Source organism: Cheilinus undulatus, linkage group 23 (genome assembly GCF_018320785.1).
Source record: "Cheilinus undulatus linkage group 23, ASM1832078v1, whole genome shotgun sequence".
Classification (NCBI taxonomy): Eukaryota; Metazoa; Chordata; class Actinopteri; order Labriformes; family Labridae; genus Cheilinus; species Cheilinus undulatus.
Genome location: NC_054887.1, coordinates 1,602,732 through 1,658,949, shown reverse-complemented (window position 1 = coordinate 1,658,949; position 56,218 = coordinate 1,602,732). Strand labels below are relative to the sequence as shown.

Below are 56,218 nucleotides of genomic sequence, written 5' to 3'. Positions count from 1 at the left end.
CGGTATTATTAGCACAAATTTCAGGTCAAAGAAATATTCCACCTGGACTGCATGGTGGTGCAGGGGTTAGTGCCTGGTCAGGGCCATTCTGTATGGAGTTTGCATGTTCTCCCCGTGGGTGTGTGGGTTCTCTTTGGGTACTCCTGCTTCTTCCCACCAACAAAAACATGCTTGTTAGGTTAACTGGTGACTCTAAAATTTGCCGTAGGTGTGAATGTAAGCGTGCCTGGTTGTCTGTCTCTATATGTCAGCCCTGCGATTGACTGGCGACCAGTCCAGGGTGTACCCTGCCTCTCGCCTGATGACAGCTGGGATAGGCTCCAGCCCCCCCCGTGATCCGTAACAGGATAAGCAGTATAGAAAATGGATGGATGGAAATATTGCACCTTCTGCGATTTGAAAATTGCAGGACAGTCTGTTGTGGAGGGACAGTAAGAGGATATCAACAGTCACGTGATCACGCAAGGTCGCTGGCAGGTCGGCAGGTGTGTGGTCTCCAGTGATCTGGCAGACTTTTCTAGTGTGTGCGTTCAGAGGATTAAAGATGAAAAATGGTCTGAAATTGTTCTTTACGTTTTTAAAATCATGTCATTTTTAAAAATCGTCTAGTGTGTGGCCGGCCTTAGCAATCCAACAACAAGCAAAGTCACATCATGATAACAGAAGTGAATAAAAACTGTAAAAAAAAAAAAAAAGGCCAGTCCTTAATTCATGGAAGCTGAAGAGCAGTGTTTGTCCTGAACAGATTCATTCATACCTTCCCTGACATGAAACAGACAACAGAACGGTTTGGTCTCATTTTGTACAGTATGTTCTACAGAGATGTCACAGTGAATCAAGTCCCCCAACGCTTCTGGCTTACATTATAAACTACATCCAAATTTCCTGTTTAACTTTATGAACATGGAATGTTCAAATTACAGTGAGATGCAGACTTGTCCCCAGTTAAGATTCACACGAAACCCCAAGGGTCAAAACAAAAATGAAAATCACATTAGAGTGAAAACGTCCCTAAAGTCACATGAGTGCTGAGTGAGTCCAACGATTCAGCTCCGGGGGATTGGGGGGGTGAGATGTAAACACAAGGCGTTCTCTCATGACCTGATGTTTCTACCTTCACTTTAGAAAGCCAAAACACAGAAGCCATCAACAGCGACAATAAAAACGGGGCTTTTCTGGAGCGCTCCCCATGCAAAGGATGCTGGGCGGAAAATAAGGGCGAAAACACAAGAGAGTCACAAGGCAGGCCGCAAGTTTTATATGTGCTGTTGATCGCATCACAAGATAAACTAACGGCACTGGCCTTTTCATGTTGGCATTTTTAAGCTTGATTACTCTGCAAACAAAGCAGGCTTTGTATTGCTGTTAAAATTGGTCGATATGTGGGCTGTCTCTTTATAGTTCTCTCCATAGATGAGCTTATGAGGTGTGTTAAGGAAAATAGTGTAGTGGATGGTTTTAGGTACTTGCTGTGAAGGGAGTAACATCCTAACATGTATTTAGAGTCATTCATTAAAAGCTGCTTCCAGAAAATACCCACAGACACGCTAATATCCTAATGAATAATTAAATTAACTACAATTAATTTAGATGTGTTGGCTTCCCATTAGTGCAAAAATTCAGTCCCTACTTTCACAGCACATGTGATTTGTGCTGCCCTTCAGTTTACGTAAGAATGACTGCATGATGGAAGATTGCTGTCCTTTTATCGATAGAAGGAAACTGGAGGCACTGAACGAGACAGACTGAGTCTGACTCCTTCATTCAACCCCAAGAGGGCGCTGTGCAGTCATCACAGGAGGCACAGAGCTGGCTGAGGGGAGGAAGAGCAGATGAAGGAAAAAAGAGGGAACTGGGGCTTTATTCTGGTAAGTTCAGCGCAGCCACCTCTGGTTTCATCTTGAAGTACTGAGTGAAGCGAAGGACTGCATATCTGAGAGCAGAGACACAGGGAGAAGAGCAGAGTCATGGATAAGATAACAGTCTGACATCTTTGGGGGAAAATATCAGAGGCTTACAACAAACAAAAGTCCTAACTTATGATTCAGCAGCTTAATCAGCCTATCATAACACAACATTAATGATAAAGTTAATTCTAGACATACCCCAAGAAGTCAAAGTCAATGGTGGAGAACTTGGCCTGAATCAGAGCCCAGAGCCCCCAGAAGAAATGGGATGCCTAGGCACAGAGACAAAAAGGATGAACATGAACCCACAGTCTAAAAGTAAAAGCTGTGACTAATTTACACAACACAGTTCACTCAAGCATGTACAAAAGCAGCAGAAGCCCTATGGCAACAAAAACAAATAGCTGACACAGAAATACAATTGACTCCACTCACCCATCCTCCACTTTGCCCTCTTTTCTACTTCACAGTAAACAATGCGCAGCGGGCTCAGGGGAGAAGACAAATCCTCATGAGGTATACTCGCTGTCATTAAGAGCACCTCCCATATGGTACGCCACATAACAAACATCCTTCACTCATTTCCAGAGCAGGTAGCACAAGTTTATAGCCCACATCACTCCGAGGTCTGTTTAACCCACATCACACTATAATTCCTTGTTTGCTAAGCCATCACCTGGCAACAGGCCTGGAAAATCCCCTCAGAAAAGGCTGCTGGAGGCTAGAGGTGCTCTTTAAATGTTAAATTTATTTATTTTGATTTTACTTGTGGACAGAATGGTACAGCATTCACAGCAAAAACAAGAGACTGATGGAAAAAAACATTCAGTGCATCTCTAATATATTTAAGTGTCAACTGATAATTGATGGCAGATCTATCTAGTACAGCAATACTCAACACGTGGCTCTTTTGTAAGGATTTGTGGCTCTTTTATGTCCAAATTTGAAATATTTTTCCCCCAGAAAACCATATAAAAGGGAAACTTTGACCTCAGAATTATCTAGTACATTTTTTCCCTACTTTTAAACAGCAGGCTTTAATATTCAAACTTAATTGTCAGCCTTTATTTTTTTGTCTGTATATTTCCATTGGCCTTATTTAGAATTTTCTTTCATTACTTTAATCCCATTTTTGCCCTTTTCACTAGTTTTTGCCTTATATCCAGCTTTTCAAAAAATTGCATTTCTTGCCAGTTTAAGGTGCCTCTTGCCCTTACATGCCACTTTTTCTCATTTCCCTCCACCTTTTTGCTGCCTTTTGCAAATGTTAGTCACTTTTCACTCATTTTTTGCCACTTTTCTACCATTATTGACACCTGTAAGTCATTTTTTTGTCACGTCTCACCCATTTCTGCCACTTCTTCTCCACATTTCTGGTCCCTTTTCACCCACTTTTCACTGTTTTTTGTGGCTCTTGCAAAGGTATTTTTCAACACTTTGGCTCTTTGGCTGAGCAGGGCTGAGTAACACTGGTCTAGTACAATTCATGTCTTTTGTACCATTTGCACGGGACGAGTATTACCTCTGATAATTTGTGAATTACCCCTGCTGCCAGTGTTAGGTGCAGTGCATTCACACAGGAAAAGTCTGTAATGTACTTGAATTTACTGACATTTATGAAGGAAAACAGAAGGGTGCTGCATGGCAATGAAATGCAGAGTGAATGTTTATTTCTAAAGTCCAATGCAATGATGTGCCCATCACATTCTGCAGCTGACGTTTCCTAAATGTGTCCCATACCAACTGTTAACCAGAGTTTAACAGACAACATAAACTTCAGTGGTTTTTCTTTATATATATATTCATTTATTTTCCAACATTTAGTTGGATCTGTAGCTGTTGTCCATGACTGATAAACTCGTGAAATATCTCCTCTAACTTTCATTATGCATCAAAGTCATACAAGTCACCTGTGAGTATCTGCAGCTGATCAGACAGAGGAGGACATAGAAAGTCAAGCATTCCCTTTTGTTATTGTATGAATATTAAATATAAACCTTATAATATTAATATAAACCTTTCCCCTTTTAACAGTTTTAATGCTAATGATAATAATTAATGATATTTTTCTGCACTTTGGAATAGTTACGCATCCACAACAACCCCTCACAAGCAGATCAGCTGTTTATTATATATAAAATGATGTCAATCTTTATGAAACTTCACAGTTTATAAAGACAGTTCACATCTCATTTTGCCACAGCGCCCCCTGCTGGCATTTTTTTTAACCCTTTACCTACTGAGGTAGCGCTGGTGATCTGTTCTATATGTCTAGAGTTTTATTACCATAACTCTGTCAAAGTTTGTCCGATTTGAAAAATTCCAATGGTGTTGGAAAGCTGAGAATTGTGGGCATGCGAACATATATGGTTCATTACGGTACTTGCAACCACATAACGTGGGCATTCATAACAATACACCAGAAGTTTGGAGAGACAAGAGACAACTACACAGATTCTCAGCACCATAACTTCTTGAAAGTTTGCTCAATTTAAAAAATTCCAATGCTGACAGAGAGCTGAGAATCTGTGCTTTCTGGCAATATATGATGTGTGGTATATATTACAGTAATGTCGAACAGCACCGCGAAAAGGTCAGCTTTGCAGAAGACCAGTGAGAAAGGAGAGTGAAGGAAGAGAGTAAAAGGAAAGCGAGCGAGAGTGGTGTTTTGTTTTCAAAAAAATAGCTTTAGATAGTGGCATTTGTGCGTGTCTGTGGTTTATTGCACACATTTCTAATGTCGGGAGACCATCTAGAAAGGTAAAACAGCCGCTACGATTCATAGAGGAGGACAGCGATTTGAAGGATGCATCTTCTGAACTGAGGTTTAGTATAGTTCTCTTTTGCACACCCAGAGTCCTAGACTCAGAAAATGACTGGTGATTGTTCTAAACATGTATAGGTTCACATTTCAAATGTCCAATCAAAACTTCATGAGCAATAACAACATTTCTTCTCATAAAAGCCATGAAAAACAAATCAGTTTTTGTTTTTCTTCTTTTAAACTGCTTACAATTCCATATAATGTGCAATAATCATTAAACAGATGTTGAAAAGTCAAGTTCAAGTTCTCCTGGGAAAAGGGACCAAAGCTCTCAGACTTAGGCATTTCCTGATTACTTCACAGCCAGAATAACAAAATATGTCCAAATCGCCATTTTTAGCCCCAGTAGGTAAAGGGTTAATGTAAGGATGCTCAAAGGAGGGTCTGTGTGGTCTCTCTGTCGAGCTGCAGCGCACTGCACAGGTTTGCTACATGACTATTACCACACACGTGGGCGGTCGCACCACTCCCTGACGCTGGGGCGCGAGGGTCCTTCAGTGCTGCTTGCAACCCAAGTTACAAATTACCATCAGTCCCAAGGTAATACTGGTCCTAGCGTAGTGATGCACCAATGTATCAGCAGACATCGGCCCTGACAAGCAACGCATCAGTAAATACTGAAGCATGAATCAATCTCATAACCCATGTTTAGCTGTTGTTAAGGATCAATCCAATACTCCCATGTGGTACATCTAAATCCTGATTCAGAGAAGTGGTTATCTGCCATAGTCACCTGTTTGACCAAGTCTGACTTTAAAAGAACTGCCCATATAGACTAAACAGGTTTTTTTTCTTTAATGAACATGTGCACTTATAATCCTTACCAAGGCGAATCGGTTGACTTGGACATAAAGGATCTCCACCTCTTCATCAGTCACTTCACTTCCCTGTCCTTTGTGCTCCTTATAGGCTTCCAGGTAGGAACGAAGCCACTCCAGCTGAAATGCCCGATCTGGGTAGTGACTATAATCCACCTCATTAATGCCTGCAACCCATAACAATGCACCCATTAAATATGCATGGATCATTTCATACACACAGCATTATAAAAACATCTTTTTAAGTTACACTTACCAGCAAACTCATTAAAATGGTTCCCAATGTCGTAGGCTTGGTAATTGTACCCAGCATACTCGTAGTCAATGAACTTTACATTACCTGGAAAGAGAAGCGACATTTTTAGACAGAGACACAGGAAGCAAGCATGACATGATTATACTGTGTTTTCCCTTTCCAGTACTCAGAATGTCAAGGCTTTTTATCTTTTACACACTAACGCTCTTCCTGTCTGACTGGATTGGCTGGCTTGTTAGCCAGCTGAGGTGTAAGGAGTAAGAGCTTGCATTTTGAGACAAGGAGACTTTAGCACAGAACATGTAGTAAAAGGGAATAAAGAGGGACATGATTAGTCTTAAAAGTCTCTGACATACACTATCTACACATGCAATACAACGTTGTTTTTGGACAAATACAATCATGCTGTGAAGACTGAGTGAAGCTGCAGACATTCAACATACAGTACAGCATTTACTCAATGAAAGCTCTTTTACAGCCTCTTTATTTTGTATGGTATTCTAAAAAAGAGGTTAGCGAAGACCAACAAGAGAAGAGATCCTGTATCGTAGGGGATTTATGAAAGGATACTGACTTTAAGGAAATTCCTCACTTATAAATAAGGATGCTGATAAAGTGAGATTTTTTCCTTAATTATAACTAATCTTTCTTAACATGGGTTGTTCATTATTTTTCAGAAGCACACTATCATCTGCTCAGCAGTGACGACCTGTAATCAGTGCTCAAGTTATTGTTGACCAGACACTGGAGTAGATTTTAGTCAATGAATTTGAGATAACACTGGTGACAGTTTCTATGACAAGCCTATAATACACTGGTGATCAGTTACATTCATACAAGAGCCAGCTTTTTTCTTTTTCACATACAGAAATAAATACGGATTGTGGTCTAATTAAAATATTTTTGTTTAGTTTTATAATCTTTCAACTGCCTTTAGCAGTGAGATCACTCCTGATCAGCTATCCTGCAGCCAGCTACAAGGGGGCAGATGAGATATTTTGGTCTCATTTATCTGAGGTTGTCGTCGTCCATAACTGTGTGTGATGCCAGTATACTGTGTTGTGATTGGTGAAAAACAACTGCAGGAAACTGGTCTTCTTTTTAAGGGAGGGAGAATTCAACTCTTACAGAGATAACACTTTCAACTGGGCCCCAATCACCAACTAATTTGAATAGTAAGTGCAATTGTCTATTAATTTCTCAAGAATAAGGTGTAATTATTACTTTGTTATAAGTTGGCATTTAACCAAGTCATAACTCTGATATTAAGGAATAATTTCCCCACTCATAATGTATGGACTATCAAGTAATTTTACGTAACACTTTGGCAATTCTCTGGTAATTAGTTGGTATTTTACCCTTACCCTAACCCTGAAAATTACTTTAAAATTATTCAGGAAGGAGTTATTTAACTTTAGAGGGCCAAAAAGTAAAAGTACCTAGGAATTATCAAGCAACTTAAATTGAAAAGTATCCACTTATTTTACAGAAATTGCTTGGTAAGATACCACCTAATTACCAGAGAATTGCCACAACATTACCAGGCTTAGGGTTAGGTATAATACCACCTACTTAGCAGAGAATTGCCACTATATTATGGGGAACTACTTGATTATTAATACATTATTACTAGGTAAATCCTTTCTTAATATTACAGAATTATTACCACATAAAATGCCACCTTATTACTGGATAATTAGCACCTTATTCTTGAAAACGTCTTGAAAACTACACTTGCTATTATTTTAAAATGACAAGGTAAACAGGACCCACTAAACCAAAGTGCTACCCTTAAAGATCCTGAGGTGGAAATTTGATGCAGAAAATTCAGCTTTACTCACCAACACGCTGATGAGAAGCTGTTTATCGTGCATCATATTTGCTTAATAATGGCTGGCGGGTGGATTTCTAAAAACAATTGATCAAATGTTGACTCATTCCAGATAAAACATACATTTTCCACTGCATATTGTCTGAATCAAACACTCTTCTGGGGGCCAGATGAAAAAGCTGTGGGGGGCTTGATGATGATCCCTGCTTTATTAGGTAAAAATGACACATACTGGTCATGGTCTTGGATACAATCCAGAGGAGAAAATGTTGATAGAAAATTGTTTGGGAGCTAAATTGACCTATTTAAATAAAATAAATAAAGAAAGGAAGAAAAAGATTAGATGTACCAGTTTTGGTTTCAAGACAACAACAAATAGCCTGCTGGGATAGATTAGCAGAGACGTATTTTATTGCAGCACATGAAAAACAAACTGTTCTAGGGCAAAATGAACCACATCTGTTTTTTGGAGGATCTTTGTTTCTGATTCATGCTTAGAAGGAAAAACACTGGGTGGAGGTAATGTTTTGAAGAGAAGACATAGAAAGCATAAAGAAACAGGGAGGAAAACAATGAAGTGGTGAAAAGAAAAGCACAGTAAGCTGGTATGCAGTTGTGCAGCAACACAGTGTTTGACACACCCAGAACTCTGTAGCTGGTACTGGAACAAGAGCTCCTGGATACACACCAAACTTAATGACACACCTATTTATTTTCTTCTGATGTTGGAGATTGCATCATATAACATGCAGATGACCCAAATAACATTTCCAAAAAAGATTTAAAAGCTAAAATCTATAAAATGCATCCAAAAAATGTCCCTTAACTGCATGAAATGAGGGTGAAAGGGTTGCTGAAAGATTAAAGCTTGTGCGTCTTTAACTTGAAAGAAAGGAAGTGTCAAAGAATGTGCTGCTGTCCATCTGCACTTCTGACCACTGAGAAGATAAGGTGTTTGTGTTAAAGATGAACACAGCCTTTCATTTGTGAATGGACTGATCTCAAAATACAAACCCTTACATTTACAGCCCAGTCGTGAAGCAACATTGACAGAATTTGTACTAACATAATACTTAGTTAATTCTCTGCTCTTAGACTTTGTCTTGTTTGGGTCTTGGATAAATTCTTTGCCCTAACACATGGAAAATTAGTCTTTGAGTTGGTGCTGGACTACAGAGAAAGACACTTTGAGGTGGGTTACCAGCCGTCGTGTGGGTCCTTGGGGGACAAAACTCAACACCTCCAGGCAGTGGCTATAGCCCCCCCTGTGCAGCAGATGAAAAGGTTGGGGCATACATCTTTCACACATGCTCACTCTCTCACTGACATTATTTGTCTTTGATCCATTCTAAGCCCCATGTGCAATTTTGCAACATCAGGCCCTGCAGCAAAACTTCCCCTTTTCCTGTTAAAAACATACAACCTAGCCCCTCCTCCTCACAACACTCCCCCTCTAAAGCCCACTTCCCATTGGTCAGTGAAGAACCCAATAGCGTGACACCTTTGCTGCTTTTGCAAATGACATATTTGAGGCTTCCTGTTGTTTGCTGAGCTAGCAATTGGAGCAATATGTATGCTGATCTTTTTGGTAAAGCAAAAAGCACGATTTGGAGGCTACAGGATACAGTAAAGTCAGTCTAATAATGTGCACTACATATAATTTCAAGCATCTTTGTTAATCTGACCAAGGAAATGAACACACCGCACCATTTATATTTATGTTTTTGCACTAAGAGGAAGTGGCTGCTTCTCAAAAGTGACATTTAACAAAAGTCGAGTTTAATTTGGTGACAGGAAGGAGGTGAAGTAGTACAGTCTCTTCACTGAGAGTTCGTTATTCATGCTGAGTTTTTCCACCTAAAGGGCTGAGTTTACTTCGACAACAGATTAAACATCTTTGGAGACCGTGGTTGTAAATATACTCATGTGAAAAGGCCTTCTCTTCTGCAAAAGGTTGCAGTGTGAAAAGACTTCTCTGGAAATACTTTAAGCTTTTTAAGGATGAAGATGATACTTCGCTTTGTAGCTGTTAAAGATAATAAATCTCAGAAAAAATTTGGCATATTTGGAATACAAGCTTGGCTTTGGCAATTTTACATTACCAGGTGTATAAAGTGCATTTACTGAGGATTACAGTCATAAAAGACTATTTAAAGCATGGGTGTCAAACTCACGGCCCGGGGGCCAAATCCGGCCTGTGGTGCAGTTATACCCGGCCCACCAGATCATATGATATTTTATTGTAACTGGCCCACCAGTATGAGGTCTGCAGATTTCCTCCAAAAATGTGAACTTGACCTTGATGATTTATAATATCCTTGTTAACTCATAAAAATTAGAAAAAGTTGACAGTAAAAATAATTTGATAAAAAGTCAGGGGGAAGAAATTAGTGTTTTCTCTTTATTTTCAATTCTGCATCTCACAGTTATGACCAGTAGTTATGGTTTTGACTTTTTATTTCAAATTTTAACCTTTACATCTCATAACTTTGACTTTTTATCTCATATCTTTACCTTTTAGATTCATAATTTTAAAGTTGAAATCTATTTAGACCTTTTAAAGTCATGATTTTGACTTTTATCTCATGTTTTTACCTTTTTTAACTCCCAACTTTGGCTTATATCCCAATATTTTTAACCTTACAAACGCATGATTTTTAATTTTATCCCAGTTTTCGGAACTTTTAAAATCATGATTTTGACTTTTATCCCACGCTTCGACCTTTTTCAACTTCTTACTTTAACTTTTATCTCATTTCTTACCTTAAAAATGCATGATTTATAATTTCATTTCATATTTTGACATTTGAAAATCATGTTTTCAATGTTTACCTCACATTATGACTATTAAAAATTATGATTTTGAATTTTATCTAAGTTTTTGACTTTTAAAATTCATGGTTTCAATATTCTATCTCATATTTTGACTTTTGAAAACATTATCTTGACTTTAAATGTCATGTTTTTACCTTTTAAACTTATGAGTTGGACTTTTTATTTCAGATTTTGAGTTTTTAGCATATCATGTTCACCTTTTAATCGCAAAATCATTTATCATCAGTGCCAGGTTTTTTACCCCCATAATTAATTCCTGGTGAAAATAGGGTTGACCTTTAATGGTTAAATCTTGACCCTGTTAGGCCCTCAGGTTAGACCTAAATTCAGAATCCGGCCCCTGCTGTGATTGAGTTTGACACCCGTGATTTAAGGTGTAAAGTACTGATATATATTTCTATAAGATTCAGTGTATTTTGAGCCAGTTGTCAGTAGGAACATTATAGATTATCATGACACGATCAGGTATTGATGCTATGAAATGGAACATGTGGAATAAAAAGCAGCAACAGGAAGGAGAATTACAGCATAAAGCATAAAGCAAATGCAGTCCAAAGAAACATCCGAGTAATATCAATATCATAAGTAGTCTAGCTCTGGGAAACTAACGGGCAAGTAGCATTGAAGGATAACGTAGGAACGTAGCTCCTACTGCTACCATGAACTCATCCCGATTAGCCTGAGCAGTGTGGGCAGACTATGCGAGGGCTCTCAGAGCTGACTGTGCGTGAGGATTGTCTCTCCCTCCATTGCCTCCCCTGGGCAGGGCGGTGCAGCACAGCCTCAGCTGTCATTCCTGGGGGAGAAAGGCTAGACACAAGGAGCTGTGAGAAGGACCCCACCCCTCGTCGGGGCTTACAGCTCTTCCCTCCCAAATCCCACATACAGAAAAAACCCTTTATCCTCCCGTGTATGCTCACTGTCTAAGCCTGTAATAGTTTCTGTAAACATCACAAGACTACAACAGTTCAGCTTATTGGTACAGTCAAGTGGACCAGCAAACTTAAAGTTGTTCAGTTCTAGAGTTAGCTAAGAATTCGGCCTTAGGACAGACCTCTTGACTTTTAAACTGTGAAAGGCACAAAGTAAATGCTGTCATAATAACTAAGAAAGGGTATCTGTTATGATGAAATGGCACGTTGTTTTCAGGATGGTAACAGTGGTTTGACATGTGTGATTTCACCGCAGAATCAGAATGACAGATAAGACAAAGTCAAGGGAAAATTCAAACAGAGAGCTTTACTTCAACAAGGCCAATGGTTTATATTACATGGGGTAATTGGGTGGAGTAATGCTTGGTTGTGTTTAAAATGAGGATTCCACTTGAAGCAAGCCACCATATATCAGTGTTGTCTTGTCTGAACATTCTAATTCTACGCCTAAAAACACAATGTAAAAATTGACAATGCGTGAAGAATGTGACAAGCGTGAGCAAGTGCCCCAAGTGCAATCCTACCTGAGCACAGGAATTGCAGGAATGCGGTTCACACTAGTTCACAAAATCAGTCACACTGCTATGTCTATTACGCAACTGTGGAGTTGCTACTCACCAGCCTCCTGGTTATAGATGATGTTTTTGCAAAGCAGATCATTGTGACAGAGAACTACGGGGGAGCCCAGCACCGACAAGCTCTGCTGGAGCCACACCAGCTCTTCTCGGAGGCATCGTGGGCTGGGCACCTCCTTACACAACCTGAGGGGGGCAGAGAGTCAAACACGATGAAGAATGTACAGCATCCGAGAGAGGTAGGAGGCTTGAGTCTATTAGTAGAAAAAAAAGGGAGGTAAAGTCAGAACTTTAACTTAAAGTAGACTTAGAAATAGAAGCTACACAGAATACAACACATGAAGCATGAGCAGGGAAGAGAAATACTAATTATGGAGTCAGACCATTTCAAAATTGTGCAATCTCACCAAAAATAATCACAAACATAAGAAATCACATGATCTGAGTACCAGCTGTGCTATGATCAGTTTAACTGTAAAACAGCGCTGCCCAGCAATACAAAGCACAACAGTACCTTTGGCCAATGTCATATTTCTGCTAAGATCTTTCCAATTAAACCAGATGTTTTTACTTTTTCTTGTCCTTAATATGGCTCGTTTAAAACAGTACATCCTGTTTGCTAAATTAGGTTGTATTGCACGGGTGTCAAACTCAAGGCCTGGGGTCCAAATCCGGCCCGTGGTGCAGTTACACCTGGCCCACCAGATCATATGATATTTGTATTAGAACTGGCCCACCAGTATGAGGTCTGCAGATTTCCTCTGGTATAAAAATGTAAACTTAACCTTGATGACTGATAATATCCCTGTTGAGTCATAAAAATTAGAAAAAGTTAACAGTGAAAATAATTTGATAAAAGTCAGGAACATAGGGAAGAAATTAGTGTTTTCTCTACATTTTAAATTGTGCATCTCACAGTTATGACTAAAAATTATGGTTTTGACTTTTTATTTCATATTTTAACCGTCACATCTCATAACTTTGACATTTTAGCTCATATTTTTACCTTTTAGAGTCATAATTTCACATTTTAATTCCTATTTAGACCTTTTAAAGTCATGATTTTGACTTTTATTTCATGTTGACCTTTTTCAACTCCCAAATTTAAATTTTATCTCATATTTTTACCTTAAAAACTCATGATTTTTAATTTTATCTCAGTTTTTTGACCTTTTAAGATCATGATTTTGACTTTCATCTCAGTTTTCACTTTTAAAATTCATGGTTTCAATATTCTCTCATATTTTGCCTTTAAAAACAATATTTTGACTTAAATGTCATGTTTACCTTTGAAACTTACAAGTTTGACTTTTTATTTCAGATTCTGAGTTTTTAACTCTTCATGTTCACCTTTTAATCACGAAATCATTTATCATCAGTGCGAAGTTTTTTACCCCCATAATTCATTCCTGGTGAAAATAGGGTTGACCTTTTATGGTTTAATATTGACCTTGTTAGGCCCTCAGGCAAGAACCAAGTTCAGAATCCGGCCCCTGCTGTGACTGAGTTTGACACCCCTGTTGTACTGTTACAGTAGTTTCAGCAGTTATGGCATATACAGCTCATATAGAGCAACACTTTTGTAAGGCAGTATTCAACGGAGATATTTTTAACCATTAAATTTTCCCAAAAAAGTCCTTCATTATTCCTGTTCATGAGAAAAAAAAACTAAATGCATGTAAGTACTAGGGCTGGGCGATTAATCGCAAATCAGATTAAATTGCAATATGGCCTGCAATATTTCTTTAACTTGAAATGTATCAAAATACCAGTTCAATACATCAATTTTTTTGCAGTGGCAGAGATTTTATGCATATCATACAAACATTCAAGAGTCATTTTTTTTATAATGGTTTACAAAAATCCTCCTTTTTGTGTTTTATGTTTGTTTTTCTTAATCAAAGTGAGTGACATAAAAACGATAATGCCCTTAAACAAAGCAAATGACATCACATTTGCAATACCAGCAAAAATAGTGAGCTCATTCTATCTAAAACTGATGAAGCCTAGCGTTACTTCACTAAAGTCAGCTACCAGCTGTGATCAGCTGGTAGCCAGCCTCACCTCCTCCACCCCAGCCACCTCCTTTATAGCTCAAAACTTGTTGCACCCCCATATTCATATGCTACTATGCTACTATGGATGAATTGCTTTGGAAATGATTTGTTTTAAATACACTTGGTCTTTATTTATGGAATTATTTATTGCTTGAATTTGTCGAAAAATACACAAGATTGACCCAAATTGCAATTGCAATATTTGGGGGAAAAATCAAAATTAGATTATTTTTGCAAATCGTTCAGCCCTGGTAAGTACGAGCTCTTTTTAAATGTATTTATTCGGTTTTAAGTGTAGATGATCAGCTGTTTTTTTCTGACCTTACATGCTGGCATTCTGAACAGCTGGACAGTCAACACTAGGGCTGGGCAATTCCTTGAAAATTTGATTAAATGGCAATAAGTCTTGCTGCAATTTTCAAATTGCAGAAGTTGCATTATTATTTAACCTGAAATTTGTAGCAAAATGCTGGTTTAAATTTTTTTAGCAGCAGCAGGGACGTAGTGCATTACATAACATGCAATCGTTCCAGTGCCATTTTTTATAATAGTCTACAAAAACATCATACTTTCTTTATTTTTGTACATTTTTCAGATTAAATGTGATGATGACATAAAAAATATCATTCCCTCAATACAACAATTCATATCCAATTTGCAAAATGAGTCAAAATTATACAATTAAATATGTTTTTCAAAATTGTTCCATTTTATCTATTATTCTGTTGGTTATAATATAGAGAGATTTACTGAGTGTGTTTGTTGGAAAATACATAAGATGAGCAACTTAAGGAATAATCACATATAAAACCAAATAGCAATACTGGAGAAAAAATGGCACTTAGATTATTTTCCCAAATCATTCAGCCCCAGTCAACACCACAATTCAATTCAGGCTTCAGTCATTGTGTCTAAAGGCACTGCCTCTCTTTAACTGGATTTTGTTACAGCGAAGATACACCCCTTAAAATACTGCAGCTGTCCATCTGAAGTCTTTATCCAACACGGTCTTACTGTGCGAATATTTGGGTGGCCTTTATGGGAATGAACAGCAAAGATGATGTTTGTTTTGGATGCACTTTGGATGCCAGCATACCAAAATGGTAGTTGTTCTTCCTGCATAATTTTCCTACAGGCCACACTTTATACAGAAAAGTGCCCAGAGGGTAACAGACCAATAATAATCTGAACTTAATTTCCTTGGGATGTGCTGCATGCACTTTCTGTGTTGGTCCTGACACACGTAAAAGGCAGAAAATCATCCATATTTTTCAGAAGGGGACATTGTTGATCAGTGAAACAATACGTGTAATCCTTTTCTTCTGAAGCCTATCTTTGCCCACATTGAATAGTAAATTCATGTGAGAAAAGGTGGATGAAATGCAGTAAAAGAAGGCAAGAAATCAGCCTTTGTACAAGGGGCACATGGTCTGCCAGGTGAGCTACCACAGAGCACCCGAAGGCTTTTAGCTTATGTAAGGTTATTACAAGACACTGAGTCGCTGTGCTAACCATTCTAATATTAATGAGCATTTCCACTGCACCAAAGTATGAACCCCACCTCAACTTCTTATTTACGTAAGTGTGTGATTTTCTTGGCTAAAAATAACTGTTTTGTTTCGGGTTCTGCTCTTTCATGCTTTCTCAGAAACTTGTAGTTCCCTCAGCTGTTATGAAAAACACCTCGCTGTAATGAGAAGCCAACCATGCTGAGAGAGAGACAGGAACTACTTCCACAGACATGTGAGACGAGTAAAACTGATAGTGAAAACACTTGTGTCGTAGCAGTTTAAATGGGAGTGTGACTGATAAGAGAGGTCTGAGCTCACAGTTCCACGTGGAGACAGCCAGGAACAGTAGCCGTCTATAAGCAAAGCCATGTCTTCACACAATAAACATAAACAACAGTAATGTTTTACTTATCATTAAAAGTCAGAAAAGTTACATGTCTAAGAAAAAGCGTTGCTCAATTAAATTAAAATTGTCATTTTAGATCAGTGGTGGCTGTGAAAACCATATTTTATAGTGACCTGAATAATAACCACTCTTATCAGAGAAAAATTTTCATTCATTCGTGTAGTATAAAGCCTTCTTTAAATGGAAATTACTTTTGTTAAAAACATCATTAAATGGGTTAAACATTGCTAAAATAGTTAATAATGGAAAAAAATGGTGGAAAAGGTGGTGAAATTGGATTTTTAAAGAACATAAATGGGTTAAAAGTGGCAAAAAATTTGATAATAGTGGCAAAAAAAATACCAAAATTAAGTTAAAGTGGCAAAAACAGGCACAAAAAGATGGAAAAGGGGATTAAAAAGTGGCTGAAATGGCTTTAAAGTGCAAAAAAATGCAGAAATTAGGTGGAATGGGATGAAATTGATATAAACTGGCAAACATGGTTTAACTGTGCTAAAATGGGCAAAAAGGGGTGTAAAAACTGGTTGATGGAGGCAATAATGGGTCAACAGTGGCAACAATTGGCAGAAAGTGGCAAGAATTGGTTTAAGAGAGGCAAAAACGGGTAGAAAAAGTGATTGTAAGGGTTTAAATGGACAAAAATGGGTTTAAGTGGCAAAAGTATGTTAAAATTGGCAAAATTGGTGTCAAGTAGCAACAGCGTAATTTAAAAAATATTCTTAGTTTTTTAAGGCATCTGGTGACCCCCTCTCAGTGTCTCACGACCCCATGGGGGTCCCGACCCCAAGGTTGAGAACCACTGTTTTAGATTACTAGTATAATAAAGATCCAAAAAGTGGTATTGTTCTTTATTTTAGCTGTTTTAGTTGTTTTTTAAATCAGCGGCTAGCTCAAATCTCGCATTATCATCAAAACTCATAAAGCCAATTCAAGAAGCAGTTAGCCAAGCATGAGCTTGATGAATGGAGAGAATAAAAGTGCATCAAACTTTCAAACATTCAGTGAGACTTAGAAAAATTCAGACAGCCTATCAGCCCCTCCTGACTTCAACAGTATCTTTGGTTCAGCCTCACCTGTCATTCCGCTCAGGCTCCTTCAGGTACTTGGGGATGAGAGCAAAGTATTTGCCCATCTTCAACCACAGGTCGGACTGAGGCACCCAGCCATTGTGGGCATGGATGACATGGTACTTGGCCAGCTGCCTGGCAATGAGCCTGGAGGAAACAGAAATGGGTCAGCCTGAGATATAACAAAGCGGAGCAGAAGCTTTGGGTGTGGTTATTAAATGTCAAACCAGATCCAAAAATAACCTGAGGAGGCAAATGATCACTTTGTAAACGCATAAAGGAGCCAAAAACTTTATTAGAAAGTTCTGCACATCTATATAAAACACACTGACTAAAATTCCAAAAGTAAAGGTTCGATTAGATGGAAAGCTTTCCCTTAGAGAGACCTTAACTTTAATGAACCTGTTCAGGGAATGTGTATGACTGCTATGAGTAAATCTATGAATTTTACAGACTTCAGTGCACCGACAAGAGTGAGTAAATGAGGGTAGGAACAGATCAGACAGCTGTGATAATGTGTACATTTAGAAAAGGGAAGCGGGAGTAGTCAGGAAAGATGAAACTAAGAAAAGAAAGATTTTTGAAATTACAGGCACTTTAAGTCTTGTGCTAAAAACAGATGTAAACGGTAACGTTTACTTTATGCCACAAATGGCCTCAGGGTGAGGGTTTCCAGTTGACAAAATTAACCCCTATGTCAGCTGACTTTACAACACCTGTGAAGACCCTATTCTGTAAAATAGAAGATGTTCTTTTACCTGAAAACAGACTGGCTGCGAATGTCCTCTGGCTCTAGGGCAGTTCCTTGCAGAAATTCATAACACAGGCCATTGTTGAAGGTACAGTACAGGCGAGGTGCACAACGGTGTGCTTGTAGTACTCGAAAACTTTTCACCTCATTCTCTCTGTCGACCAACAGTTCTGTTTTGTTGCCATAGATTCGGACCAGAACTACATCCTGCATGACTGGACCCACATAGCAGCCGAGCAGCTTATTGGTTATCCCATCTGTGAAAAACTGCAGAGACACATAAAGAAGAGTTAAACATGGGTGAACAGGGAAAATATAAGGTATCTTTTGTTCAATCTAGCCTCATGCTAACAGACTAAGGGAGGACCATTCACAACATCACTCAAATTCAGATTCAGACAACTTTATTGACACAAAAAGGGCAATTCATTTGCATCACACCTGTGTCCACACACAACACATGGCTAAAACACATCATCACTGCCAAATCAACAAACAGAGGTGAGTGAAGAACCACAAGGTCCAAGATAATTACATCGGAAAATACCTTCATAACAATGTCAATAAATAGACATCTACAAGTCCTAGCAGTAAAGAAATTCAGTTGAATGATTAGTGCTATCAGGGTTCAGTAACCTGATAGCAGAAGGAAGTAGGGGTTAGTTTAACTCAAAGGTACCTAGTAACGACAACCTGAAGGCATTACAGTAAACTCACAAGCCAAAACATGATGAAGTTGGCAGATCATGTTCATTTCCTTCATTTTTCCTGAATCTCCCACAGGTAACACAAGTCTCTCTGCGTGACTCAGATGATCTTGGATCTGTCCTTAAAAGGAACCCTGCATGACCAGACAAGTTCATCTTGATGGATAGATATTTTTGTCTCTCAAATGTATATTGAACTAAAAAAACTCACTAAATATCCCAGATATCAGCGTTTTGAGTAAATTTGAGCTCATAAACTCACCAGGAAGCCGCCATGTTTTGGTCTGTGCTGAGTAGTGTGACTACACAGTGCTGCAGTGCTCCTCGGTTGTTATGCAGTTACCATTTTTCAAGATGGTTTTCTGTTGTAGCTGTTGCTGCCATAACAGCTTGTTTTGTCTGCCTGCTGTCAAAGCTCTGTCATTCCTCCTAAGTTTTACCTCAAAAAACCTACAAGTGACTGGATTCAGTGTATAGAGGAAGTGTGCAGGGAGCTTTTCAAAATAAAAGCAGTATGTACATATGAAGGGAGTTTCTCTAAAGAAATGCTAAAGTGGACTTTTACTTTGAAAAGCACAAACCGGAAGTGCTTTCATTCTGTGTTTACCTTTATCTGAACCGTGTGGAAACAGAAAGCCTCATAAAGAGTAGAAGTTCGGGGAACTACTTTATTAAACAGACACATTTTAGCTCGTGGCCTTCATCTGGTTCATCAGGAAACAGATTTCAAACATATTCTACTGATATGGATGTAAATATTTGCTACAAGACGGTAAATATGGCTCTGTATTTATCATTTCCCTGTCTTGATGAACAGATAACTGCTCATGGTGCAAATATAAAACAGAAGAGACCTCAAATTTTAAAATTCTCCATGTGTGAGACGTGCTGCGTTTCTGAGATGCAGCCCTAACACTGTCTGCCTGTCTAAACAGCAGTTACTGTATGGGAATGGCGAGGAGCGCTGTGACTAAGTGACGTCACAGCGCCGCCGCGGACCAAAACATGGCAGCCTCCTGGTGAGTTTATGAGCTCAAATTACTCAAAATGCAGATATCTAGTGAGATTTTTAGTTCAATACACATACTAGAGACACAAATATCTATCCAACAATATGAACTTGTCTGATCATGCAGGGTTCCTTTTAACAGTGTTATTCAGGCTGTTTTTGTCCTTCACTGACAAACTTTTAAACCATGATATGATAAAGAGAAAACAATAAGAAAGGGCTTTTAACAAATGAAAAATCAAAGTTCCATAAAATTGTCTTGTTGACAATCAAATTAAGTGTCTGTTGTCCTCACTTGACAAGAAACTCAGTGTTAATATCAAACTTTAGTTGACAAAGTTCTCAGGTATCTTAGTCAAGATAGTTATCATCACACTGACTCAGACAGGGCAGAACCATTATCATTCTCCAAAACCATGAAGCAGAGATAGGAGGCATTGTCAACATTGTCATCAGGCCATTATACTATTTAAGCACTGTGCCAGAAAACCTGCGTTGTTTGAGTACTACTCCAGCTCTTGGAAGTCTGGATGAGGCAAAGCCTTTGAAAAAAGGGAAGAGGAACGAATTAGGCCATGTCTGGTCTGATTTATGCTGAATGTCTCCGCTGTGAAGCTTGGGACATATCTGGAGAGAGGCGGGGGCTGCTAGCATACCAGCCCTAATTGTTCGCTCTATAAGGGACTCGGTGAGAAAAAGAGGACTGTCAGGAATTTGATTTTGCAGGAGAAAGCAATGGCAGGCATTTACTGAGCTCCCACTTTGCTCTCATTGATGAATATAGGGAATAGTGGCAGGTCATGTGACCATGCTCTCATTCCTGTGTTTACCATGTAGAGCCACACCCCCCAGTTTCTTACTGGAACAGAAAACACACTTTCTGGGAATCTGCTCTGTTAAATACCCATCAGTGTGCTTCAGGGGATAATGTATGACACACTGTTTGTTTTCCTGAATGCTTCTTTTTAAAACGTCTGGGTTCACTTAAGGAAAGTCAAATAAAACATGTGCTTGTTGGAGTTAACTTTTTTTTAAACGTCAATAATGTTTCCTCAACCAGTAAGTTAGACCATTATGATATATATACCATATAGATCAGCGTCTTAATTCTACCAAGACCAAATGTGCTTTTATTTCCACTATCCCTCACAGAGATGTGATATTCATTACATAATTATAGCCTTAAGTATGAAGTTATTGAAGGAACAGGCTGTCTCAAACCCTCGCAGTGTTTGATCATAACCAGAGGTGACGCAGATGCTATAAAACATTAACGTCGTTAACCCTAATAGTGATAGACTATCTTCACAGAGGCTGTATAAAGGGTAAACTATCAACCATTGAGCGGCTATAGTAATATTTCCTTCGCATATGTCACTAATATGATCATTATTAATTCATGGTTTTGTATTCCCTCTGCAACCATGATTAATTTATGTTTACATCGAAGTAAAGCTAGCGACCTAGCTTAAATCTATCAACTGAAAACGGCGCTAGCTTACAAGTTTTCTCGATTTAAAGTATTCCAACAACAAAGAGGGGGTTAAAATAGTTACGTAAGGATAGACTGAGATATGTCATACTTATAAAACAAAAGTACCTTCACTTTGACCTCAGATGGCTTCCAGTTTGGTCTCAGCTCCTTGATCAGCTTCAGAGCTCCGGATCTGTAGTCGGTCTCGTCAACTGTCACGTCTATTTTAGGCACAGCCGGAGCCTCGTCGGGGACATGAATGTAATTGGCCATGGCTGGATCTGGTCTTCGGAATTTCTTAAACTCAAACGATAACTGCGCAGCAGACAGAGGCGATCTGTGTAATCTATGAAAATGTGACAGCGGTTGTTAGTATTTAACGCAGGAGTAGACGGTGTGCGGCAACGCCTCTCAAAAAATCCCACCCACCAGAAAAAATGTTCTCCCGGTGCATGCTGGTAGTCGGGTGACTCAGTGGGAGCGCATGTTGAAAACGCCAGCGCTTACCGTGGGCGGAGTTGTGAGATTTAAAGTACAATTACACAGAAGACACTTTACGGAGAAATGTCAAATTTTATGCTCGTCTCCATCAACAAACAAACACATGAAGTGAGAGGATTCATACATGTCAAAATGATAGATCTGAGTGTCAATTCACAGTGGTTTTATAAGACGGTGGTTCATGGGAACAACATGCAAGCATCCACTGAAGGCTGACGTAACGAACTATGCTGCAGACGTCAGATCCGTAGTCTTCTTGAATGAAATAAGCCTGGCCTGAGCAGTGAAATGTCAGAGCTGCAAAGGGGGGCAGAACGACAATATTAAAGCTGCAGAAACAGGTAGTCCAACAACATTAGAGCTGCAAAGACAGGTAGTCCAACAACATTAGAGCTGCAAAGACAGGCAGTCCAACAACATTAGAGCTGCAAAGACAGGTAGTCCAACAACATTAGAGCTGCAAAGACAGGCAGTCCAACAACATTAGAGCTGCAAAGACAGGCAGTCCAACAACATTAGAGCTGCAAAGACAGGCAGTCCAACAACATTAGAGCTGCAAAGACAGGTAGTCAAACAACATTAGAGCTGCAAAGACAGGTAGTCAAACAACATAAGAGCTGCAAAGACTGGTAGTCAAACAACATTAGAGCTGCAAAGACTGGTAGTCAAACAACATTAGAGCTGCAAAGACAGGTAGTCAAACAACATTAGAGCTGCAAAGACAGGTAGTCCAACAACATTAGAGCTGCAAAGACAGGCAGTCAAACAACATTAGAGCTGCAAAGACAGGTAGTCCAACAACATTAGAGCTGCAAAGACAGGCAGTCCAACAACATTAGAGCTGCAAAGACAGGTAGTCAAACAACATTAGAGCTGCAAAGACAGGTAGTCAAACAACATTAGAGCTGCAAAGACAGGCAGTCAAACAACATTAGAGCTGCAAAGACAGGTAGTCCAACAACATTAGAGCTGCAAAGACAGGTAGTCCAACAACATTAGAGCTGCAAAGACAGGTAGTCAAACAACATTAGAGCTGCAAAGACAGGTAGTCAAACAACATTAGAGCTGCAAAGACAGGTAGTCCAACAACATTAGAGCTGCAAAGACAGGTAGTCAAACAACATTACAGCTGCAAAGAAAGGTAGTCCAACAACATTAGAGCTGCAAAGACAGGTAGTCCAACAACACTAGAGCTGCAAAGACAGGTAGTCCAACAACATTAGAGCTGCAAAGACAGGTAGTCAAACAACATTACAGCTGCAAAGACATGAAGTCCAACAACATTACAGCTGCAAAGACAGGTAGTCCAACAACATTACAGCTGCAAAGACAGGTAGTCAAACAACATTAGAGCTGCAAAGACAGGTGCTGCAAAGACAGGTAGTCCAACAACATTACAGCTGCAAAGACAGGTGCTGCAAAGACAGGTAGTCCAACAACATTACAGCTGCAAAGGCAGGTAGTCCAACAACATTAGAGCTGCAAAGACAGGTAGTCCAACAACATTACAGCTGCAAAGACAGGTAGTCCAACAACATCAGAGCTGCAAAGACAGGTAGTCCAACAACATTACAGCTGCAAAGGCAGGTAGGCTGCAAAGACAGGTAGTCCAACAACATTACAGCTGCAAAGGCAGGTAGTGCAACAACATTAGAGCTGCAAAGACAGGTAGTCCAACAACATTACAGCTGCAAAGACAGGTAGTCCAACAACATTAGAACCGCAAAGACAGGTAGTCCAACAACATTACAGCTGCAAAGACAGGTAGTCCAACAACATTAGAGCTGCAAAGACTGGTAGTCAAACAACATTAGAGCTGCAAAGACAGGTAGTCCAACAACATTAGAGCTGCAAAGACAGGTAGTCAAACAACATTAGAGCTGCAAAGACAGGTAGTCCAACAACATTAGAGCTGCAAAGACAGGTAGTCCAACAACATTAGAGCTGCAAAGACAGGTAGTCCAACAACATTAGAGCTTCAAAGACAGGTAGTCCAACAACATTAGAGCTGCAAAGACAGGTAGTCCAACAACATTAGAGCTGCAAAGACAGGTAGTCCAACAACATTAGAGCTGCAAAGACAGGTAGTCCAACAACATTACAACTGCAAAGACAGGTAGTCCAACAACATTAGAGCTGCAAAGACAGGTAGTCCAACAACATTAGAGCTGCAAAGACAGGCAGTCCAACAACATTAGAGCTTCAAAGACAGGTAGTCCAACAACATTAGAGCTGCAAAGACAGGTAGTCAAACAACATTAGAGCTTACTGACGTGTCCAGGACATGGATTATAAGTGTGGTGTTCTTAGTGTGGAGCCAATCTGAACCACAGACATGATCATTCTCACCTGGACTAAGAAGAAAAAAAACTTGACCATTGTGGTCTCAGTGGTCCAAAGTCCTGTTTTCAGATGAGAGCATATTTTAAATTTTATGTTAGTCAAGGTCCCAGAGCCTGGAGGAAGATCAGAGAGGACCAGAATCCTTCAGGTCTTCAAGTCCAGTGTTTCCAGTCTCCACAGTCAGTGATGGTTTGGGGTGCTGTCTGTCCACTGGCTTTTTTACAAGTCCAGAATCAATACGGTCAGCCACCTACCAGAAGATTTTAAAGCCCTTCATGAGTCTATCTTCCTTTATGGAAGTACTGATGTCTTTTTCACCTGCCCACAGTGAAGCCAAAACTACCAGAAACTGGTTTACTGGCCATGGTTTTACTTTGTTTGACTGGGCAGCCAACTGGTCTGACCTGAACCCCATAGAGAATCTCTGGAAGAAGAGAGACACCAGTCCCAACAATCCAGATGAGCTGGAGGCTGCTATCAGAGCAACCTGGGCTTCATAACACCCCAGCAGGACCACAGACATGTCCATTGTGGCACTTCTTGAGTAATTCAATCTTGACCACAGGATAATGCTTGGTAACCTATTGTGTACATGGCATGGGATTATGTTACAGCAATGGACCTCAACTTCAGTCAAATAGAGCTGACATTTATTGTAGCATGTGTATTCCTATCAGCCGTGTTGACTCACCTTTAAACAATGAGCTGCACCATGCAATCAGTCTGTTATGTCCTGCAGGCCACTGTGCAGCTTCATTTGGCTGAATAAAGGGTATTTCTATGCCCAGTCTGGCCTTGAAAACTGATTAGATCTCCATTTCCTCAGTACAAATAGACTTAAAATGATAACTGTGACATTCACACAATCATCTGTAATATCTTGCATACTGCTTTCTTCACCAGCGGGAGGAGATAAACCAAAGTGTTAAGGTTTTGACTGATACAGCACATACCCAGGAAACACTAGCAAATGAGATACAAACCTTAATGCAACAGTTGGTGTTTGACTCTTTTTATCATTTAAATTCAGTTCATTTCTGTTTCTTGTCCTTTCGAAAAAGTGGGTTTTCAAAAAGCTACATTCCCAAGAGCAACATATCTAAACAACAGTAGGTAGCATTGTGCATGTTTGACAATGTCCATTGTAAAAATTGCCAGTTGAGGCACAGGAGGAGCCGTAGCTACAGTGAAGGTAGAAATATGATCAGGTGTCTCTAAGACAACATTGCATCTTTTCTACAGTAAAGTAGAGCTGAACATGCTTTATTCACTGTCTCATCTTTGTATCTCTCATTTAAACTTCTTAGCTAATGGCTCTGCAGATTTCGAAACTGACATGATTTGTAGATGTATCACTCATGTACTGATTTAATAAACATGGTTTAGGAGATAATTTAAAACAAAATATACTCTTAAGTTTACAAGTGCATAACTAAGAGCTGTTTCTCAAAGGTATCTAACACAAACAGTAGCACACTGGCATGATTCATTGTGCCTTCAAACATTTTTCAGTCACAAGTATCCTTACAGTCCCAAAGTGTAAGATACTAGGGGATCTGATGCTCAATCAAAATAGTCCTCTATGTCAATGTTAGGGTTGAGCAGCTCCTCTCCATATGGGGTCAAGTCCATCTGGTTGAGGATCAGGTTTTCGAAGGTCTCCTCCAGGTCAGTTTCCCCGATCAGTACAGCTCCAACCATCCTACCTCCACTGAGTATGACCTGGAACAGAAATATAATTTTAATGCTGATGACATAAAAGTATGCTCATCATATTTTCTCTAAGGGTGGATGAAATGATAATGATGACATGTGAGGGAGGATCTGACGATGATTGCCCTTTATATCTGCAAACTTCACCTACTTACCAGCTGATCCTGTTTTGCTCTTGTCTCACTACCAGAGATGGTTGATAACAAACACAACCGTGGCTCCTTTCATGCAGCTACTCAATTAAAATGGCAAAAATGTCTTGCGCTATCATACTGTTAAATTAACTTAATTTATTTATAAAACAACAAATCCTCGTACTGTTGAGCGAGTCATCCAGTGTTATTGCATTAATCACATTTATCATACTGCTGCTGTTAAAAAGAACTCAAGCATGAACACAGAAATATTAACTCAGTGTTATTTTTCCTCATGATCACCTTGACATACTCCTGGCCTTTGGTACAGCGTACCAGCAGCTCCTGGTCAGGCCCCAGGCCCTGCCCATTAAACTTTCCAAGCAGTACCACCTGTGGAGTAACCATCAAACAGGAAGCTCTGTTAATGCTAAATGTGACTGAGCTGATAATAGTGGGAAGACAAAACATTAAAGTGACCTTGAATGGCCTTGAAAGGAATAAAAATAAACTTAGCATATAAAGTAAGTAAACTGGTGTTGGGTTGATTATTTCTTTGTGTAACAATGCTTCTTAGCATAATTCTTATACCACTGGAAAGCCTGTTCATTTCCTTTCAACTGGGGCCACAGTAGCAAGGAACATGCATTTGTGGGATGAGCAGCAGAGCTGAGTATGTGGGTTGCACCCATGAAAACCTGTCCAAATCTTCTCTGCCAATGCCAAACAGCTTATTCTACCATTGACTCTTTGGTGGATGGGCTGATTGAAGTCTGAAGAAACAAGACATATTGGTAATTTAACAATTTCCTCATTAAATGGTCACATAAGTTACCCCTTAAAGATGAGTTTATATCAGTCTCAGAGGTCCCCAAAACATGCCAGTGAAGTTTGTTTATGAAGAAACACTCCAGTATTGGATTTCTGCATGTCTAAAAACCCCTCAGCCCTGCTCAGAACAAGCTGTTTCTGTGTCTGTGGCTTTAAATGTTAATGAGCTGTCTGCGGCCCTCTCAGGAAATGGATGTGGCTCTCCTCGTCCTCCCCTTAGCTGGCAGCAGAGAGGGGGATCAAGAAGAGGAGGGTGGAATTTTCTTCTAAGCGGGGAGAACCAATCAAAATTGGGGGCGGGGCTAACTCCCCACATGACATCATGAGGGGAAAATCTGAAATCAGCTTGTTTCAGCACACATTTTCTGAAAGGTGGAGAAAAGGGGGGGGGGGGGATTTTTCAGATTGTTGGGGGTTGTGGACAGGCCAGGGGCACATACTTTGGCAAGAAAGCCTGAAAAAGTGTATTTTACATAATATGTGACCTTTAATAAACAGGAGCCGCAGTAGCGTGTGGAATAATCATACACAGCCACAACAGCCTTGCTCCTCCCCCTCATGTTGGTCACCAGCCTGTTGGCTACTCGGGCATCATTCCATCCTCTCCACTCCAAAATTCTGGAGATAGTCTCTGATAGACCCCGCTCTGTGGGGGGCCAGCTACATCATCTTAGAGGATAGAGTTCAGTCCCAGACTGTGGAGATATGGCACTGATACTGGTTGCAGAATCTCATCTCGAAATCTCTCTGCATTGACATTGCCTCCAATGATTACAAGCTTTGTTTTTTCAGTGAGGAAGATGCCGCCCAACAACATCACACTGCCTCCACCAAAAGATTTTACTCTAGTCCAGGGGTCCTCAATCTTTTCAGCCCGCGACCCCCAAAATAAAGGTGTCAGAGACCAGGGACCCCCACTGTACCTGAAGTTGGTTGAACACAGACATGCACACTCAAGAACAGTCATGTGGAGACAGCGCTGCCCATAACGGGGGAAAAATGGGAGGGCTATCTGGGACCCAGCCGAACTGGGGGCCCATGGAGGCCACAGTTAGCTAGATATCCACATCCACATTTTATATTTAACCTGAATAATAACCACTCTTAATATAGCAAGAGATATCTCAGTCATTTGGGCTGTAGTATATAGTCATCTTGAAAATGTAAATCCCTTTTGCTTAAAAACAGGATTAAATTAGTAAAAAAAATGTCCAAAACAGGTGGTGGGAAAGGTGGTTAAATGGGATTTTAGAAGTAGCAGAAATGTGTTAGAAGTGGCATAAATTTGATAACAGTGGCAAAAAGAGGGGTTGATAGTTGCAATGATGGGTCAACAGAGGCAACAATATATGGAAAGTGGCAAGAATGGGCTTAGAAGTGGCAGAAAAGGCGGTAAAAAGTGGTGCAAAGGGTTAAAATTGATAAAGATGGGTTTAGATTGGCAAAAATGTGTTAAAATTGGCAAAAATTGTTGGTAAAATGGGATGAAAATTGGTTAAAATTTGACAAAAATGGTGTGAAGTACCAAAAATGGATCCAAATTGTGCAAAATTGTTGAAAAGTGGCAAATAAAAGTAATGAAATTGTTTGGGAAAAAATAATTTCAAAAGTATTCTCCATATTTTTAAGGCATCTAGCGACCCCCTCTTAGTGTTTCACGACCCCCAATGGGGTCCCAACCCCCAGGCTGAGAAGCACTGCTCTAATCAGTGGAGCAATCAGCATAGTTCTCGTGTTCTCCACATCTTCTCCATGAGTCAACAGCAGAATAAGCTGTTTGGCATTGGCAGAGAAGATCTGGCAAATTTTTCGTGGGTGCAACCCACAAACTCAGCTCTGCTGCTCATCCAACAAATGCATGCTCCTTACAACTGTGGCTCCAAGCACATTGTTACAATAAAAATAAATAATCTACCAAACACTAATTTCCTGACTTTTGTGTTCTAAGTTCAGTTATAATTTGCAAAAGTTATAAATTAAAAACTTCACTCCTTAAATCAGACGTCACACACCTTGTAGTTGAAGAATTTGGTGATGTGTGAAAAGAGCTCAAAGCAGAAGTCCAGTTCTATTGGCTCTGACTGGACATGAGCAGCCATGCAGCGGCCAGCGTACCAGCCCATCTGACGGGCCTGTGTCCACAAACGCATCTGCACACAACAAACAGGAAAAAAGCAGTCTACCAGCTTTCAGATACCATCAACAGAAAAATAAACAAATGGAATGTTTTAGCCATCCTACCACTGCTGAGGGAAACTGAAACAAAACTTTACTGATGACCTAATTTCAGGGCAAACTGACCGGTCAAGTCAGACGCTGACACAAATAATACCCAGTATGGATCATTTTTACAGGCTAAAATCAATGATAATATTGTATGTTTTAACAGAATTGATGTATTATTCAATGCAGATACCCTTAAACCTGTACAGAAGCTTAAATCTGATTCTTTGTTATATTTTGAAGGTTATGAAGTATGTCTTAAAATTAAAAAAAAGTTTTTGTGTGTATTTATGGTTGATAAAATCAGTTATGGTGCTCATTTAAAGTTGTAGAACTTTTTAAATAACTACATTTAATTCAGTTTATGGTTTTGAGCTGATTTTGGAATGTGAGTGATATGTGATGTGTAGAAGAGATGGAAGATGATATCAGGATGAAACAAAGCTGAGACTACAGTGACATTCTCCACAAGCTGATAAAGAGTTTTGTCGTGTTTACCTGCTGCCACAGAGGACTGTGTTCCCAGCTCGCAGTGCAAACATCCCCTGCAGCATACACGTCTGGCTCTGATGTCATCATTTGGTCATCAACTCGCAGGCCCCCGTCTTCTGCCAGTGCAAACTAAATAATCAAAACCATAGAGAGCATTATTGAGAAAAATATATCGAAATAGAATTCATCAATGAGGAACTAAAAAGGTGTTCTGCTCTCTAGTGACATCTGGAGGCATTAGCACACAAATGCAGAGAGCTCTACATGGGATTAGATGTTTTCCTATGAGCGATTAATAACAGAACTTTCACAGTTATCTAAACCAGTGGTTCTCAACGTTGGGGAGGGGACCCCACTGGGGGTCGCGAGACACTCAGAGGGGGTCTCCAGATGCCTTAAAAAAATAGGAATATATTTTTAATTTACACTGTTGCCATTTTACACCAATTTTTCCAGATTTCAACCCATTTTCATCACATTTTCCCACCAATTTTGCCAACTGTAATGCATTTTTGCCACTTAAAACCCATTTTTTGTCTATTTCACACTCTTTCCACCACTTTTTTTCTGCCTGTTTTTGCCACTTCTAAACCAAACCATGCCACTCTCTGCCTATCGTTGGCTCTGTTGACACATTATTGCCACTATTAACCATTTTACCACTTTTTACACCACATTTCACAATTTATTACGCCCATTTTTGCCAGTTTAAGCCATTTCTGCCTATTTCTGCCTCAGCTAACCCTTTTTTGCCAGTTTATGTCAATTTTCATCCCATTTCACCAAATTTCCACCTATTGTTGCTACTTTAATGCCATTTCAGACACTTTTTTAATCCCCTTCTACCACTTACTATGCCAGTTCTTGCCACTTCAAACAATTTTTGGTTATTTTTTTGCCACTTTATCCAATTTTTTACACTTCTGACACATGTCGGCCACTTTTAAACTCCAATTTCACCACCTTTCCCAGCTTTTTTTTTTTTTTTGCTATTTTTAACCCATTTTAGCTACTTTGAAAATATTTTTTTCAGTTTTAAACAAAAGGATTAACATTTTTTAGAGGGCTACTTACTGCAAAAATGATTAAAAAAGATATGTGTTTCTTTGATAAGAGTGGTTATGATTCAGGTTAAATGTAAAATACCATAGCTTAACTTTAAAATGGACCAGGATCTTACTGGCCCCCAGTTTGGCTGGGTCATTTTCCCCCCCTAATGGGTGATCTTGTCTCAACATGACTACACTTGAATGTGCATGACTGTGTTCTGCCACCTCCAGGTACAGTGGGGGTCCCTGGTCTCTGACACCTTTATTTTGGGGGTCGTGGGCTGAAAAGGTTGAGAACCCCTGATCTAAACAAGCACAGATAGGTGCAGTTTATTTTTCCAATGTCTGGCAGGAGGATTGTTCAGTACCTATCTTCAAACGTGCACAAAAACTTGAATCATACAGATTTTAGGTGTCTGTCTTTAACTCAACTTACGAAAAGGAAGAAAAGATGAAAGTAAAAAACCTTCAAAGGTGGGCACCACTCACAAGGAGCTTGTAACCTAGCGTTGATGCACTTATCCCTGATGTACTTACAGTGTTTCCATGAAGAAATGGTTCTGTGTTTGGTACAACACCAGTGGCGCTGACAACAAAATCACAGCCAAATGTTTTCCCGTTGGTCAGCTTGATGTAAACTGGCCAGGATCCTTCTAAGAGGAGAGAACAGCATCAGAAATGAAGAGCTGGAGTATGATGACTGAATTGTTAAAGATGGAATAGTACGGAGCCACAGACATGACATGGTCAAAAAATTTAAATTGTAGCTATAAAGTGCGCATGAAATACTAATTCATGGCCACAAAATACAAATTCTGTGGCCACAAAATAAGTATAACGTGCACACGTAATACTAATTTGTGGCCACAATGTAGGAAAAATGTGTGCATGAAATGCAAATCAATAATACTAATATCATTCCGGGACAGCTGGGTATGCAAATGGAGCGCACCTTCCTATCCCGGGATCAAAGTCATACCTTTGCTGGTAAAGCAACCTGGCTCTCAATATTCTGTTTAAATGCCTCGCAGTAATAATGGTTCCTTGCAATGCCAGCCTTTTCAGAATGTCTTTGTAGCTCATTCCCAGCCTAAATAAAATTCAATCATACTATCCCTGTCCATCGTGTAGCTTTAGCCCTTCTACTGGCCACAAATTGGTATTTTTATGGCAACAAATTGGCCACAAATTAGTATTTCGTGGCCACAATTTAGTATTTCATTGCCATGAATTAGTATTTTGTGGCCATAATTTAGTATTTCATTGACATGAATTAGTATTTTGTTGCAATGAATTTGTATTTTGTGGCCAGAATTTAGTATTTCATGGCCATGAATTTGTATTTTGTGGCCACAATTTAGTATTTCATGGCCATGAATTTTTTTTTTATAACTTTATTTTTTTTTCCTCATTTTCCAACAACATAAACAACACAATGCATTTTCAGAGAAAAATCAACACAAACACAAAAGTTTTCAGGGACACTGCAGGTAATCTTCTCATTCCTACATAGACAAATCAGACTTTGGCATCACTTTCAATGTACATAGTCCATTTCCTCCAGATCTGTTCATGTTCATTTCCTTTGAATTTTAGTTGGTGTGTCAACTTTTCCATTGCATATATACTCTGTATAATTTCCAACCAGTATTCTTTCTTTGGAGATTCAGCTTTGTACCAGTTTCTAGTTATAGCTTTTTTACAGGCCACCATTAGGATTTTGAACAAGTATCGATCATTTTTTCCCACAGTTTCTTCACTGTTTCCAAGGTACATGACAACACAACTATATGGGGTATCATAACCCATTATAGTACTCACAGTAGTATTTAGAGAATTCTAGAAAGGTTTTAAAACAGAACAGCTCCAGAACACATGTGTATGGTTGCTTTGTTGGTCTCCACATAACCTCCAGCATGGTGGCAAGGTCTTTAGCTGCCTGCTCTTAATCTGTGGTGTTATGAAAAACCTGGTGAGGTTCTTCCACGCAAACTCTCTCCAAATTTGTGAGCTTGTGGTCATGCATTGTGTCATACACATTCTATACCAATCCTCATCTGATATCATTGTCTTTAATTCTAGTTCCCATTTGTTTTTAATGTACAGTGTCGTAGCTGTTCTGTTTTCCCCGAATGCCTTATAAAAAGCAGAGATGATACAAGATTTCCCCTAATGATAGGCATCAACTATAATTTGGATTATGCCGTTCAATTCCTTTTTGGGATCAGCTTTGACTTCTTTCAAGACATAATGTCGAATCTGTAGATATCTAAAGAAATTTTCCTTTTCTAGTCCAAATTTCTTTTGTAATTCATGAAAACTCATACATTCCCCATGTTTTAAAATGGTACAGAGAGCCGTAATTCCTTTTTTGTCCACTGTTTGAATCATGAGTCATATTTACCTGGTATGAAATTTGGATCATATGCAACCCAGTTCAATATCTTTCTCTCTGTTTGTAGTTTGTATTTCTTTATGACCTTATCCCAAACGTCCAGTGTAAAGTGTGTTATTGGATCAATTCCATGTTTTGTAATTTCTGTCCGTTCTCCATTGCCTATCAAGGCTGGAATCTGTAAATCCATGTCCATCATTTCTATATCCTTCCATCTGGCTTCATATTCAGATATGCACCAACAAGTCAGTGGTCTCAACTGTGCTGAGTAGAAATACTCTTGCAAATTAGGCAGGGACATCCCCCCCTACTCTTAGGGAGTTGAAGAGTTGAATATTTTATTCTCGATTTTTTGCCATTCCATATGAATCTTGATATGTTTTTGTCCCAGTTCATGGCCATGAATTAGTATTTTGTTGCCACAATTTAATTTTTTTTGACCATATCATGTCTGGGGCTCCATAGAATACAGCTCAAATCCCAGTAGATCTAGTTTCTTACCATTCTCAGGGCCGAGAGTTTGCTGAGGGGAGTTAAGCAGCTGCTCTGACGTGAATATGGTTTCTACCTCACACTGGTATTCCAGAGAAACCCGGCGAGACACCTGAGCAAACATCGTTTAAGAGACATATAGGAAGAGAAGGAGGTTATAACAAACAAATACACTCCTTTAGTTACCTCTTTTAAGGACATGCAGAGACAGTCCGGGATGTTCACACTGTTTACCTGCTCTGCTCCTCTTAGCACTATTCCTTCGTGCCAGTCTGGACCGAGGGCGCTGCCAGGCTCTGTGGAACTAGAGCCGTACCCCCGCGAACTTCTCTCTGAAAAATGAGGTTATAATGAGGAAAAAGATCATGATGAATTATACAGATGACATTTAAACCAGGGGTCATCAGGTACATTTGCACAAGAGCCAGATTTAGTCTTGACAGAAACTCTGGGGGACTTTCACATAAACAAAAATTAAATGAATTGAAATATTGTTGTAGTAGTATTTGTATTTTCTTTGAAAACGCAGGACATTTTTAAGCATTGACAGTGAGATCTACACTATCATCTATGATGCAGCAGGCCACAAGAAGACAGGCCTTACAACAGAGATGCCTGGGCCCCTGAAAATCCCAGAGAATGGGCCCTCCACAATCGTGATTTAGTACCAGTATTAACCCATTTTTGACACTATTAACCCCTTCTTGATACAAGTACCAGCTGTGAAGGTCTGAGCTGCTCCGGGTGCTGGTTCTTCTGTGGTGTAGCGAGTTCTTTTATGGGGAACAGCTCTGTCTGGTTTGTCAGCTTCCAGTGATGGTATAAGGAATTGTGCAGCCCCGGCATCAAAGAAGGTGTTTCCTATTGCCTTGTCCTTCACCGCCCAGATCACTTCACAGCCTTCCACTTCAAACCTAGAGATAGAAATGTTTCACAGTGAAAACATGGTATTAAATGAGGGGTTGATCATTATAGTCAAGCAGATAGAAATTAGATAATGATACAATTTTGTGTCAAAAGAAAGATGTAATGCACAAAAAGGGATATTTTTTAAGCTCGTGTTTTGGTTTGAGTATCTTACACTAATTCCAGGGCAATCCCTCCATTTCCAACCACAACGATTCTCTTTGCTTTGGATAACCGCTTCTGAAAGTCCTTAAAACAAAACAAAAAACTGTTATCAACATCTTGTTGGCTAAGCCAGTTTTTCTTTTCAATGTTTATATACCGCTGAATATGTTCATGTTCCATATTAGAACAGTATGATTCTGTTATTGCTGTTTATTCTTTAATCAAATGTAACATTCAAATGCAACTAACACAACACCTGCAGAATGATGCACTTCTATTTGCTTTTTACACAAGGAAAGAAAGAGCTGCAACTAAGAGAAGGCCATGCCGTCTTAAAAAACAGACCTGCATATTAAAAAAAAATGCAAATATTGAGTGATGGAGCTGTACCTGGGCACTGTCTGTGTCTCTGATACCCAGCACATAAGGGTGATCCTGGGTCAGGAGCTTTGGCCTGCCTCCACTGCAGATGCACAGTTTTTCATAACCAAAAACCCGACCATCTGCAGTTTCAACACACTTACACGTGATAAAAAGACAAATGAAAGGAGAGGAGTTATTTCTACATCACTTCAAGCGTTGTATGCAACCTGCAGCTTTGTTTTCCTTACAAACTCTATAGCAAGATTAAGAGCTGCAACCAAATCTCCACAAGGTGGCAGTAGTAGACAACTAATAATCCCTGAACTAACCCTTCTGATAATGCTGCTAGAAAATACTGACTTCAAGGGAAGCCCATTTCCACCAGATAAAGAAAGAAAAAAGAGTTAAAGTCAGGCAATTTGTGAAAAAAATTACTAAATCATAACTATGAGATACCTTTTATCTCATAATTTCTACTTTTATCTTACAATTTCAACTTTTTTTCCCCATAATATCGACCTTAAATATCATAATTTTGGCCTTTAAATTCAAATTTATAACTCTTTATCTCAAAATTTCGGCTTTTCATCTGGTAAATATGGCTTATCTCTAATTTCAACTTTTTAGCTCAAAATTATGACCTTTTAATCTCATTATTTTGACTTTTTATCTCATAATTATGACTTTTTGTCTTATAATTCAGCCTTTTTATCTCATATTTTCAACTTTTTATCTCATAATTATGACTTTATCTCCTAATTTCAACTTTTTATCCCATAATTGTGACTCTTTACCTCATAATTTCAACTTTTTATTTCATTGTTGTGACTTTAAATCTCATTGTAATGACTTTTTACAATCTCATTATGACTTTTAACTCATAATTATGACTTTTTATCTCATAATTTTGAATTTTTATCCCAAAATTGTGACTTTTCAATCTCATAATAATGACTTTTATCTCATAATAGTGACTTTATCTCATAATTATGACTTTTTATCTCATAATTTTGACTTATCTCATTATGACTTTTAATCTCATTACTATGACTTTTTATCCCAAAATTGTGACTTTTTAATCTCATAATTATGACTCTTTATCTCATACTCGTGACTTTATCTCATAATTTTGACTTGTTGTCCCATTATTATGACTTTTAATTAATAATTATGACTTTTTATCTAATAATTTTGACTTGTTGTCCCATTATTATGACTTTTAATTCATAATTATGACTTTTTATCTCATAATTTTGACTTATCTCATTATAATGACTTTTTTATCATATTATTATGACTTTTTATTCCAAAGTTATGACTTTTTAATCACATAATTATGACTTTCTATCTCATAGTAGGTACTTTATCTCATAATTTAGACTTTTTATCTCATAATTTTGACTTTTTAAAATCTCATTATAATGACTTTTATCTCATTTTAATGACTTTTTATCTCATTATTATGACTCAGGATCCCCTTTTCTATTGCCTCACTTCCACATTTTTCTTTTTTAAGCAGCAAAAATGGGCTTCCACAGACTTTGCTTTGTTACAATCAAACATAAGTATGGCTTCTAAACTAACGTGAGGGATGTGTTATGAGCAAATGTATGTTGTGTTTTTATTTTTTGTTAGAATTTCAGATTTATCATAAAAAATCTAAATAGCACAACACCAATGGTTACTTTAAAATCCCACTTCTACTAATATCTGTATCCAAGCACTGCACTGACAGGTTTTTAAAAAGTCTTTTTAAACAGATGCTTACATGTGACTTTGTGTTTAGAGATTTAACAGCAGAGTGGATTACAACTAGGTTGGGAAATTTCTCTTCCAAATCACTGGATGGCCTCTCCTCAACATCAAACTCTTCAAGAGTCTTTGACACCTTGCCAAGGAAAGGAGAGGAAAGATGCAGACTGGTTAGTATGTTGAGCAGGATTATCAGACTACTATATACATCCAACTGAGGGAAAGAAACACAGTAAGAATCAAGGCAGGAGGGGAGATACGGATCCATTCATATTTTAAACACATGGGCAGACAACAGCAAACCTGACTTGTCACATTTTTCCTTTAATCAGACCCCAGAGCATTATAACCGACGTTTTAAAAGGCTTTCCTGTTTTACGTTTGTTTGTTATGTTATACTCAATTGTTAATTGTTTTGCCCAGGCTTAAAATGTAATTGTAATTGTGCTGGAAATTATTCTGCTTGTAAGATTTTCACATATACATTTTTTTAAAATGCTACAACGTCCACTGTAACCATAACAGCCGTCCTGACCTGTCTGTAGTTGGTCACTGCCTTGATATGAGAGCCTGCTGTAATCAGAGCGACATCAGCAGAGGGAATCTGCGATGACAGCTGTCAAAGGAGACAAAAACGACAATCAGAGTTTTAAATAACGACAGAGCATCGCGTTCATCACAGATAATGTCGACATGACTGGAGTGTACAGTAATCAATCAATTTATCACCTGTTCAACACACGTGACGCCCGCGATACCCCCGCCAACAATAAGAAACTTAAACTTTCTCTCTCTTCTACCTGCCATCACTTTTGGACAACAGCTGAGCTAAAGCTAACTAGCCAACTCCAGCTCTAATGACATGATTTACCCATCAGCAGGAAACTACATTCGCCCTCTTTCTTATATAACTCTCACAAGCATTCCAGATTAGACTGGTAGCTGCTGAGATTCGGACTGTGTCAGATATCCCCTAAAAAGGTTTTGTAATTGCCTGTTGGCTGTAAGTTACTTTAGCACAGTAAAACAGCTTCTAAAGCCACTTCCGTGTTTACGACGAACTACGGCAAGCAGCGGGTAAATACTTTGAGGCGCATGCGCACCTCACATAATACACGTAGACGCCTCAATGACCGTGTTTGCCATAGACATAACATATTATTCCCCCAAAGGTTTAGCAATGTTAAAGATATTAACTGGCAAAAGGCATGATTTTAACCTTAGAAATACTACATTTCCAACAAGGTACAAGAATTGCATGTTTAGATATCGCGTATTGATATATTCCACCAATATCTATATTTCCAAATTTTCAGATATGGATAACAGTGTACTTTTAGCAGAGATGATAGAATCTGTAACACAAAGTCATAACATGTTACAAACATGACAAATCTAACATTGAACTTACTGTCTGCTTAATATGGGAAATTCCACAAATGCAGAGTAAGGACATGTGCCCCTGTATTTCCTAGATTCTAATGAATGAGTAATTCATAAATATATTAAATCATACTTAATGTATATTTTATAATTATAGTTCATCATCAAATAATCACTTATTATTAGATGAACTGCAACAATACATTTAGATCTCAAACAACAGTCAAAAAGTAACAGAACAGTTGATATCTTTAGTGAGACTTTGAATCTGATGAGTTTCTGTAATGTCTCTTTGTACATGACAACATTGTCTTTATTTATTTATCCTTTTGCATTTAATTATTCATATATTTTCATGACTGAGCCCTTGTCTGCTTGTTTGTTCTGTGTTGTTCAATAAAGCTTACATTTGAAAAAAAACCTTAATTTTCCTGCTAATGAGATAAATGTTAGAAGCTGTAGATGTAATAATAGAAACGAAAGAAGTTAGTTTAAGTGTGAATGAGAAAATACACCACAAGGAAAATCTTTCTGGAATCTTCATTTCCTGACATCACCTGGCAAAATACATGGCTTTATTTATTTTCAAGATAAAGAAATGCGATATAAAATAATAATATCGATCCAGAAAATTCATATATCTAAAGATTTACTGAGATTAAGTCATATTTGGGATTTTTACACAAAATCATAAGACGTCATAAGACGTCACTAAGTCTATGGATGTCCTGTGACCAGAAATATTAAATTGTGGCCACAAGATACTAATTAATAATATTAATATCATTACTGGACAGCTGGGTAAGCAAATCGAGCGCACCTTCTCTAAGGTCAAAGCTTAAAAAACAGTGACATTAATAGATAAATATAAACAAGAAAGTTACACTGCTGATAATCATAATAATTAATCCTGAAATGACGTTTATTAATAACTTGTCGGCTGTCTCATATTTGTAACTTTTCATTTAAAAATTTATCAACGAGTCGTGAATTTGATGTTTTATTCTTCTTTCTTTAAGTTCATTTATTTTATTGGATAGAGTCGCCATAAATAGAGCCTAAATATTAACCCGTTATTTACACACTGGTAAAGTAGGACGTTCATGGTTACCATAGTGACAGCAGAAATGAAGTAAGCGTAAGGTTTCATACTTGTGATTGGTGGAAATTAATTCTAAAAACGATCGTTCCACGAGGGTATAAATACAAGCTGAGACGAACGCTGGTCCTTTTTCACTAGACATTTGGAGAGGTAAGTGTTAACTCTGAGCTAGCAAGCTAGGCTAACAGCTAGTTAAGCTAGCTAAGCTCGGTCATTTTATATTTTTGCTTACTTTTGTGAATAAATCTATCATGTTGGGTTAGAAAAAAGATTTGTGTGCCTTTGTTGTCAGAAATATTGTAAGGTTTATTTTAAAAAGTGAAACGGCTTGTGGTTGAGTAACATTAGGTTTGGTTTTGAAACCTTAAAGATTTTAAATCAAATTTGAGGGTCTGAGATTGTATTTATGCTGTAAAATCTAAAGAAATATGACGAGTGAAGAGAGAAAAATCGACGTTATCTGTGACGTTATTAAAGTAAAGCCTGATTTTGACATTTTTTCTCACATTAATGCATTGAAATGTCAAATAAATTTGCTCTGTTTAAATCTAAAATTAGCTGTGATCTACCAAAACATGTCTAAAATGGCTGCGATCTACCTAAACATGTCTAAAATGGCTGTGATCCACGTCATCAGTACGTTCCAAAAATGTAATGACGTAGCAGCTGAATGTTAGGGACTTTCCACAGAATTGTCTCAAAATGGCTTTTTTTCAAGCTAATAGTTTTCAGCTTTCTTTCACTCCTGTTTTTTAATACCTAAGGATTACTTTCACCACAGTGCTAAAGCAGCATTAAAGTAGTACATCAGCGATTAGTTTTTACTCTGCTGTAGAAAAACAAGCCATTTTAAAATATTTTAGGGTTAAATGTACAGGCATTACCACTAAATGGGTCAAATAATTCATTGTTTATACTGGAGCCCATAGACTGCATCCTGAGATGATTTGTAGGGGACCACTGAAGCAAGGAAAACAGATTTAAACAATGTCATCACATATTTAAATGTTTTATATGCACAGTTTTGACATCTCTTATTATGACCTTTTACACCAATGGTTTTGAATTTTATCTCATATTTTGACCTTTTAGACTCAATTTCGAATTCATTTGTCATATTTTGACCTTTAGGAATCATGATTTTGACTTTTATCTTCCACTCTGAACTTTTCAACTTACAACTTTGAATTTATTAGCATATTTTGACCTTTAAAAATATGATTTTGACTTTAATCTCATATTTTGACCTTTAAAATGTACAATTTTGACCTTTATCTCATATTTTGACCTTTGAAATGTGTGATTTTGACTTAAATCTCATGTTTTGACTGTATAGGCTCACAATTTAGACTTTAGGGTATTTGTCATATTTTAACATTTAAAATATATGATTTTGACTTAAATCTTATATTTTGACCTTTAAAATGTATGATTTTGAATTAAATCACTTATTTTGACTGTATAGACTCACAATTTAGACTTTATTTTTCATATTTTAACCTTTAAAACATAGGATTTTGACTTTAATCTCATATTTTGACTTTTAAACATATGATTTTGACTTAAATTACATATTTTGACTGTATAGACTCACAATTTAGACTTTATTTGTAATATTTTGACCTTTTAGAATGATGAAAAGACTTTAATCTTATATTTTGACCTTTAAGACGTATGATTTTGACTTTAATCTCATATTTTGACTGTAAAGACTCACAATTTAGACCTCATTTGTCATAATTGACCTTTTAGATTAATGATTCTGACTTTGATCTCATATTTTGACCTTATAAATGTATGGTTTTGAATTTATTCTCATATTTTGACTGTTTAGACTCACAATTTAGACTTATTTAACACATTTTGACCTTTTAGAATCATGATTTTGACTTTGATCTCATATTTTGACTGTTTAGACTCACAATTTAGACTTTTTTTGGACACATTTTGACCTTTTAGAATCATGATTTTGAAAAATGTATGATCGTGGCTTTTATCTAATACACTGAACTTTTGATCTCACAACTTTGAGTTGTTGTGTTGACCCACTAAATGGGTCAAACAACATTGATATTTCATTGTGTAGTGTGTAGATTGCATCCTGAGATGATTTGTAGGGGACCATTGAAGCAAGGAAATACAGAATGTTCACGATTTAAGGAAAAATTAAAATATTTAGCTGTATAGGAAATTAAGTCTGTAATGCATTGAGGTACACACCATTACATTAACCTTTCTGAAAGAAGAAAAAGATTTTGGTATTGTGAGAAATGTTACTCCTATTTTTGCTCACTTTGAATACATTTCTGCTGCAAGGACATTACACACATAAGCCCTTAAATTGCACTTAACTTCCTCAGTGAATTTTTAGCTTAGACTTTGGCAAGTCTTTCAAATCATCAGCTAGTGGCTGAAGTTGTCTGCCTGGTTCTTAAAAAACTTTGTTGCACGCTTGTTGTTTGTGATTGTGTGTGAATTTAATCACATATTTTGACCTTTTGGATGCACAGTTTTGAATTTTATCTCATATTTTGACCTTTAAAACACACATTTTTGACTTTTATCTCATACTCTAAACTTTGAACCTCACAACTTTGAATTAAATCACATATTTTGACCCTGTCGATAAACAAATTTGACATTTATCTCATTTTCTGACCTTTTAGGCTCATGATTTTGACATTAAGCTCATATTATGACATTCTATACTCATGATTTTGACTTTTATCACATATTTTTAACCTTTAAAACTTACAACTTTGACTTTATATGTCATAATATGACCTTCTACAAACATGATTTTAACTTTTTTTCTCAATCTCTGAACTTTTAAACTCAAAACTTTGAATTTAATCACATATTTTTACCTCTTAGAGACACAATTTTGACATCCCAGATTATGACCTTTAGAGCTCATGATTTTGAACATGATCTCATGTTTTGACTTTTAAACCTCATGGTTTTGAATTTATCTCACATTAAGACTTCTGTGACCTTTTAAAAACATTGGTTTGACTTATTTTTTTAGTTTGACCTTTTGAACTAGTCAGTCTGACTTTTTATTGCAGTTCTTTAGCCTTTTAATTCATTGTGAGTTAAATCTCAAAAGCAGTCCTCGTGATTTACCCCATATTTAAATACTCATGGAAAAGAGGTTGACAGTTTATAATTAAATGTTGACCCTGTTAGGTTTTCAGATCAGACCTAAATTCAGAATCCGGCCCCTGCTGTGATTAAGTGATACACCTCTGTTCTATAGCATGAAGTTAACATGCTGCTCTCCTTTTCTGTTACTGTCCTTTGATTTTGTTTTAGTGTTTCTATGTTGTGAAGGGGTATGTTCAGGCTGTATGGGTCTGTAAGTTTTCTGTTTGATATGATGATATTGTTATGATGTTAATTTCTTTGATATCCTTCATGCTTTATCATTTATAGCTTCATTGAAAATGTCCTCTGAACTCTTGTCTCTGAAATTTTCCTTCCTGAACCAAATGAGATGCTTGAATAATGATTCTAAATATAAAAATATGTTTTTGTTAAAATTGTTTTGCAGTTTTACTGATACAACATAGTGAATTTATCTTTCAGAACACTGAAGCGAGAGAAACACTACCGAACCTACTGGATAGAGAACCAACACCAACAAAGGAGACAGCGAAGCTGAGGACACAAGATAGAAAGAGTGACAGAGAGAGAGACAGAGAGGATTGTAAGGGCTGACGATGTCAGACAGAGAGAGACGAAGGAGCAGGAGGGAGGAGATGGAGAGAGTGAAGGAGGAGGAGATGGAGAGACAGGTAAGTATGGCAAAGAGTTGGAAGTTGGAGGGAGGAGGACAGGAGAGTGAGAGAAGAGAGGGAGTGGGGAGGATGGATGGACAGAAGATGCACAGAGAGAAACAAAGGAGAAGCAGGGAGATGGTAAGACAGGAGTCAGCGGAGATGCAAAGGAGAGAGAGACAAGAGGAGGAGGAGGAGAGTGAAGGACAGAAGCAGGAAGAGAGGATGGACAGGAGAAGGAGGAGACAGGAAAGGATGGGACAGATGCAGGAGGAAAGACAGGAGCAGGGAGAAAGAGAGGAGAGAGAGAGACAAGAGATTTTGAGAGAAGACTCTTATCCCAATAGGGGCATCATTTCTTCACTGAAGCTCCGCTACATGGAATACAGCAGAAACAAAATTTTTAAAGCTGTGACTAAGACCAATGAGAAAAGTGAGATGCTTCTAAGGAAACAGGTAGCTTTAGAGGAAAAGATCAGACAGAAGAAGGAGCAGGGACTTCATGGGGGAAATGATGAGGGAGTAGACGCTCAGAAGAAAGAGGGAAAGCAAGAGCAGAGGGAAAGACAGGAGAGTGGGGGACAGGAGCAGGGAGAAAGAGAGGTGAGAGAGAGACAGGACATAATGAGAGAAGACTCTCATCCCAATAGGGGCATTGTTTACACACTGAAGCTCCGCTACATGGAATACAGCAGAAACAAAATTATCAAAGCTGTGATTAAGACCAAGGAGAAGAGTGAGATGCTTCTAAGGAAACAGGTAGCTTTAGAGGAAAAGATCAGACAGAAGAAGGAGCTAGGACTTCAGAATAGAAATGAAGAGGGAGAAGATGCTCAGAAGAAAGAGGGAAAGCAAGAGCAGAGGAAAAGAGAGGTGAGGGGGGGACAGGAGCAGAGGGAAAGGGGGGCAAGGGTAATACAGAAGCAAAGGGAATGGCAGAAGTGGAGACATGAGCAGTGGGAAAGAACAGAGAGGGTGATACAGGAGCAGAGTGAAAGAGAGATAAGGAGTAGAGAGGAGGTAAGGGACATACAGGAAAGGAGGAGACAGCAGGAGCAAAGAGATAAAGAGGACAGAGAGAGACAGGGAAAAAAGGAAAGAGAGCAGAGGTTGAGAAAGGAACGGGAGGAGAAAGAGATAGAGGAATATATAGATAGAATGTTAAAGAAAGACTTTCAGGGTTGGGAGCAGGAGAGGCCTGAGCAGGACCAACAGAAGAGGGAAAAGAAGGGAAGAGAAGAGCAGATAGAGAGGGAGAGCGAGGAGCAGACTGAGCGGGAGACCACTACGTCCATACTTATGGTTGGAAAGAAGAGGGAGAAACGGCAGAAGAAAAAAGTGACTTGGCGGGAGGAGATAGAGACAGTGAAGTATGTAGGTAAGTATATAAAATACTTAGAACGTTGGGAGCAGAAGGAGAGACAGGAGCAGAAGATAAGAGAAAGAGTAGAGTGGGCGTTACAGCAGAAGAGGGAAAGAGAGGCAAGGGTAATACAGAAACAGAGGGAATGGCAGAGGTGGAGACAGGAGCAGAGGGAAAGAACAGAGAGGGTGTTACAGGAGAAGCGTGAAATTGAGATGAGGAGGAGAGAGGAGGTAAGGGACATACAGAAGAGGAGGAGACAGCAGAAGCAAAGGGAAAGAGAGGAGAGGTTGAGAAAGGAACGGAGGAGAAAGAGATAGAGGAATATATAGATAGAATGTTAAAGAAAGACTTTCAGGGTTGGGAGCAGGAGAGGCCTGAGCAGGACCAACAGAAGAGGGAAAAGAAGGGAAGAGAAGAGCAGATAGAGAGGGAGAGCGAGGAGCAGACTGAGCGGGAGACCACTACGTCCATACTTATGGTTGGAAAGAAGAGGGAGAAACGGCAGAAGAAAAAAGTGACTTGGCGGGAGGAGATAGAGACAGTGAAGTATGTAGGTAAGTATATAAAATACTTAGAACGTTGGGAGCAGAAGGAGAGACAGGAGCAGAAGATAAGAGAAAGAGTAGAGTGGGCGTTACAGCAGAAGAGGGAAAGAGAGGCAAGGGTAATACAGAAACAGAGGGAATGGCAGAGGTGGAGACAGGAGCAGAGGGAAAGAACAGAGAGGGTGTTACAGGAGAAGCGTGAAATTGAGATGAGGAGGAGAGAGGAGGTAAGGGACATACAGAAGAGGAGGAGACAGCAGAAGCAAAGGGAAAGAGAGGAGAGGTTGAGAAAGGAACGGGAGGAGAAAGAGATAGAGGAATATATAGATAGAATGTTAAAGAAAGACTTTCAGGGTTGGGAGCAGGAGAGGCCTGAGCAGGACCAACAGAAGAGGGAAAAGAAGGGAAGAGAAGAGCAGATAGAGAGGGAGAGCGAGGAGCAGACTGAGCGGGAGACCACTACGTCCATACTTATGGTTGGAAAGAAGAGGGAGAAACGGCAGAAGAAAAAAGTGACATGGCGGGAGGAGATAGAGACAGTGAAGTATGTAGGTAAGTATATAAAATACTTAGAACGTTGGGAGCAGAAGGAGAGACAGGAGCAGAAGATAAGAGAAAGAGTAGAGTGGGCGTTACAGCAGAAGAGGGAAAGAGAGGCAAGGGTAATACAGAAACAGAGGGAATGGCAGAGGTGGAGACAGGAGCAGAGGGAAAGAACAGAGAGGGTGTTACAGGAGAAGCGTGAAATTGAGATGAGGAGGAGAGAGGAGGTAAGGGACATACAGAAGAGGAGGAGACAGCAGAAGCAAAGGGAAAGAGAGGAGAGGTTGAGAAAGGAACGGGAGGAGAAAGAGATAGAGGAATATATAGATAGAATGTTAAAGAAAGACTTTCAGGGTTGGGAGCAGGAGAGGCCTGAGCAGGACCAACAGAAGAGGGAAAAGAAGGGAAGAGAAGAGCAGATAGAGAGGGAGAGCGAGGAGCAGACTGAGCGGGAGACCACTACGTCCATACTTATGGTTGGAAAGAAGAAGGAGAAACGGCAGAAGAAAAAGTGACATGGCGGGAGGAGATAGAGACAGTGAAGTATGTAGGTAAGTATATAAAATACTTAGAACGTTGGGAGCAGAAGGAGAGACAGGAGCAGAAGATAAGAGAAAGAGTAGAGTGGGCGTTACAGCAGAAGAGGGAAAGAGAGGCAAGGGTAATACAGAAACAGAGGGAATGGCAGAGGTGGAGACAGGAGCAGAGGGAAAGAACAGAGAGGGTGTTACAGGAGAAGCGTGAAATTGAGATGAGGAGGAGAGAGGAGGTAAGGGACATACAGAAGAGGAGGAGACAGCAGAAGCAAAGGGAAAGAGAGGAGAGGTTGAGAAAGGAACGGGAGGAGAAAGAGATAGAGGAATATATAGATAGAATGTTAAAGAAAGACTTTCAGGGTTGGGAGCAGGAGAGGCCTGAGCAGGACCAACAGAAGAGGGAAAAGAAGGGAAGAGAAGAGCAGATAGAGAGGGAGAGCGAGGAGCAGACTGAGCGGGAGACCACTACGTCCATACTTATGGTTGGAAAGAAGAGGGAGAAACGGCAGAAGAAAAAAGTGACATGGCGGGAGGAGATAGAGACAGTGAAGTATGTAGGTAAGTATATAAAATACTTAGAACGTTGGGAGCAGAAGGAGAGACAGGAGCAGAAGATAAGAGAAAGAGTAGAGTGGGCGTTACAGCAGAAGAGGGAAAGAGAGGCAAGGGTAATACAGAAACAGAGGGAATGGCAGAGGTGGAGACAGGAGCAGAGGGAAAGAACAGAGAGGGTGTTACAGGAGAAGCGTGAAATTGAGATGAGGAGGAGAGAGGAGGTAAGGGACATACAGAAGAGGAGGAGACAGCAGAAGCAAAGGGAAAGAGAGGAGAGGTTGAGAAAGGAACGGGAGGAGAAAGAGATAGAGGAATATATAGATAGTATGTTACAGGGAGACTTTCAGGGTTGGGAGCAGGAGAGGCCTAAGCAGGACCGACAGGAAAGAAAGGAGAGAGAGAGACATGAGCAGAAGGAAAGAGAGGAGAAATTAAGAAAGGAGTGGGAGGAGAAAGAGATAGAAGAGTTTATTGATAGTATGTTACAGGGAGACTTCCTGGGTTGGGAGCAGGAGGAGAGGCACAAGCAGGAGCAATATGAAAGAAAGGAGAGAGAGAAAGAAAGGAGCAGAAGGAAAGAGAGGAGAGTAGGAGACAGGATAAATACTGGAAGAAAAGACACATAGATAGGTGGGAGCAGAAGGAGGGACAGGAGCAGGGGAAAAGAGAAAGAGGCAAGGGTAATACAGAAGCAGAGGGAATAGCAGAGGTGGAGATAGAGAGACACAGGAAAAGGACAGACAGGAGTGGGAGGAGATAGAGACGGAGGAGCATATAGATAACATCTTACAGGAAGATATAGAGTTGGTAGCAAAGGGAGAGATGGACAGAGGGAAAGCGAAAAGGGAGAGACAATATCTTTTGGATTATAAAGTATGACTGTCTAGTTTAAAATAAAAAAGAATAAAAGTAGTTATAAAAATTTAAAAAAGTAAAATATTTTTAGAGTTGAAGGAGTTTTAAAAAATTAAAACACATATATAAATGTAAAAAAAAAAAAAAAATTGAAAGTAGTTTTAAAAGTTAAAAAATGTATATTGCTGTATATTTTAATAGAATTGAGTTCTTTGTCCTGCGATGATGGGGAGGCTGGTGGCTGGTTAAGATGACAGCACAGCCGGATTGTCTTGTTTAATAAATAAAAAATTAGAATAAAAGTATATTTGAACATTAAAAAACATGTTTATTATCTTAGTTTTTCACAAAAATAATTTGTCCTCCGATGAGGGGGGGTGGTGGCGGGTTTAGATGACAACTCAAAATATTTGTCTAGTTCAACAATTTTCAAAAAAGAACAAAAAACTTTAAAAAGTAAAATATTTTTAGAGCAAAAGTAGTTTAAAAAATTTTTAAAAAACCCACATATATTCATGTTTTTTTTTCTCTAAAATTAAGTTATTTGTCCTCTGATGATGGGGGGTTGTGGCGGGTTAAGATCATAAAAGATATTGATTATCCAGTTTAATAATTGAAAATAAAATTCAAGTTGTTAGAAAAATTAGCAAAAATATATAACATGGGATATTTTTTAAACTTGAAGTGTTGTATTTTTTCATGGAAAAAAATAATTTGTCCTCCAATGAGGGGGGGTGGTGGCGGGTTTAGATGACAACTCAAAATATTTGTCTAGTTCAACAATTTTCCAAAAAGAACAAAAAACTTTAAAAAGTAAAATATTTTTAAAGTAAAAGTAGTTTAAAAAAATGAAAACGCATATATTCATGTTTTTTTATCCTCTAAAATGAAGTTATTTGTCCTCTGATGATGGGGGGTGGTGGTGGGTTTAGATCATAAAAGATAATGATTATCTAGTTTAATAATTGAAAATAAAATTCAAGTTGTTAGAAAAATTAGAAAAAATATATAACATGGGATTTTGTTTTAACTTGTTTTAACTCGTGTTGTATTTTTTCATAAATATAAATTAATTTGTCCTCCGATGAGGGGTGTTGCCAGGTTTAGATGACAACACAAACTTATTGTCTAGTTTAACAATTAGAAATATAGAATACAGTTAGTTTAAAAAAATAAAAAATGTATATTGTTATATTTTTTCACTCAAATAAAGCTATATATCCTCCAATGAGGAAGGTGGTGGTGGATTTAGAGTACAAAACCCACTAATTGTGTAGTTTAACAATTTACAAAACAGAATACAATTATTTTTCTAAATTAAAAACTTAAAAAGTTGTATTTTTTCACAAGAATAAAGTAATTTGTCCTCCGATGAGGGGGGGTGGTGGTGGGGTTTGATGACAACACAAACTTATTGTCTAGTTAAACAATTTAAAAATAGAATAAAAGTAGTTTTAAACATTAAAAAAATGTTTATCATAGTTTTTCACTAAAATAAAGTTATTTGTCCTCCAATGGGGGGGGGGGGGGGGGTTGTTAGATGAAAACACAAACTTATTGTCTAGTTAAACAATTACAAATATAGAATAAAATTAGTTTTAAAAAATAAAAACACATATATTCATGTTTTTTTTTTCCTCTAAAATGAAGTTATTTGTCCTCTGATGATGGGGGGTGGTGGCGGGTTTACATCATAAAAGATAATGATTATCTAGTTTAATAATTGAAAATAAAATTCAAGTTGTTAGAAAAATTAGAAAAAATATATAACATGGGATTTTTTTTAACTCGAAGTGTTGCATTTTTTCATGAATATAAATTAATTTGTCTTCTGATGAGGGGTGTTGCCAGGTGTAGATGACAACACAAACTTATTGTCTAGTTTAACAATTAGAAATATAGAATACAGTTAGTTTAAAAAAATTAAAAATGTATATTGTTATATTTTTTCACTCAAATAAAGCTATATATCCTCCAATGAGGAAGGTGGTGGTGGATTTAGAGTACAAAACCCACTAATTGTGTAGTTTAACAATTTACAAAACAGAATACAATTATTTTTCTAAATTAAAAACTTAAAAAGTTGTATTTTTTCACAAGAATAAAGTAATTTGTCCTCCGATGAGGGGGGGTGGTGGCGGGGTTAGATGACAACACAAACTTATTGTCTAGTTAAACAATTATAAATATAGAATAAAATTAGTTTTAAAAAATGAAAACACATATATTCATGTTTTTTTTTCCCTCTAAAATGAAGTTATTTGTCCTCTGATGATGGGGGGTGGTGGCGGGTTTAGACCATAAAAGATAATGATTATCTAGTTTAATAACTGAAAATAAAATTCAAGTTGTTAGAAAAATTAGAAAAAATATATAACATGGGATTTTTTTTTAACTTGAAGTGTTGTATTTTTTCATGAATATAAATTAATTTGTCCTCTGATGAGGGGTGTTGCCAGGTTTAGATGACAACACAAACTTATTGTCTAGTTTAACAATTAGAAATATAGAATACAGTTAGTTTAAAAAAATTAAAAATGTATATTGTTATATTTTTTCACTCAAATAAAGCTATATATCCTCCAATGAGGAAGGTGGTGGTGGATTTAGAGTACAAAACCCACTAATTGTGTAGTTTAACAATTTACAAAACAGAATACAATTATTTTTCTAAATTAAAAACTTAAAAAGTTGTATTTTTTCACAAAAATAAAGTAATTTGTCCTCCGATGAGGGGTGGTGGTGGCGGGGTTAGATGACAACACAAACTTATTGTCTAGTTAAACAATTATAAATATAGAATAAAATTAGTTTTAAAAAATGAAAACACATATATTCATGTTTTTTTTTTCCCTCTAAAATGAAGTTATTTGTCCTCTGATGATGGGGGGTGGTGGCGGGTTTAGACCATAAAAGATAATGATTATCTAGTTTAATAACTGAGAATAAAATTCAAGTTGTTAGAAAAATTAGAAAAAATATATAACATGGGATTTTTTTTAACTTGAAGTATTGTATTTTTTCATGAATATAAATTAATTTGTCCTCTGATGAGGGGTGTTGCCAGGTTTAGATGACAACACAAACTTATTGTCTAGTTTAACAATTAGAAATATAGAATACAGTTAGTTTAAAAAAATTAAAAATGTATATTGTTATATTTTTTCACTCAAATAAAGCTATTAATCCTCCAATGAGGAAGGTGGTGGTGGATTTAGAGTACAAAACCCACTAATTGTGTAGTTTAACAATTTACAAAATAGAATACAATTATTTTTCTAAATTAAAAACAACACAAACTTATTGTCTAGTTAAACAATTACAAATATAGAATAAAATTAGTTTTAAAAAATGAAAACATATATTCATTTTTTTTTTCTCTAAAATGAAGTTATTTGTCCTCTGATGATGGGGGGTGGTGGCGGGTTTAGATCATAAACATAATGATTATCTAGTTTAATAATTGAAAATAAAATTCAAGTTGTTAGAAAAATTGAATACATATATTACTGGATTTTTTCAATAGAATATAGTTCTTTGTCCTTGCTGAGGAAGAGGTTGGTGACTGGTTTAAATGACAACACAAACTAATCATCTAGTTTAACAATTAAAAAATGTTTATTATCATAGTTTTTTTTAGTAGAATAAAGTTATTTGTCCTCCGTTAACAATTTAATTTAACAATTTAAGAAATAGAATAAAAGTCATTTAAAAAGATTACAGCATGTATGTTTATGTATTTATTTTCACTAAATAAAATTATTCATCCTTCGATAAGGGGTGGTGGCAGGTTTAGATCATAAAAGATGGTTGTCTAGTTTAACAATTTAAAAATAGAATAAAAGTAGTTTTAAACATAAAAAAAGTTACTGTATTTTCCCACTAGAATAAAGTTATTTGTCCTCCAATTTGGGTGGTCCTAGTGAGTTGAGATGATAAAAGGTGACTGTTAAGTTGAACAGTAAAAACATAAAATAAAAGAAGTTTTAAGAAATTAAAAACGTATAATTGTATTCCTTCACTAGAGTGAAGTTATTTGTCCTTCAATAAGAGTTTGTGGTGATAGGTTTAAATGACAACAGACATTAATTGTCTTGTTAAACAATTTATAAATAGGATAAAAGTAATTTTAAAGATTAAAAAAGAAAAATCTTGTAGTTTTTCCATTAAAAAAGTTATTTGTTCTCTGATGAGGGGAGGTGGTTTCAGGGTAAGATTATAATAGATAATGATTGTCTAGTTTAACAGTTTGAAAATTGAATAAAAGAAGTTTAACGTAAAAAAAAATATATTGTATTTTTTCCACAAGAATCAAGTAATTTGACCTCCAATGAGGATGGGTGGTGGTGGGTTTAGATGACAAAACACACTAATTGTGCAGTTGAACAATTTCAAATATAGAAAAAATACTTTTGAAAAATAAATAACCTATATTATTGTATTTTTTCACTAGAATAAAGTTATTTGTCCTCCAATGAGGAGTGGTGGTGGCGGGTTTAGATGATAAAAGACATCGATTGTCTTGTTTTATAATTTTTAAAGAGAATAAAATTAGTTCTAAAAATTGAAAATGGTATGTTACTGAATTTTTTACTTTAATAAGAAGTTATTTGTCTTTCAATGAGGGGGGGTTCTGATGACAACACACGTTAAATGTCTAACAATTACGAAAATTGAATAAAAGTTCTAAAAATCCATTTTAAAAACTTAAAATATTGTATTTTTTCAAAAGCTTAAAGTTAGGGGATCAGATTATAAAGGATAATAATAATTCTCTAGTTTCTCTAGTTTAATAATTTATAAATAGAATAAAAGTAGTTTTAAAAATTAAAAAAAAGTGCAATATTGAATTTTTTTCACTAGAAAAAAGTTATTTGTCCTCCAAAGGGGGACGGGCGGGGGTTAAGTAATCAACCAGATCAAAAAATTAGAAGTGTGAAGAAAAGTAGATTTTGAGACAGATTGATGCAGTCTGTTGTCATTTCACTGTCCAATTTAGAAAAGAGCAGGTATTTCATCTCTATGTTATAGTGCTCTTATTGACTCGAAAAACCACTTCCTCTTGATTGGTTTTTGTTCATTACTGTCCTCTTTTGTTGGAGTTTTGCTTTTTTGTCATTGAAGTTTTAACTACAAAGAATCAAGAGGACAGACATGAATCACATCAAGGTGAGATAAAACAAATACTTGAAATCTATAGGTGAGTATATCTTTATTATTAACCAGTGAATTATACTTAATATGCTGTCAATGAGACAATTTGTGTCCTCTACAGGTCATTGATACCAAGCAGAACACAGGGTTCAGGTCCAGAGGTTCAGGTCCTGAAGAACCAGCTCTGAGACATGGAGAGGATGATTTACTGATAAGGAGGTAATGAAAATTTAATAGAGCCCAGTCTGGTTTGATAAGGTAATGAGTGGACTCCACAGTTTACAGCTCTTTAGGGTTTGTCTGTTCTCTTCAGAGACTGAAAACCTGTTAGAGAATTTAAATGGAGATACTTGCACTGTTGTTTCAGGGGCATTTGCATAATTTATTGTTCCTGGCTTTATGTGTCCTTCACAAATGGAAGAGATGGACACGATTTTAAAAAAAAAATCTGAGATTATCATGAGACATTGTTTATGTTAGCCTGTTACTATTCAGGGTTCTTGTGGATCCTAAAATTCTCTTAAAATTTTCTAAGTTGGACTTAGGATCACAAAATGTCTTAAAAAGTAATTCTCATGAAATATTGCTTTCAGAGATTACAAACATGAAAATTTTACAAAGACATAACTGAGAAAATGTCTTGAGAAGCAGAAAGATCAAGGGAAAAAGTTTTAAAACAAATATAGCAAGTTAAGCACATTTATCATCCACATTTCACCAAACTAGTCCATGAATATTCTTATCGCAGCAACAATCCCAAAAACACCAAAAATATGGGAAAATTATTTAAAAAATCAGTTTTGAAAATGAATAATCAACAGGCCCATTCAAAAGCACAAACATCATAATACATGTTTTTTTCACATAAATACTTTTTTTTGATTTACAGATTTTTCTCATTACCACAACAACCCCTGTGATCTGCAACCTGTTTTTTCCTGCTGTTTCATTAAAACCTGGTATTTTTAAAAGTCAGTATTAAAATAAAATAACTAAACTTATTTATAATATGACCATGGATGAAAAGTCAGATTGATATTTTATATTAATGATTTAATCCCATTATCAGCACTTGTTTTAGTGATTAGACACACATTTCAGAAATGAGGCTGATGGTTGTGGTAATGAGTATCAATAGGACTGAACTTACATAGGAGTTTTCAAAGTCATACTTAAAGGAGTCCTGCATGATCAGACAAGTTCACCTTGTTGGATAGATATTTGTATCTATCATATGTTTATTGATCTTAAAAACTCATTAGATATCTGCATTTTGAGAACTATGAGCTTATAAACCCAACGGGAGGCTGCCAAGTTTTAGTCCACACTGGTAGTGTGATGTCACAGCAGAGGTCACGTTAACCGAAAATTCTCCGTCATTGGCGTATTTTTTTGAAGGATGATGAGGATGAGCCTGCATTTCAGCACACACACAGACAGATGCATAGACCTTTCCATTTTGCACATGTGGACTATCAAGGATGTTGTTTAATCTATTAAAAATCTTGTACCCAGTGGGCTCTCTCACTGACCTTGACACCGTAGATTAGTGAAAGCACATCGGTCTCGAGAGGCTACTGCAGGTGTCTCAGTACATCTCAGAGGAATACAGGTCGGCATGCAGAGTGTTAAGGCCTTTGCACAATGAGTCCATTTCATGTTGTTCTAATCATGTCTGTACACTGATGCCGAAATTGTTGTTTTTTTGTCGTTCTGTTTTTTTCAGAACAGGTTCCATTTTATGCAAAAATTTTAAATCAATCCAAGTCATTTAAATGGGTGATTGATGATTCAAAACAGTTCCTGCTGCTTCCACCTCACTTACTCACCATCACCTGACCCTCCCCTCTCTCTTCCTTGCACTGAAACCTCACTTTAAACACCAAAGTTTGCTCATTTATTATGTGGCTATCGACCATGAAAATATAACAGAGCGATGGGTGATCAGCGCCTGTTGCTTTATTCTCTCTTGCTCACTCACCCCTGCTCAACCCCTCCCCATCGCTCTCTCTCTCTCTCACATATCAGGGGATATCTGGGGTCAGTTCATAGTCTCTCTGTCACACCGAAACCTGACCGTAGTTTGCCGATGTATTATGTGGATACAACTATGAAAATATGACAGATAAAGGCATATTTTGTAGTCTACTCATAGGTCATAACAGAGACTGAATTAAAAAGTTGTTCTCCATCTCTCCAGCTTGTCTCAGCGCTATGACGCATGAGCGTGTGCTGTATGAAGCTCTGTGTCAGGATGGATCCAGCGGGATTTTAAAGAAGTGACAGAGACACAGGCTCGCAGTACAAAACTATCTGCATTCTACAAATTTTCGCAGTCAAGGCAAATACAAACGCACCTGAATCAGAGCGCAAGATCCAAGTGCGTGTCGTTTTTTCAGGTTACAACTCCTGTTGAGCAGACAAAAATGCACACGGCTCCACAGTGCAGCCTTTTAACAACTGGTTATCAGCTGTGGTCATCAAACTACAACACCTTGGCATTGAAAATATCCTTATATATCTTAAATGGTGCAGTTGATAGGTGCTTGCTTAAAGGCAGGGATTGTTGCTCAACCGTCACTGTGTAAAAATGACAAGGAGTAAACCATGTGCTGCTGTGTTCATCTTTCTCTCAGTGCCATTAAAAATGCAGAACCTCAAAGATTGTTCTTTAAATAGAAGTTGGGAAAGAGTGCTTCATGAATTAAACACTACTATTAAAGTCATATTGAATTATATTATATTACAGATATTAAAGAGAAAATTGTAATGATGGATTGTAAAATGGTATGACAGAATTTTTACGACCCTTTTCGTCAAAATAATAAACAACAAAAAAGTCCATTGCAACCTCTGCGTCCCAGTGCTGCAGTGCTCCTCCTCCTCACCATTCAGACTGGCAGCCAGTGTTAGGGCTGCATCTCAGAGAAGCTGTAAGTCTCACACATGGAGGAATTTTAAGATTTGAGGTCTCCTCTATTTGTTCCTTAAACCACGAGCAGTTATTAGTCAAACTAGACAGGAAAATGATAAATACAGAGCCATATTTACCCTGCTGTAGTAAATATGTCCGTCCACATGGTTAGACTATGTTTGAAAACTGTTTCTTGATGAACCAGATGAAGGCACCGAGCTAAAATGTGTCTATTTAATAAAGATGTTCCCTAAACTTACACTCTTTATGAAGCTTTCTGTTTCCACATGGTTCAAAATGTTGCAGGTAAAGATAAACACAGTACGTAAACACTTCCGCGTTGTACTTTTCAAAGTAAAAGCCCACTTTTGCATTTTCTTGGAGAAACTCCCTTTGTCTTTACACAATGCTTTTATTTTGACTGGCACGCTTCCACTACACACTGAATCCAGTCACTTGTAGGGAGGTAGAACTTAGGAGGAATGACAGAGCTTTGACAGCAGGGAGTCAAAACCAACGCACAGCAAAATCAGCTCAAATTTACACAAATGCAGATATCTAGAATATCTAGTGAGTTTCTTAGTTCAATATACATATAAGAGACACAAATATCTAGCCAAAAAGATTAACTTGTCTGATCATGCAGGATTCCTTTTAAAAAAAATCACCTGCTTCTAGTCAGCTCATTAACTTATGATGGTTGTGACAACAGCGTTAACAACAGTGGGATGAATGAACAGTTTTGATTTTCCCATATTAAATAAACTAACATTTGTTATAGAACAAACACTGAGGAATTTACCCACAAACTTTATATCAATAATGAATTAACCACAAGTTCTCCATAAGTGGTTTTGGCAGAGGCGCCGGAGCCAGAATAGAGTCTCTTCTTGTTGGATGAGAACACTCTTGCACCAGCGCCAGGAGCTGGCTGCATTTCACCGCCTGGTTCAGGAGTTATGATTTGTTGATGCGAATTCTTCAGGAACTTCTTCAGGCTGTCCCAGGAACAGTTTGATGTTCAAAGTTCAAATATGCTTAAATGGTATGAATGGTTGACATCTTTGTTGCCAAAGCAGAGTGCATCAAAACCAATAATAATAATAAATGATCATATATTGTGTAATATTATAATATATAAATTATGATATATTGATGCTGTTCTTG

General features: G+C 37.7%; 2 protein-coding genes across 3 annotated transcripts; both read right to left on the bottom strand.

Annotated features, from left to right (window-relative positions):
- Window positions 1-1,689: 1,689 nt before the first annotated feature.
- Window positions 1,690-21,375, bottom strand: etnk1 (ethanolamine kinase 1). The gene is made up of 8 exons (XM_041780473.1): window positions 21,087-21,375; window positions 17,778-18,037; window positions 17,026-17,166; window positions 12,022-12,164; window positions 5,806-5,889; window positions 5,556-5,716; window positions 2,106-2,179; window positions 1,690-1,933 (listed from the first exon to the last, which is right to left on the bottom strand). Exons 1-8 carry the CDS (start codon window positions 21,231-21,233, stop codon window positions 1,861-1,863), a joined length of 1,083 nt encoding a protein of 360 aa, XP_041636407.1. The 5' UTR covers window positions 21,234-21,375; the 3' UTR covers window positions 1,690-1,860.
- Window positions 21,376-24,806: 3,431 nt separating this feature from the next.
- Window positions 24,807-37,356, bottom strand: pyroxd1 (pyridine nucleotide-disulphide oxidoreductase domain 1). Of its 2 annotated transcripts, none has more exons than XM_041780406.1 (13): window positions 37,049-37,356; window positions 36,855-36,935; window positions 36,336-36,455; window positions 34,595-34,723; window positions 34,215-34,288; window positions 33,851-34,047; window positions 33,368-33,465; window positions 33,143-33,245; window positions 30,784-30,899; window positions 29,204-29,326; window positions 28,495-28,632; window positions 25,955-26,044; window positions 24,807-25,526 (listed from the first exon to the last, which is right to left on the bottom strand). In XM_041780406.1, the coding sequence occupies exons 1-13, from the start codon at window positions 37,124-37,126 to the stop codon at window positions 25,368-25,370; spliced, it is 1,506 nt and encodes a 501-aa protein (XP_041636340.1). In that variant the 5' UTR covers window positions 37,127-37,356; the 3' UTR covers window positions 24,807-25,367. The 2 variants fall into 2 exon arrangements, with proteins under 2 accessions (XP_041636340.1, XP_041636341.1); XM_041780407.1 differs by having other exon boundaries at window positions 30,784-30,896.
- Window positions 37,357-56,218: the final 18,862 nt, after the last annotated feature.

Coding starts and splice junctions, on each gene's coding strand:
- etnk1 (XM_041780473.1), bottom strand. CDS start 21,233: ATGGCCAATTACATTCATGTCCCCGACGAGGCTCCGGCTGTGCCTAAA. Junction 5,890..12,021: donor CATCTATAACCAGGAGGCTG/GTGAGTAGCAAC, acceptor TTCTCTTTCCAG/GTAATGTAAAGTTCATTGAC. Junction 2,180..5,555: donor AAGTCAACCGATTCGCCTTG/GTAAGGATTATA, acceptor CTCTGTGCCTAG/GCATCCCATTTCTTCTGGGG.
- pyroxd1 (XM_041780406.1), bottom strand. CDS start 37,126: ATGGCAGGTAGAAGAGAGAGAAAGTTTAAGTTTCTTATTGTTGGCGGG. Junction 33,466..33,850: donor AGCTCAGACCTTCACAGCTG/GTACTTGTATCA, acceptor CTCATTTTTCAG/AGAGAAGTTCGCGGGGGTAC. Junction 33,246..33,367: donor TGCTAAGAGGAGCAGAGCAG/GTAAACAGTGTG, acceptor ATGTTTGCTCAG/GTGTCTCGCCGGGTTTCTCT.